This window comes from Taurulus bubalis, assembly GCF_910589615.1.
Source record: "Taurulus bubalis genome assembly, chromosome: 19".
Taxonomy (NCBI): Eukaryota; Metazoa; Chordata; class Actinopteri; order Perciformes; family Cottidae; genus Taurulus; species Taurulus bubalis.
Window position 1 is genome coordinate 15,631,945 of NC_136607.1, and position 71,742 is coordinate 15,703,686.

Sequence of the window (71,742 nt, forward strand, 5' to 3'; positions counted from 1 at the left end):
AAAGTAAAGCTGTGTGGCTCTTGGACTCATTGCTCAACTATGCAGTAGAGAGGAGGATTAGCTCAAGCTGAGCTCCAGTGCAAGTACTGGGCATTTGGCCGTTTATCCATCACCTGGCGGACTGAGAGAGACACTACCGTACTCTTTGTCTCTTTCCCCCTAAATCTCCTCTTATCATTCTCCCTCTCCTTCTACCTTCCTTCCCTTCTCTCAGCCATGACCCTTTTGTCAGCGGACCAGTCCGTGAGGCTCCCGGAGCCTGGCAAACACATCAGCCCTTCTTTGTACCCAACAGACTACACTGGCTCCAAAGAGAACTACATGGACAGCGAGGATAGCGCTGTGTTCGGAGCCGTGGAGGCCCCCAGGCGCTCGCGGGGCCGCCTCATCCTCCATGGCATGGTCATGTTTGGAAGGGAATTCTGCTACGCTGTGGAGGCAGCGTTCGTCACGCCTGTACTGCTGAGCGTGGGCCTGCCCCGCAGCCTGTACAGTTTGGTGTGGCTGATCAGCCCCATCCTGGGCTTTCTGCTCCAGCCCATCATCGGCTCGGCCAGCGACTACTGCCGTTCGTCATGGGGCCGGCGGAGGCCTTACATCCTGGCCCTGGGCATCCTCATGCTGCTGGGGCTCACCCTGTTCCTGAACGGAGATGCTGTCATCTCAGGTGAGGGGACGGGCCGGGGGATCCGAGAACGAGATGTATTTTTAGTCTTGTCGTATCAGAAGCCGACTATGCCTTTTTGATTCAGAGGAAATAAAAGAGAATTAATTGCCAGTTCTGTCAATCAAAGAAACATAAATATTGTAGAGCACACTGTTGAAATCTGACATCGCCTTGATCACCTTCCATTATGCTTCTGCTTTGAAAAATAATTGTGACTTATCTTGTAAAACTCAATGAACGCAAGGCAAACGGATGAGGTTTTATGATCTAATTAGATTATTCTCACACCGACACCATGATAACTTCAGTTTTTTGCCGTCAAAGCCTTTTCTTATCACTTTGGCAGTATGTTCTCGTTAAAGGGTGACACATCCATTAAGAAAGAAAAAAAGATCGAACTTGTTAAATATGTGGGCATAATGTCCTGAGGGGCGGGATTAGAAGCATGAGATATTGGGCCAATGAAGTTGTGAAAGCGAGAAACCTTTGCAATGATCCAGGAATATTACGAGTGCCACATATTGCTGTGAATGGATTAGAATTTAGAATTGATGACCATGTTGCAGGCACCCGGCAGGGTTTAAAATATTTTTGTGCAGCAGTCGAGTCGCAGGACCCGAACACATACATATGGGTCAATCTCCAGCTAAACTACCATTGGTTTAGTGGATTCTATACAGAATATTTCACTGTAGCAAACCGTGCCTTGCACAACTTGAGGATGAGCAAATCGAGAATATGATTCCACTTTTAATCCGGCAGCTCAGCACCTAAAGGTTCACCTCCCTTAACTTTATGGGTTTGAGAAGGCCTGAATTGACCGCTCACACGTTTAACTTGTGACTGAAGTCAAATATGTGACTTGTGGTCCTGAGCCGCTGGCACAGACACATGATGAAGGAAAATCTCACTGTACATTTGATAACAACTGATAACATTTAAACAACCCGACCTTGTTTCCTGAGAATCCGACAGGCAGCATCACGAGAAGCTCTACTCCCAAAAGAATCTGTGACCTTTGCAGCCATAAAGAGAGCTCCAGTGTATTGTTCCCCACTGAAAGGGATCACAGTGGGGTTGCGTGCCTATTCACTAAAAATGATATTCACGATTGGCCCTGAAAATTATTTAATGATGGAGCTTGAAATAAATCATCCTCAATACCTTTAATCATTCCTTTTGTTTGGATGATGATGATGAGAGTATTCACCGGACAGGGCATTGAACAGGAGGCTACAAAACCTTTTCGGAAATAACCAAGAACACTCTGCAAACAGTGAACATGTAGAATTCGAGGGAATGTTTGGAACACCAGTTTGAGAGATCTCTGTTGTGAGGAAACAGCAGGATTTGTATTTCAAATCTGGGGCGTAGGTCAAAAAGAAAATCCCAATCAGCTTGTTTGAAATAATTGTTTTCTTTGTTGAATGCTCTGATTGTTGATTGATTTTCGATTAGAAACGCTCTGGGTTTTGCAATAATCATCGAACGGGCTGTAAAGTATTTATTTCATCCAATGTACTCCAGATAAGCTGATTATCTATCAAAGTTTCTCAGAGTTGTAGTAAATGCCACGGGAATCGCGACATATTTGCATTGTTGTTACTGTAATGTTCGGCTGATGTTTGAAATTTCTGTCTACATCTATTCACAAACTTTTACATTGTTCTTTCCTTTCTAAACACACTGATCTCCATTGAATCCACTCCATTATGTTGCACGTATACATTTTTTTTTTTTCTGTCAACTCTAAGTGCTTTTCACTCTGCTCTTTGCTGGATTATTTTTCCCTGTAATTAAGTGTGGCTTCAGCTTTGCTTTGCTGCAGCAAAGCGCACTTCATGTTCTCCTGCGGGCTTAATAATAATAATAATAATAATAACTAGAAAATTTCACAAGAAATTTCGAAAGTGTGGCTACTACTGCCGTAAGACGTCTCAATATATATACATTACCGGTAGTGAGATGTGTTATTGAGGTACATTTTATATATATATATGCCAACATTAGCTATGAGGGCTTGATGGTGTAAATATGAATAGGACAGCACTTTGCTGCAACATATCACGTGATTACATATGAATACCAGCCCCTATTGTCCTTGATCTCAGAATCAATAACTCCTTGACTTAAAAAAAAAATATATATTATTATTTTTTTGCATAAATATGATCAAGAGCCTGAGTGCACGCGACCGTATTACCACGTGTACGCGCGCGCCCATTCGCGCGTGCACGTATGTGTGGATTGGATATATTTATATATATGCCAACATTAGCTGTGAGGGCTTGATGGTGTAAATATGAATGGGCCAGCACTTTGCTGCAACATATCACGTGATTACATAACAACATAATGTGTACAATTGTCTATTTATTTTCTATTTAATACAATAATGCTCATTTTAGCTTTATGTTAAGATACACTTAAATCATGGGGATTTTATGTTGAAAGGGAAGACAGAGAGACAGACAGGTAGACATAAAAGCCCCGTGTCCTGTGTAGGGATGGGTATCGTTTGGATTTTTTACGATACCGGTGCTAAACCGATACTTTTAAAACGATACCAGTGCCTAAACGGTGCCTGAACCGATGCTTTTTTATTGCCAAGGCAATTTTTTTTCTTCAAATTGAACAATATTATTAACTGTTTAAAGTATACTATAGATATAAATAAATAAGTACATACAAAACACACTTCAAACTACAGCTTCAAACCTTTTAACTTCAAACTATAAAATATATATATTTAAAAAAAGAACAGACACAAGCATCATGGCCTGATGGGACCGTGTGCAACAGAACTCAGACACTGTTGGATCCTAAAACTGCTGCTTTACTGGACTACACGTCATCATTAATATCAATTGGAGAGATTTGTTCCATCAAGCCAAGGACGGACGTTCAAAAGCTCGTGCTCGTGTCTGCAGCGATCTCTGTGTGCGCGCACTGTGTGTGTGAGCGCTGGAAGCCCCGCCCCCTCGAGCCCCGCTCTGCATGCAGGTGGACAGAGAGCAGAGCAGCGAGTGTGCTCTGATCCGCGCTATTTTAATAATCGTTTTTAGTGTGCGGGCACTGCGCTACCTTTTTAGTATCTATATACCGTGCAACTTTACAGAGTAGTGTAAAAAAAAAGTATTTAAATCGGCTCAGGCACCGGAAGGAAGCATCGAAATCTGCGTTGCTTTTCGGTCCAGTAGGTACCGGACGTGTTGGAACCGGTGCCAGTATGGTACCCAACCCTAGTCCTGTGTCACCTGTTGCCATGGTGGCAGCTTGATTGATTGGCTAATTGGTAGCAGCTGTGACACTGTCACAGAGCAGGAGACTGGACTGTGGATTTAATGAGAAAACAACCTTTCAAACTATTGTGTTTAACAGACAACCATGGATCCCATCGCAAAAATAACGCAATCATGAGAAGCACAAGACTTCTGAGAACGTTTCCGTGTACTTAAATATTTGTAAGGATTTATAAATGAGAGCGTAAATTCAGTTTGTAAAGTGCTCATGTTTCCGTCATGAGAGAAAATACAAATACAAAAAGGTTGTTTAGGACACAGCTCCTCGTGCTCTAGCGATGACATCACAGCTCTAACCTGCCTCATACACACCCATTGTAAACTCTGAAATGGTTCCCACATTTTCCTAAACTTGAACAATAATTCCATGAAAACTGTGCTAGCTATCAAAAAATGCCCAATTGGGCAAATAAACTCCAGACTTTTGTATATATATATATATATATATATATATATATATATATATATATATATATATATATATATGTATGTATGTATGTATATAATGTACCTCAATAACACTACCAGTAATGTATGTATATTGCGACGTCTTACGGCATTAGTAGCCACACTTTCAAAATTTCTTGTGAAATTTTCTAGTTTACTCTCTACTTTCCAGATTGGAAAACTCTATAATTGCCTGCAGTGCTCGATGAGTGATTAGCCGCCTTTGTTCTGTTTTGCAGCACATGTCAGCGACCGGTCGTTGAGGAGCACGTGGGCCATCGTGGTGGTGATGATCGGAGTCGTGCTGTTTGACTTCGCTGCAGACTTCATCGACGGGCCCATCAAGGCCTACCTGTTTGATGTGTGTTCACATCAAGACAAGGAAAGAGGGCTGCACTACCACGCCCTGCTCACAGGTGAGTAACACGGACAAGCACTTAAAACACACACACACTGTTGTTGCACTTGCTTCAATATGCATTTTACATTTGTATGCTTATTTCTGTTTTCAATCTTTTCTCTTTCAACTTGCATCTTGATGGACTTGCTTTGAATGAATAGGCATGCATGTGAGTTAATCGTGATGGGCAGGCGGCACCTTGCATGGTAGCAACGAGTGTGTGAATAGGTGAAGGGAAAGTAGGGTAAAAGTGCTTTGAGTGGTTGGAAGAAAAGCGCGATACAAATACCATTTGTTTTTTGTTTGTGGTGTACGACATTGATGCTCTGAGATAAACTGGATCTTCTTATGGTGTGACACTGGTGGGTGGAGCAGCACGATACTGAAGGAGGTGTGAACACTTCAATAAACTATGCCGCTGTCTGACAGTGATCTGCATGTTCAGGAAGACTTTAGATGTCTGTCTTTTGATAAGTGTAATAAGACCTTCTCGCCCAGAGTTAGATGACAGGGTTGACACCACACTCGTTAGCTTTGCATAAAGATGAAAACAAGGGGAAACCGCGAGCCTGACTCTGTCCAAAGGTATATACTGTAAATCCTGTATTGTATCTTGTTTGTTTAATCCTTAAAATGGCAAGTTGTTGTTTTATGTGGGGGTTATGAGCTGTGTTTCCTGGCTGACCACCTGTGGACACATTCAGAAGCGAATCAATAGCTATCTCTTTATTTTGAGTGAATACAATGCGGATTTTAGTGTCTCACAGCTGAAGATTGTGTAATAAACATGCGAGATACGCCCTATTTAGGTATGATTTTTTTTTTCTTCTTTCAAACTCCATCTGTAAACCACCATGAGCTTAGAAAATATGTTCCAAACGAGTCTAAAAGATATACAGGATAAAGCAAATATTATTCATACCCTGCAAGGCAAGAGGATGTCAGTGTGGGCGTCAGTGGTGTGTTCAGCTGTCAGCAGGCACCGGGTGGTGTGAGCATGCTAGTCAGGCAGTAATCCAGCCCTGAGCTAGTCATGTGCTGCAGTCATGGGTCTGGGCTGAGAGAGACAGAAGGAGGCACATGACTCTCCAGACGCCCCTGCCACCTCTGGTATGTGAGGTTTGAGGAGGAGGGAGAGAGTGGTTGTGTGTTTCACTGCACTTCAGGTACCTTTTTGTGAGAGCTCTTCACAATCACACACTTGTGAACACATGTGGAATGCTTTGATCAATACTCTCTCTCACCGGACCACTTGAGTCATTACGGATGAATGATTACTTTACTCACTTATTACTTATTTACTTCCCTAATTACTAAAGCAACAGCTACCTGGATACATGAACACATCATTTATGTTTAGCCATATATGTGTGGGTCCATGAAGGACAATGTTTGTCTGTTGGTTGGCCGATCGATCGGTCCTTCACTTCAGACTAAAATCAATGAACTATCGAATGGATCGCCTTGACATTTGGTGTGGACATTTTTTGTGCTCAGAGGATGAAACCCAGTTAGTATGGTGATCCCCTAACTTTCTAATCCAGCGAGTAAGATTAGTACAAGTAGTAAGTTGCACATTTGCAAACAAAGTCTGGACAAGCAACCGACAATTAACATTTGTTTTTATATGTGTCAGTTGAAATTGTGGTCTCTAATCCCATGCAAAAAAATTTGCTTGCATGTAATGTGAACCCATGTTTAATGTATACCCCCATAGCCTAAAGACATCCAATTGTGCCTCGCTCATATTAAATATCGTCCTCTCTCGTCTTCACTCATATTTTTTAAAACCGTCCAGTTGAGCCACGGCCATTTCTTTGTTTTACTCTGCTGCACTAAACTGCAATAAGAGTCATTGAATGGGCAGAGAGACACACACTTGAGGTGATGTTGATGACAGAGAAAGAAAGTACTCTTCGATCACTCTTCTGCCATTTTGAGCGACAGAAGAGTGATCGATGCAGCACACAAACAACAGTGTTCCAGCCTGGTAGACATAAGTGAAGCTCGACAGCTGAAGTGGTTATTCCTTTGCCTGCCAGTTGCTATAATGCAGAGAAACAGCCTCCATCTCAGGAGGCCTACATTTAATTATTTCAGTAAATCATGTTCAATCAATGTTCACTCATATAGGGGTTTCTGTCCATTCTGGCGCTAATCTTTCTTGAAGCTCACATCATATACTTGTCCTTTGTGTTGTTCATGAAAGCCAGTGAGAGCAGAGAGAGATATGACATTAAACGCCACATGCCGTCTGCAGTTGGTGAGCCTTCATCTTAGTGGCAAACATGCTAAATTCATAATCCCTCGATCCACTGCCTGGATTTTGAGTTTGAATCACATTGTCTAAAGTTTGTAGCCTCGGGTTTCTGCAGAAATATTGTATGAGAATATTCTCCTTCGTACAAATATGATGTTCATTATTCAATGTGGATATGTGCTCCTGACAGCTGGGATAATTTCCTCAATGTGCAGCAATTACATGATTCACTGCAGCAGAGTGACAATACACAATGCAATTTGTACCTTTTGAAAGGACCTTTCTCAATGCATGGTGCTATTTTAGCAACAGCTGCAACAAAAGAAAAAGCTGAAAGTCAGAGAGAACACGTAGCTGATGACAATATGAGCTGATGTTTAAATATGTATTCGTTTATGCATGCACAACCTAAGCTACTGTACCACCAAACCTAAAAGGACGAGAGGCACTGAAATAATTCAAGCAGGTTAAGTACACATGCCATTTTAAAGAGGCACTCTACACTAATGTGTTTGCTGTACACATAATCTCATAGATTCCTGTCAGCATACTGTGCTAAAACAGGTGGCCTTTTTAATAATTCACATTTCTACAGTATTTCACTCAGCAGGCTGCTGTTTTTAACCAAAAAGCTCTAAAAACTAACTCTCTGAAAGGTACTTAATTATGCTGGAAAGGAAGGGTTCTCAGGCTGCACGGTGGTGTAGTGGTTAGCACTGTCACCTCACAGCAAGAGGGGCCAGGGTTTGATTCCCCGATCCCGGGTGGTCATTCTGTGTGGAGTATGCATGTTTTCCCTGTGGCAGCGTGGGTTCCCACCTGGGTTCTCCGGCTTCCTCCCACAGTCTAAAGACATGCAGTTCAGGTTAAGTGGAGACTCTGAATCGCCCGTAGGTGTGAATGTGAGCGTGAATGTTTGTCTGTCTCTATATGTGTGTCCTGTGTTAAACTGGCAATCTTTTCCCTATGTCAGTTGTGATCGGCTCTAGTGGCCCCGCGACCCTGGGTAAGAGGTTTGGGGAATGGAATGGAATGGAAGGGGTCTAGCAGAATCTAATGGTGTGCCGTATTTATTCCTGAAAGCAACTCTGCCTACGGTATCTTAACCTTTGCCGCTGTGTGTTCCAGGCCTGGGCGGTGCGTTCGGCTACCTGGTTGGAGCTATGGACTGGGGTCACTCGATATTGGGTCAGCTGCTGGGCTCCGAGTACCAAGTCATCTACTTCTTCTCGGCATTTACATGGGGCATCTTCCTCACTGTGCACCTCTTCAGTATTCCAGAGCAACCTCTGGGCAAGGACCCGTTTGCCACTGACCCCTCACCTTCCAGTGCCCTCCGCAGACTGGGCTCCCACAGTAATGGTTACGGGGGGCTGGCTAAAGAGCCCGTCTCACCTGCAGGCCCTGCATCCGTCCCTGATCTCAGGCCTAGGTCGTTCTCTGCTCTGGGAGAGGCCAACTCAGTGACCTCCAGTGCTAAGCAGCCAAACAAAGAGGTATGTGACGCAGATGTAGATATATATGTGGACAGATGATTTGGAATACGAATTTAATAGATCCATACTCATGGTCAAAGGGAGACTTTAATAGAGCAGCTAAGAGAAAAATGACTTTGAATGCAGTCTTAATGCAACTTAAGTACCCTATACATCCTATATTGTTCATATTTATATGTTAGGACAATTAGAATGATGCCTAGTTTTTTTATTGTATAACATAGAAGTGATTTTCTTAAAAAAAAAGCTTTTGGTTTGTAGCTTCCTGTTTGAAAGAGAGTGCTTTTTGAAAAGTCTGTCCGCATGTAAGTACGGTCCATTCTCATGAATGCTATATCTCAAGGCTATTTCTTAAGATTTAGCACAAATATCCAGCTGAAATCAAGAATGAAGTGGTTCAATTTTGGTGGTCAAGGTATAATATCATAACTCAAAATATGATATGCTAATCATGATGATTTCACACAGGCAAAACATTTACAGGATGACATTTTGGACAGACATGTTTGGATAAAGGTATAATTATATACATTTTATTCCACAACAGAGAATAACTTCAGTTATGTGTTTCATTAAAACTAGCCTGACCTGCTTGTACAGTATGTGTAGTGTAAACTTTAAATAAAACATACTCAGGCCTTGTGTGTTCTCGCACCACCACTCAGACATATATTGATAATTCAGTACTGTTGATGGGGTTCATGTTCAAAGCTCTGCAGGGCAAATATTCAAACAAACCCATGGCGATGACATGCAGGTTTTTGAATGTGTCCCGTTGTGCGACATTGAATTTCCGTGTGAAACGATGCATTAAGTATTGATGAATTCTTTTTTTCTAGATCTTTTGAAACTTTTTTGAACTTCCATCAATTCGTCAAACCCTACCAGCCTTAATGCAAAGAAGAAGCATCTATCAGAATAATTTGTAGCATCTTCTTTTTAAACCCCACTTCTCTCATCTCTTAAAACGTTTGATTAATATTCTCTAACATGTCATGCTCGAGCCCTTATCTCAGCTCTAGTTGCATTTGTCTTCCCTTTGTTTGGTAAAGCACATTAGTGAGTTTATATAGGGATTAGTGTTCGAAGGTGAATGTTTTTAAACCTTAAAAGCGAAAGATTGCGATGTCATATCAGCGCATACTCAATGTAATGCCTTTGAAGTGCTCTTCATACTCTTTAATATTGGCTTCGTCGTCTGCCCTTTTGTCTTTCATCATCTCTGGCCTCCATCCCTTGAGCACAGCCCTTAATGCCGCTGTGTGATCTTTATGTTCAGTCCCTTCATTCATTCTAATGAGGGTCTTCATCTTCATGGACCAGGCTTCGGTTTTCATTGTTGAAGCGTTTGAACTGACGCCTCTAAGCACCCCTAATGAGAGGGATATCTGTTGGAGCTGATGCCTGTCCCGTGTGTGTGTGTGTGTGTGTGTGTGTGTGTGTGTGTGTGTGTGTGTGTGTGTGTGTGTGTGTGTGTTTGTGTTTGTGTGTGTGTGCAGGCCCAGAAGAGAATGACATTCAGGTTGATGATGAAGACTGTCATCAACATGCCGAACCACTACCGCTACCTGTGTGTCAGTCACCTGCTGGGATGGACGGCTTTCCTCTGCAACATGCTGTTCTTCACAGACTTCATGGGACAGGTAGTGATTTTGAATGACACACACATGATAACCAATCAGGTGTGGCTTATTCTCGATTAATTGTTTGTCATCTTTCAGACAGAAATGCTAAATATTTGCGTGTTCCAGCTTCTCAAATGTGAGGATTTTCTGCTTTTCTTTATTTGATATCTTTGTCAAGCGAATATTGTTGGGTTTTGGACAGCTGGTGACTCCAAATAAGACAAATCAAAACAGTGATTAGTGTAACATAAAGTTGCATGTTACTATCTTTAGTACTGAAACCATCAGTTTATTAATTTACATTTTTACAACTATACATATATTTTTACAACTATACAAGGCAGAAATGTCAATTATTCCAGCTTCTCCAAGCTTCCATTTTTTTAATCTGTTTTTTTTGTCTCTGTATACTGAACATGTTTGATGTTTTCTAACTGTAAAGATCTTCAATTTGAAGACGTCGCCTTCATTTTCTGACAAATTCCTGACATTTTACAGACTAAACAGTTCATCAAAGAAATAATCCATCAATTAGTCAGCGTCAAACAACATTAGAGGTGAAGAAGAACAAACTGCAATACGTTTTAAATTGAAGCCATTATTCCCTGCTTGTGCGGAGGAAGACGGCGGGTGAAGGGGAGGCAGTAGCCTCTTGTTTGTGTAATCTCCTGTTGACGTGTAATAAAGATGAATTCTTGATAGTTTCACCGTATACAGGCACTACAGGATGTTCCTCACACCAGGACACTGTCCTCACCGCCTTATTAACACCCGATACACCAGCATGTAATCTGAAACTGCAGGCTTCATTATCCGCGATGAAAAAATATGTTGTCAGTGACTTCAAAGATAAAAGCCAGAATCAACAAGGGTGGCCAACATTTTGTTATCTATATCTGTGAAGCAGTGTGCTTTGACTGCATTTTAACACTTTTCTTGGCAATGTATTTCTCTACTTTTTTTGCAGATTGTGTACAATGGAAATCCATATGCAGACCATAACTCCACGGCCTACGCCACATATGAGAGGGGTGTAGAAGTGGGCTGCTGGGGGCTGTGTATCAATGCTGTGTCCTCTGCTCTCTACTCCTGTAAGTCCTGGAAAGCGTGTGTGTGTGTGTGTGTGTGTGTGTGTGTGTGTGTGTGTGTGTGTGTGTGTGTGTGTGTGTGTGTTTATTTCCCAGCATCACTCAACAAGGTTGTGCAGGGAAGCAGGTAGCAGTGAGCAATTGTTGCCTCATATTCTGTTCGTGGTTACAGTGTGCTGCACAAATGCAACACACATGCTTTCCCAGCTGATGTTTCATTCAAATCCACAAAGTGTGTGTGCTATAGCAGTAGCCAGCTACATTTACAATAAAGTGCTAAAGGGAGAATAATGTGCTTCGTGAAAAGCAAAGTTCAGCCAAATAACAAAGCACTGGCATCACTGTGCACCTCTAAGTGTAACATTGGTTCTATTTAGTCAGGATGTTGAGAAAATTGATTTGTTTTACCCTTTACATTGCTGCTCTGAAACAAGAGGTAGCCCATCCAATGAAATTTCAACTTTAGCAAATATAATGCACACTGGAGGGTTTCATAAAGTCTTTAATAATTGCATAAAAGACAAAGCTGTCGTCACCTAATCCAAAGTTCATGTTGGTGTTCTGTGGTTCTCAAGTAAATTGGTTTTCCTCTTTCATGACATTTGTGTGTTTGCAGACGTGCAGCGTGTCCTCCTACCGTACATCGGCCTGAAGGGATTATACTTTGTGGGCTACTTCGTATTCGGCATGGGCACCAGCCTGATTGGCCTCTTCCCCAACATCATCGCCACGCTTATCCTCTGCACCGTATTCGGCGTCATGTCCAGCACGCTCTACACCATCCCATTCAACCTGATTGCGGAGTATCAGCGGGAAGAAGAGGTACTAAGCTGGCAGAATAAATGTTTTTCAGGGTTGAGATGCATTTGAGTAGAGGAAAAAAACAAACTGCGGTGTCGAGAGTGGGTGGATGACGTGGTGGTGCCTGTCCACGCAGCCTGGGGTCGCCCAATTAGGAAGCTCAGGATCTAATCACAGAGGGCGGTGTTGCACAAAAACTCTGGAGAAAGAGGAAAGTTAGTAATGTACATTATGGGGCATGAATTGATACAGAAAGAAATAGAGAAGTGTGGGCGTCAGCAGGTCCGAGGCAGGAGGCAGGAGGTTGGACCGTGTTCAGATATAACCACGATCCATGACCTGTGAGGAGAAAAAGCAGAAGGACTATGGAGAAAGAGCAAAGTTAGTAATGTGCATTATGGGGCATAATTCATTCAGAAGGAAATAGAGAAGTGTGGGCGTTAGCAAGAGGCAGGAGGCAGGAGGCAGGAGGCAGGAGGCAGGAGGCAGGAGGCAGGAAGCAGGAAGCAGGAGTCCAGATGAAACCACGATCCATGTAAACCTGTTAGGAGAGAAAGCAGGAGGCCTTGTAGGTGAGGAGAAGGATTGTGAATCCTTCAGGCCCCAGGTTTACCTGTAATAACAAGATTTGGGGGGAAACCAGATTTTCTTTTATTTCAGTTTATGGACTCATATAAATTGAGCACATTTTAAATTAAATAATTCCCATTGAGAACGTCATATTTGACAAATAACATAACAAGTGTACTCATGAATAAATCAAACCGTAGAACACTTTTCCCTGTGGCTTACAAATCAATTGTTAGAAGAAAGAAATATTTTTGTATGTGCACTGGCATGCTCAGTCAATACCTCAATAAGTTGAATCAGGGGAGCTGGTGATTAAATGTATTACTTACTTACTTACTTAAAGGAGTTGAATCTTTTTACCTAACTATTGATTGCTTTCTGCCCCGGGCATTTTTGGTATTACAAAAGTTCATGACATCTAATCTCTTTTTTTCTCCTCCTCCTCCTCCTCCTCTTCCTCCTCTTCCTCCTCCTCCTCCTCCAGGAACAACTGAAGCTGCGAGGAAGCATTGAAAGGCAGCGAGGCAGCGGGGTGGACTGCGCTGCCCTCACCTGCATGGTCCAGCTGGCTCAGATCCTTGTGGGTGTGGGTCTCGGCGCTCTGGTCAACATGGCAGGAAGTGTCATCGTGGTGGTCATCTCGGCCTCGACCGTGTCCCTGTTCGGCTGCGTCTTCATCGCCCTCTTTATCAGAAATGTGGACTAATCCTGCTTATATAAACATATTTAATGGTATTGTTTTAATAAATACATATTCTTTATTATATTGTCAACATGTCTTTGATTCTTAATTTGACTAATGTGACAGTTTTCAACCTGAGGTGGCAAAGAAAGAAATGTCTTCAGTTTTTCCAGTATGGTGTGGCCAGACAGTTAATAATAAACTACACACGCCTATTTGCTGAGAGTTAGATGAGAAGATTGATGCCTTCCGTGACTTTTTTTTTTCTACCCCTGACCCACCGGAAATCCCTCTTTAGAAACTCACTTTCACGCACAATTTGACTCTCACAAATACTAAATTAAATCTTTATTCCTCTGTCAATTATATCACTAGTACGGGTGATGTAATGTAAAAACTATTCCCCGAACGTATACATTTTATAGTTTAACGTATACATGTAATTTTTTTCTTCTAACTGTTTTTTTGCACCAGGCTGTGAAAAGTTAGGCATTGTATCATAGAGGTCTATGGGTTGTCACTCACTTTTGGAGTCAGTCTTTTGGATTATTATTGTGGGTATTGTATATTATAATATAATGCATATTACTTTTTTAGAAAGAAAGAAAGAGAATATTATTTTTTTGTAAATATTTCTAACAAGGTAGTCAAACTTCTTTGGGAGGGAAAAACATATCAGAAAAACATTATTGTTCAAAGCAGAGTATTGTTATGTCTAAAAACATGTCTGGCCAGTTAAGTTATTGACAGGATGTGATTTGCATAAGCTATTTAAGATGTTTCACTCGGTCATAGTGAAAAGGAAAATGTATCCCTTTGTTCTCCTCATTACCTTCCTCGTTCTACCTCCAGGCTTTGTAAAGAGGCTCAGTTGTCATATTTTTTCACACTTCTTGTCTTGTTATCCACTCGTAATAATACATCAACAGTCGGGTACTGCATCTGAAGCCATTATTGTGACCTACCTTTCACGTTTTTGTGTGTGTATCAGGCACTTTCAAGTCTATTTTCACATGGTAAATGGACTGCATTTATAAATTACGTTTCTACTGGAAAAAGCTCTTTACAATAGTCCTCTCATTCATACACCAATACTGGCAGAGCGACCATGCAAGGCGCTTGCCTGCTCATCGGGAGCAACTTGGGGTTCATGTCTTGCTCAAGGACATCCACACGTGGACAGGAGGAGATCGAACCGACGACCTTCTATCTCCTGAGCATTTTCAACAAGGTAATCAAAGTAAATTGGTTGAAAACATAAATAAATAGTGGTGCACTACAAAAAGCACTTTCCTCATCTTTGAAAATCTGTTTGCTGAACATCCAAAACCCATCAAAGGCTCTTTGGGAGATCAATGGAGACATTAACGCTTCTCTATCATTGTCAATCATGAGATTGATTTACGTCATTTTTCTTCCCCTCAAAGGGGATTTTAGAAATGGTTGAAATGCTTATTGTGTGAGAGTAAACGGATTTGTGTGTGTGTGTGTGTGTGTGTGTGTGTGTGTGTGTGTGTGTGTGTGTGTGTGTGTGTGTGTGTGTGTGTGTGTGTGTGATCATGATATGATCATTTGGATGTACTAATTCAACTTGACATTTATTTATCATTACATTAGATTTGCACTGAATCGAAACCTTATATAAATGCTACCCATTATAATAAAGTGATTTAAAATGTCTTATCAATAATTTGATGCTTAAATTGTTCCGGTTTATTTATAAATGATCTTAAATAAATGAAACACAAGAAAGAGGAATTAGCCACGATTTAACCGCTCTGACCTTCTGCTCGTATACATTTACTAAGATTATGCTGCAAATGTGCCAATTACTCCTCTAAATCAGGATGAATAAAGGGTAAAGGAATTACTGATGGTTTATTCATGCAGACAGTGCACTAGTAATGAAGGGAAGTTGCACTCAAGTTGACATTTAAAGCATTGATTGAATACTGTGCATTTGCACCTTTTTGTGCTTTAATGGCAAAGGTCATGAAACATTTTAATGGAAATGTATTTGGCATTTTCCATTAAGGTTATTAGAAAGAAAGCAAATCAAACTTGGCCAATAACTCTTATTTGATTTTAAGGGGGTTTCTGCATTGATTACAAATGTATTAGTGTAAATTACAAATTATTTAAAGGTATAAAATGCACACAAAAATCTTAAAATACAATGTATGGGCTCAAAAGTAACCTCTCAATCATTCCTTATGTATGTGATCCAGACTCATTTGGAGTCCACAGGGAGGTGTTACCCTCAGGGTGTACAGCACACTCTCATCCATCAATCTCTGCTCCTCCTCATGCGTAACTCTTTACATCTGATACAAAGTGGGTTGTTAAATTGCTGTGTGAGTTTTTGCTGTGTACTTCTATATGTGTGTGTGTGTGCGTGTGTGTGTGTGTGTGTGTGTTTTCCCTTTCGCCTTTGCTGTGTGGTGCCAAGCGGAGACACAGAAAGGCACAGAGACAAGGGAAGCGGGCCTTGGGCTACTTTTATTCCAAATCCTGGTTTGAGAGGAGGCGTGATGTGTTTATTTGTGCTTTAGAATGTAAAGCCACCGGGAATCAATCAGACAATGACGTTTTATTTGTCTGATTCACAGCTTTGTCCTCATATGCCAGTGCCACTCTTCATAGCTCACTCAACCACCACTGCTCTCTCTTTCTCTCTCTCTCTCTCTCTCTCTCTCTCTCTCAACTCTCTCTCTCTCTCTCTCTCTTTCTCTCTCTCATCTCTCTCTCTCTCTCTCTCTCTCTGAGTGCGGAAAACAATACATATACAAACAGCAATGTGACAACATAAGGATGCAGAGATGCATGTTCACATGAGTCGACAAATGCCATTTTGATATGCATCAATAGTAAATCTTACAAAGTCGATGCATGTGTGCAGAAAAGAGATGCACTTCACTTGCACATTATTAACATTTATTTAATTTTTAATTTTATTTTTTTGGACAGACTTGGCACATTCAAAATACAGTTTGTCTTCTTAGCACAAGAGAAAAGTCTATCGTATTGTGAAGAACAACAAAAAAATGATGTCAGTGGACAACTGAGATGTGGTCAAACATATTTGCAGATCTTTCCTCGTTTTTTTTTTTTTAATGCAGATCCAACTTGGACTTGTGGAGGAATACACATATAAATAACAATCAAAGAGAATAATAAATAAAATAAAAGCACTTTATAGAGGCCTACGTGTTGTTTAGCGGCAGATCTCTCCGATCATTGTACATAACAGCCCCCGGAGGATAGAACACCACCGCCGGTTCCTCGGGCGCGCTGACGGGGACCAGGACCCGCCCTTGCTCGTCCATCGCCGGCTTCGTGGTGGCTGTGATCGGCCTTATAGTCGGCGATGTTATCTGCCAGAAGAGTTTTTTCAGCGCTTTCCTGAACTCCCGCCTCATCAGGCAGTACAGGATCGGGTTCAGGCAGCTGTTGGAGTGCGCCAGGCACACGGACACGGGGAAGACGTACACCTGCGTGGTGTAGTACTCATAACTGAAGTGAACCACGTTGAGTTTAATGAGGATGCCCCAGGCTGTCAGAGCCTGGTTGGGCAGCCAGCAGAGGAAAAAGGACAAGACCACTATGGTCACAGACTTGGTGACCTTCGCGCGTCGTTTGGTGCTCGAGGTGTTGATGTTTTTGGAGGTGATGGAGCGCAAAAGGAGCAGGTAGCAGGCGCAGATGATGCCCAGCGGCAACACAAACCCCAGCAGCACCTTCTGAGAATGATACAGCCCCAGCCAAAACTGCGCGCTTCCGTTGCTCTCCGGGAACTTGACGAGGCACAAGTCCTCACTGGACACGCTCACGGTCGTGGAGAAAACCGCGTGCGGCAGCGCGGCGGAGACAGCGGCGATCCAGATGAAGACGCTGATGCAGCGCGCGGGGCAGCAGTGCGGCCGCCGCCTCCTGCCCTTGAGCGCAGAGGCGAGAGACCAGTACCTCGTCACGCTCATGGCAGTGAGGAAGAACACGCTGGCGTACATGTTCATAGCCGTCACATAGGAGACGATCTTGCACATCGCTTTGCCGAACGGCCACGTGAAATCCAGCACGTTCTCCACTGCCCAGAACGGCAGAGTCAGCACGAACTGGAAGTCCGTCAGCGCCAAACAAGTTACGAAGAGGTTGATGGAGGATTTTTTCCACACGTGTTTGGACTTCATCAGGTAGAGAACCAGCAGATTTCCAACCAAACCCAGCGCGCACACCAGCGAGTAAATGACGGAGATTGTTATCCTCACAATAGCTGCGCCATCTCCAATGAAATCGGTTTTGTTGAAGTCTGACAGGTGGGAGAAGTCCCCGTCGCAGCTGTTGGTGGTGTTGAAAATACAGCTGAGGTTGATGTTTGCAGCATGGACTGTGCCTGCTGAGCCTTCGTAGGTCGTGTCTCCTGACATTTTAAACCTTAATCCCCGAGGATATTTCCTAAAGTCATGCCGAGTTCCGAATCCTCGTGGATTTCAAGTTATTCATACAAATAAGTTGGTGGGGAAAAGATGCAGGTTTTCTGTGAATTGAAATTAAAAAAAAGAACTGCTGACTGGTGACAATGCTTTTCATCAGTGCTGCTCACATATTCTTCTCTGCGCGCATCAGCTCTCCACCGTCGAGAAAACGAGTGTGGACCAGGACTGTGCAGTGCGCACGCACATTGTCTCTGCGAGCGCTTTTCACATCACTCCGCACTGAATAACTCCGCAAGACTGTAACCTGCAAAGGAGAAATCCCTGTTTTTATCATTTGACATTCAAAGTTAGAGGAGGACGATGCAGATCCAGCAGTTTTTCTGCACCGCAACATCCACTGTGCAGTAAATGCTTGAAATATGAACATGACATGTCTGTTGTCTTGAAATGTGTCAATTATCAGATCCAGGAGTTTACAGAATCGCCAGTTGAGGGCCTTTTTTAAAAAGAAATTGAGTCAACAAATGGGGGTGTACTTTATTGTACACTGAGGTGTGCTGCTCAGCAGGGGTAATGTGTGATGAAGTTCATGGAAGATATGTTTCTGAACTTGATGATCCAACATGAGTTATGGACCTTGCATTAGACCTAACACAGCTGAACATCCTTAACCTGAAGCTCCAGGGCCATGCTGAACTATTCACAGCAGCTTATGAAACTGTGAAAGCCTTCTCCAAGAAACTGGAATTCTGGAACACTTAGCCACTCAAGCTGTTAGTTTGTAAGGAAAAGAAAAACTCACAGAAAGCACTTGCATGTGGACGTGTCCTTGAGTGAGAAGAAAATGTGTTTTCATGCTATATGGCAAATACAATCTGTGCCGCAGAGATATTTACTGCCACCCGGTTCATTGTAAAACGACTTGTTCCTTGAGAGGTGATGGTGAGTCATTGTAGCGCCAGCCTGCCCTCAGTCCAGAGAAGTAAGAAGTAGCATAAGAAAGTAAAATAGACTGCATTATAGCTCCCCCCAAATATAAGGGAAATTTGAATATTGTAATGTAATCTGAGCTAACGTTCCCCGATCATTCTCTAAAAAATTTGATTCAGTTTGAATGAAAAACATATTAACGATTACCATGATATATTTGCACCTCATATTGTGTTACAGACACATTACATCATTTGACATGTTGCCTATTTCACCGGTTGCCAATCAAACAGAGAGGATCAAACTGATGCGTTAGATAAGACACATCTTCATCATGCTTTATAGTTTCATCATATATTAGTGTGTTTGCCCCCTGATCTATTTTTATTAAGCGTATAGGCCGCAAGTTCCCCAGAAACCAACATGTCAGATCCTCTCTGAAGCTCTGCAGCCCAAAAGGATAAACAATTATGTCTGTGACGGGAAAAGATAGATCTCCGCTGTAGCTCTTATCTCCAATCACAACTACGCACCGTCACGTTAATGGTTTCCGGATCATCCTTCTTGTAAAGGACATCTCGACAGTTAATGTCATGAAGTGGATACATTTACAGAGGGAGGATTATACTGTGTTTACCCACAGCCTCCTAAAATCTCTAAATTGTCCCTTTGCTAAAAAAAAACATTTGGTTCACTTGAATCTGATTATGATTCTGGCACTAATAAGGATCAATTGATTAAAGTCAGATCTTAGTACTGGCCATGCAATTAGCTTTTATAAAAAGTGGGTCAGAATAATGTTAACCCAGAAGTATCCAGATCTTGTACGCACACAAAAACTCAGTGAAATATACTCTTCAAAATTTTGCCTCAATAAAAGTTGTACCATTTACTTAGAGTATTAAAAGTAAAAGTACTTATTATGCAAGTAGCTACATTGGAATTACCTCAACATAGAAGATGTTTTAGTGTCATATCTGGTTGAGGGAGAGCTAATTAAGTTTAATTAATTAACTCAAATCTACTGTGTCATAAATCATATCCTCATATCCTTAATTAATCAGAAAAGTATTTAGAAACTACAACCGTTAGAGTAAAAAGTCAAAGTATTAATACTTGTACATATTTCTACATTAGAAATAACTCAAGTAAAGTACCTTCAACTTGTTTCATGTTACTTTCTGTTTAGAAGTTGTGATAGGTGTTCTGCTGACCTCCAGTGTCACTCATGTAAACTACAAAAACTGCCCACATGTTCACATATTGATTTGATACAGCACACATACTTTTTTTATATGTCTCAGCTCCAAATCAAACATCTACTCCAGTCCGGCTGGTATCTGTTCTTCTTATCAGCCTGCAGACACACCCCTCATATAGAAACTCCGGCATTCCTCAGCTGTCACTCTTTTGAAGTCAGCCGGCAGACTGGCCACCTGAAATAAGGTCAAAGATCCTGACACCTTTATAGTAAACAGAGCAGAGAATAGATGTCCTTCAGTAAATATGCTGTTGGCCGGCGTTACCCTGTTGTGAGAAAAGGGAGGAGGAGATTTCAGCATATTCGGTACATTTTAATCCCCTCTCCTCATATTTTGTGCCTTTGTTGCCTGGAAAAATATTTGGTAATGAGTTGACTCTTTCAGACATTTTGAGGCAAAGCAAGTACCATTAGCAGAAGCCAAGCACACATCAGTCAGGTTTTAGTCTCTGTAAAATTAATTAGGGTTGGCGCACTAAACACATGCAGGCAAGTGCTTTTTTTCATATGGATTCAATTCTAGCAGTGACCAAAGCAATATATAATGAGGTTTTTAAAAGGGGCTCAGAAAATAAATAAAAAACTAAAGCAACAGCCAGCAGGTCCATAAACAGGAAGAACAACATGAAGTTTGACCTTTTTGGAAATAAATGAATGACCTTTCTTGCTGAAGGTAAGGGGGAAAGATTAATTCAACTGGGCTGTCTGTATGGTAAACATAAAGATATAGCCAGCACATCAACATGAGTGGAATTGGGCCTCTCACCTGACATTCAGCAAGAAAGAGAATACAAAACTATTCATTTAAATGACTCTGCTTTTCCACTTCACCTCCCATTGTGACGCTTTCAATCTCCTGCATTCAAATCTTCACGTCTTGGAAAAAGCATTTGAAACAGAGTTTGAGTGTTAGAACCAGATGGAAGATAATTCTCTCGTGCCAACAGGGAAGCAGTCCAATATGCCACAGGTTGATACTGCACCGTGTTCACACCCTCACCCTGGAATTTGTTGGCTCCTGCGACACTAGCTGGCATTACAGCACCATAGCAACACAACAACTGTAACCAAAGTATGATCACGTGAAAGGGAGCATAATCGTTACTTAATATCAGCACGTCTTGCTTATTTGCTCCCTTGCTCAAGTAATTGAAACTTGAAAACGGGGGTGGCAGCAGGTCATGGAGCCGTTTATGTGTGATGGAGTACGAGTCAGGAGCCATCGGTCTGTGACGAGATGAAAACAGTCTGCAGACTGACTAACGTTTCTTAGAAAACACCATGTGGCAGCACATATACAGTAGACATTTATTGATAGGTGGCATATAAACAGCGGGAGCAGACTTCACGGCCCTCCTCCTTCTACATTTAGATACAGATACACGTTTAAAACTACCCTGTGAAAGGCTGACAGTTTGGAAAGTGTCTCATACAGTGGAGCACTTTCACCTCAGCCGAGCCTCCACACACAGGCTCGGCTGTTCTGCCTCGGTAGCTCGGAGGCTGCTGGGCTCCAAATATACAGTTCAAAAAAGCCTCCGGCACAAGTTCTCCTTGTCCTCGGCCAAGCCGGGAGTCCAGAACTGCAACCGTGTAGTACATAGAAGGCTCCGCTTGCATTGCTAATGTTGATGAGTAACAATATTCTGTGTGGGTTCACATGGAGGCATTGTGGATAGAGGAATAAATAATGATGTTTGTGATGTAGATCAATAGCTTCCCAGTTTACTAGTGATACACTAAGTAGAAACAACATGACACATAGATGCAGCATGCTGAAACAGTATGTGGGACATGCAATATTGCACATTTCTATACATTAAATGATCTATTTACGCGCCAGTGGAGTGGAGTGTGCTTGCACAGTCCCGTTCCTCTCATTTTTCAGTCCATGTGTCTCCCACGCTAACTAATAACCAGAACAACTGTTGTTACCGGCTGCCAGCTGGTGTCACAGTTTTTTCCGACATAGCAACAACTGATTGAGCGCGAGACGCAGTCGAGCAGCTACGAGCACCTGTTGCTGCACAGCATCGGAAAAAGACTCGTCCCCAGCTTGTGTTTATCGTCTTCTTTGTTCTGAAGCTTCATCAAATATTCAGACAAGGCTGCCCTTTATGAGGAGGGTGCAGACTTGATCTAACACAGCCTTCAGGCCTCAGACCTGTCCTGTGCTGAGGGTGGCACACTGCCGTGACTGTGAGACAAAAGGCAGCAGCTGTCACGTGGAGGACAAAATCCTTCATGTCCAAACAAATTCCCAGACTTGCAGTCGCGCACACTTCTCATACGGCGTTGGTGTGTGTTGGCTCTGCGGAGCCGGCCGTTAAGGTCGTGTGTGGCGTGCCGGTGTCCATCATGGGGAGCTTCTCCGTCCCGTTCCTTGGTTCTTCCCTCCGTCTTCCCCTCCGCCAACACAATCTGCACCTGCGACTGAAAGATACCTCATTTATAGGCAGTGACGGAGAAACCAGTCATTCAATAATGAAGTTTCTGTTTTAAATGAACAGGTCAACGACACTGGAAAATATGCTCATTCACTGTCTTGCCGAGAGTTAGATGAGAAGATTGATACCACTCTTTGTGCACTAAATATAAACAGCAGCTGGCTAGCTTAGCTTAGCATAAAGACTGAAAACAGGGGGAACAGCTTGCTCTGTTTAAAGATACGAAAATCCACCTGCCGGCACCTCTAATGCTCACTAATTAGAACATTATATCTAGTTTGTTTGATGGATAAAAACATAGAAAACCGCCCCAACATGTTGAAGCCTGAAATCTTGAGGGAAAGGTTAATTACAGATGCCAATGTGCATCTTGGCACGAGCCTAAAATTCTGTGAGATGTGCCACTAACAACGTGTGAAAGCCAACAATGATGTTCAGAAAACCAATTTTACAATCAGTTTATACCAAATCACTTTTGAATTCTGGGTACATTTTTGACTGTGGCACCTAGTCTGTTCACAAATTCAACAACAAAGCATTTTTAAGTTGATACCGAGCCTCTGACTGGCCTCTTCTACGTGGCGACGCTGGCCGAGGCTCAAGGTTATTGTAGTATTTACACCCATTTGTCCAAAAAACTGTTTGCTCAGAAACAAACGAAACAACAACTAAAGCAAGTCTTGTATTGTTATGTTTTTAGGAGGTACTGGTAGATTTTTATTAACTTTGGACATAGCCAGGCGAACTGTTTATCTCCAGTCTTTATGCTAAGCTAAGCTAACTGGCTACATCTTTGACAGGAACAAGTGCGGTATCAATATTTCTCATCTAACTCTCGTCAAGACAGCGAATAAGCACATTTCCCAAAAATATCAAACTATTACTTGCATTCCATTGTATACAAGTAAATCACTTTGTTGTTCTGTCACAAAAGCTTACTGTGAACAAAAGCAGATGAATACAATGACGAGGATGAGCAACACGAGCCCTGCGATGATGCAGACAATTATGATGTGTCGTTTCTCTCCTATCCGCCAGTCGAAGTCCAGATATTCACATCTTGAGCCCATGTAACCCTGCTGACACCTGACACAAATGAAGGGAGGAATACATACTTTAATGTGTTTGATGTGACAGACAATGAAACAATGCTACTGCCTCTTTCTTCTGTTCTGTTCCTCCACTTTTCTCAATTAGCATTACCTCGTAAGAATCTCTCACCTGCACGACGGGGCCTCCTGCTCTTTAATGTAACGACATTCCCCGTGGATGCAGTAGTTCATTAGTTTCTCTGGACATTTTGAGAAGTGGCCGGTCCACTGCCCTGTATCTGCTGTATCTGCTGGAGAAACTAAATTACGACATTTAAAATTAGTTTCAGAATGATTGTGTTCAGGCAATTCAGTATCACACCATTCCACCATCGGTATATAAACTAACTAAAAGTAAAGGTAGGAAAGCTTAAATGTCAAACTATTTCTGAAGGTGTGTCACGTTCTGTCAGCTTGCTTCTTTGACTTCTGGCATGGCTTGATGTTATAAATAGACTGTTTGCAATACGAGCCCTGAGAGAAGTCCTGATAAATCATTGCCAGGAAAGCCTATAGTGTCATCAAACTATCATTAAGCGTGCGTCTCAATTATTACAATTCCTCACTAAGTGAAACACATGCTGAGGTGGGATAAAGTTACAAAACAATTCACTTTATCTGTCTCTTCTCTCCAACTTGCTCCACAAAACACACCCAACATGGCTACTTGTGGGCCATAATGCTGAACTTCTGACCCCAACATTACACATAATGCTTCTTGTGCCACGGGCTGCCGCTATCTTTACAACCCCATTATCTTTGAAAATGAGCTTGTAAAAGAATACATGCTGTTCAGGCTCTCTCATCAATGAGAGCGCTCCAGTTGTGAGTGGAAACATGAGATGCGGCTTGCTGCCATGGCGTCATTGTTGAAAGGAAAATATCTAGTTGCAAAGTTCAAAGGAATAGTTTGGTAACGCTTTTGTTTGCGTTCTTGATGAGACGTTGACAGCACGACAATGTCTGTTCGCTAAATATGAAGCTGAAGCCAGCGGAACTTAGTTTAGCTTATGTTAGCGGGGAAACAGCTAGCCTAGAAAAGAATAAAAACGTCCACCGGCACCTAAAATAACTACCTGACATGTTATATCTCATCTGTACAAATACCATAAAACTCCAAAAAGGACAAGATGTGGTTTTAGAAGAGGGTTGAGTGATGCGTTACCCTCTTATTGTGAAGTTAACCTGCTATTGCTTCCTATTTAGCATTCAGACATGACAGTGATCTCAAAAAAGAAAGCAAAGAAGCACATGTCTCAACAAATTTGAACTATTCTTTATTGTATTATTATTATTTATGATAAAGCAGCTCTTAAATCACTTGTAACAAACCTTTTTTAGTTTTTTCCCCAACAAAAACAAAGACAAGAAATATTTAAAAGAATTTAATTACAAGAATAATTTGTTGAAATGAGAGTAAGTACTCAGAGTTAGTGTCTCTTGCTAGCAGACATTTTAATTATTCCTCTCTCGTGAGTCTTTGCATGTTTACATTCACTGTGCTTTGCCCATCTTGCAACAAAACCGCCTCCATAAAACCTCAGAGCAACCATTTATGACACCGCCCTGCTCCACTCGCCACCTGTCCACATCTACCTGTGCAGTTGTCTCCGTTGCCATGGTGAGGACAGAGGGACTCAGTTCGATTGGCAGACTTGCCGGTGGCATTCCATTCTGCCAGGGAGTATTTGCATAGGGCCAGAGCTGCAGCCAGAAACACAAACAAAAAGCCAATCACACACACACACACACACACACACACGTAGGCTACACACAATCACAACAAACAAATACATGCACGTGCACAATTGTGCAAATGTTTTTACCAATTTGTGACCACCTTGCACATAAAGAATAGGATATACAGAAAAAAAAACACAAGCAGAGGTAATAGCTACTGAGTCACGGTGACAGCCTTTTAGGGTTGGAGATTTCTCTCGTTCACGCCCACTTTTGCCTCTCACACACACACACACACGCACATTTTTACTGCTCTAAACAAAAACGTATTCACTGCCCCTCTCACATAAAGTTGACCACAGACTCTGTAAATCTATACATGAGGATATTGTAATGTCATATTTAATTCCACGTTGGAGAAGACAATGCTTCCTAATCACAGGGGATATATTCCTGGTGTATTCATTCAATCATTAACCAACACTGAAGTCTATTGTACAAATATAGCTCATGGGAAGAGCACTGCACTTAAAGCTGCATTACTTTGAAGACACATGGATGATGAAAAGGTGCGGCAACAATCAAAAGCAGATATGACACACTCATACAAAGCCATTTTAACACTGTGTCCCCATAAGAGCGGCATTATCACAAGGAGCACACATTCAAAATAACAATTATACGTAGATGGCAGTCTGCTAGTCCTGTATTTACAACCAACAAGTAGAGGAAGTGAACAGGATGAAACAACAGCAGCTCTTACCTGTTACTATCCCAACATAGAGTCTGTACACCTGGGCCATCTTCTCACTTGATAGAAGCGCTCGTCCGGAACATGAAAGTTCAGTGTCATTGACAAATAGAGATGAAACTGGATCAAGCCTTCTTTAGAGGTCAACGACCTTTGAAAAAGGTGTGTACGAGCTGTGGAAGTTCCCCAGTGGCTTTTCGTATTGTGGTCCTTCATTGGCAGTTAGGTTCATAGTCAACCAGGAGAGCTTGAGGCTATAACCAGAGCACACACACAAGCCCAAAGTGTCTGTCTGGGCTGAGAGTGGACTGCACTACAGCGTGTGTGCGTGTGTGTGCATGTGTGTGTGTGTGTGTGTGTGTGTGTGCGTGGGTGTGTGTGTGTGTGAATAGATTTTAAAAAGGGGTGGCACTGAAACTCAAATCTGCTCTCTCCCCGCCCACAGCCTTAAAGGAGAATGGGACTCCATTCAAGCTCTGCAGGTTTAATTCCTCCTTAAAGGACGACGCCACCTTCATACCTGCTTTCCTTTTCTTAAGAATGAAGCGGCAGGCAGAAGAAAGAAAGCTCATTGACAGCCAGTTTACCAGCAGAGCAGTTCAGGGTCCATTTGTATTTTTCCATTGCATTGTCTATTGGGGAAACGTGCACATGCCCTGTTTTAGACGTTTGCGGGTCCAAAATCTGGACTTCTTGTTGGTCTTGTAGAAAGAGATAGAAAAGTTTAATGTGAAAGTTCAAAATGGCTATAACTAATACTTGAACTTTACTTGAGTATTTCCATTTCATTCTGCTTTGTACTTCACTGCATTGCAGAAGGAAATATTGTGTTTTTACTGTTTTACCTCTTATTATATCTGATCAGGATAAATATATTATAATATAATATGTAATAGTGTGACACTCACATGGACATTTTTCTAAATTGATTACTTTAACTTTTACATTTAGCTGATGACATTTAGCTGATGATGCTTTACTCTTACCTAAGTAGCATTTTCAATGCAGGAAATTAACTTGTAATTGAGTTTTCTACATTGGTATATTCCCTCTTTTACTGAAGTATAATATCTGAATACTTCTTCCGACTGGGCTGTTTTGCCAGAAATGAAGCGGAACATTTTTTGTTCTCGAGACATGACCAGCAGATGGCATTAGTTGACACTGTCCTTTAATAATGAAATAACTAGTTTCAACATGACACCTTCAATTGTGCTCATGGTTATAGTTTATACGTTTAGAAGTAAAACAGTCTCTCTCATGGCAATCCGATGATTTTAATCTGGATATGAGATAAAGGCCATTCATTTCAGGGAAAGAAAACATGAGAAACTTCAGGATAGGCAAAGAAAAACAAGTTTTCCATCACCTGAAGGAATCAATTGATATGTGAAAATAGAGTTTTGCAATATTTAAAAGCTCCAGAGCAGAAGCCAAAGTTAAGGAAAAATGTTGTCTTTCAAACTTCATGCATTTTGCATGTTATTTAGGGAGAACAATTTACAAAATGTATGTTCTCAAGTGAAGCTCAAGATTGCTCTCTGATTTCTGAGATAATGTACATTTTTCTGCATCCAGTTCTGTCTCTGCTCATTCTCATGCAAGAACCTTTAAAAAAGGAGGAACATCTGATGCACTGAGTGTGGTAGAGGCCAATAAGGTTGTTAGGAAAGGAGGCATTGAAAAAGGAAAACTATTGAGAGTCGTCCGACAACAGTGTAGCGAGAGGAAAAGGAAATGACAACGCAGAGATCCGTCTCATGACTGGCTAGACCTCTGTCAGGCCCAACTTTTTTCTGGGGCAATTGCCTCCATCTACAAATATAGGTTGGATTTTATACAGAATAAAATAAACAGACAACAACTATAAATAAAACATGATTCATAATATCCAATTCCCACACACTTGTGATTCATGTTTTATTCATAATCATGGCCTTGAGCTTGTAAGTAAGGTACACACTCTTTAAAAGCTCAAAGACTGAGTGAAGTGTGACTCTCTGCTGAGTGTCTTTGCAGTTTTGAACAGGAAGACGCCGTTTCCTCTCTCTGGCGGTGCTCCTAACTTAGACCGAACATCAGGAAGCTACGAGGCCGAGAGATTCCAAGGCGTGATTTAAAACCTGGCTATAAACATCCGCTTTGTAAAATCCAGAGATAATGACTTTTAGACTCTGCCGCTGTATCACTGTATGAAAGGGGGAACACACTTGTACAGCATTAGCTCCCCAAAGTGATCTAAATCAAGACTAAGACGCAATAGGTTTCTGTAATGCCCTTTAATGTGTGTGGGTTTTTTTAAAGAAGAAAATACAAATAAAAAAAATGCTAAAAGCTTACATTCTTATGTGCTTTTCTTAAAAAGAAACACACATACATAAAAATGGTTACAAACAAAATGGAATGTCTTCTTCTGTGAGTGAGACGCCACAGTTGTGTCCACTTCCTCTTCCTCTGCAAAAAAAAAAAAAGTGCAAATCTTTTCTTATTCCTCCTTTAAAATTCTGGCGTACACAAATAAAGGTGTTACTTTACAAACCGGGGCTGTCCACTGACCGTCACACTACGGCACAGGAGCGCGGCTCCCTGAAGGGGTTGCTGCCTGTGGGGACTCCCACCAGCAGGGCGTCTTTGCCTGCGTTCTGCAGACAGTACTGCTGGAGCTCTGCAGCCGCCTGGGACACCTGGTGAAACCATCACGAACAAATGTATTTATGTTGTATTGTATATGGTACCACTTTCTGATATATTCCTATATGAAGGATTTATAGTTGTTCATTCACGGCTTTATTAATGGATACTAACTAACGAATGCTTTATATATCAGTTAAGCCAATAATAAGAACAGAGTTGCCTATGTTTTGATGTTGCTGCAGCATATAACTTGCTTTGTATTTCTAACTAGATGTTTAGTTATTTTGCTGGAGGCTTATTAGAAAGCACCCTAAAGATGGTACATTAATACGGTCTCCCTCAAGAACTAACAGCCAAAAAGACAAAGCTCGATTAATGCTCGAGGAGCATTAGAAAATGATTCATTAACCATTAATACATTCCTTGAATAATGCTTTTAAATTCCTTACAAAAGCTTTTAAACTGTTGACCATTTGGCCGGTTGTTAGATTAATATTTAAAACAACAATGAAGCTAAAAGGCAGCTGAACAGAAGAGAGAAGCTAGAAGGAGAAAAGCAAGCGACTGTAGGACGTGTGAACAATTAATAAAACAAAGAAATGATTCAGTGCATCATAAAAGCACGTTACAATGCAGTCGACATAAGTAAAACCATCAGGATTATTTACTATTACCTTCCACAAAACACACATTTTGACATCATCACATCATACAAATATTTAGACTGTGACATGTTATTTTATTGTATTCAACAAATAGCAAAATATGACATATGTCACAATTCTAATGTATCAAAGTGTATGGAAAGAGCAGACTGCCACATTTCTGTGTTTTGGGTTAATGCATTTTGAAATGTTGAATTGATGTGTGGAATGAATAAGAGTTAAAAAAAAAAAAAAAAGACAGTGTTAAACAAGGCAAGTTGGTGGCTGATAAATGAATACATTTCATAAAATAAACATAACAAAGTCAAACAAATCAAGAAAAGCTCCTCAGGAAACCACAAACCCTCACATTCTTTACATTTATAATCTTTTTTCTGTCTTTACCTTGATTCTCTCCACACTGGCCTCGAGCTTCAGTTGTTCTACCAGCCGTCGCATGTTGGATAAATTGGAATTAGAGGTCATGTTGGAGGAAATTGTTTTGAGGGAGAGAAGAATTTCCTGGTAAGAAAAAGTCCCCTTCAGTCTTTCAACGCAGGAGCCGACTGCACTAATGGGCAGCGAAGTGCGGGAGGAGGAAGGCTGGCTGGGTCTCTTTCCAAATGACCTCAGTTCACTTCAGCAAGGAGAGGTGGAAGTAAACACCAGCCTCCAAATGTACTTATTCACTTATACACTGATACACTTATTCAAGTATTTAGACATCTTGTATTGTAGTCATTGTATTAGTATACTTGCACTACATTGCTGTTTTATTGCTTTTATTCTTATTTTTATGATGACGTTTCTTTTAATAATGACCAGATATGCAGTTTAATTGTAGTTTACTCAAACTTTAAACTGCACCACAGATACACAGAAAGAGTTTGGGAGAGGGGGAATACATTGAAAAGTAAGGAGAACCGGACAAGGAGGACATGAGGGAGAGGAAGTTAAGATAAAGGAGCGACAAAGGAAGTGGAAAAAGGGGGAAATGAGAGAGGGAAGACTGGGTGAAGATGAAGGAACATAGGAGGAAGCATCGAGGACAATAGCGTGCAAAGGAGGAGGAAAAAGGGGGAGAGAAAGGATGAAGAGGACACCTTTGATCTCCTCCTCCAGCTTGTTTCTTATCTTCCCTCTCTTGTTTTATTCCCACAAATGGGAGGATGTGGGGAAGGGAGAGATGGAGAGAAAGTTAAGAGAGCAAAGAAGGAAGATGTGGAGTAGGACGCTTGGAACAAAAAGAAGACAGAGAAGTAGGTCTTGATTAAGAATGATAATTAATTTAAGAGTTTAATTAAACAAAAATCACAAGGTGGACTACAGGGGTTTTATGGTCATTCAGTGTGAAGCTTCAGTCTGATCAACAATATGTTCACTGTAGGTTGTAGATTTCAAGTCATTCGGCTTCAACCTATGTTTACAAATAGTCTTAAGTTACACATTATGATTTAGTCAGTTATAACATTACACATTTTCCAATATTGAATAGTGTACCGACTAAAATCAATCATCAATGTACACTAGTAATGAGGTACAGGTACATCATACAAACGTCCTGTGTTAGTTGCACAAAATCAAAGCTCAGATATGTGGTTGAAATACATTTTAAGAAGTTTGCTTTTATTGTTTCAAATAAAATAAAAACATCAACAGCATTCTCAGTATCTCTAGTTAATGTATTTAAACACAGCGTGTACTTCTAATACAGCCATTAAACGTTTTTTTAAAGCCAAAATATGTAATAGATGTGACGCGAAATCTTGCTTGTCCGTCCTGCAGTAGGTAAATTCGTTGGCTCTGCGCATGCGCTCGCCTAAGGCTGCCTGAAAGTGCTGTGAGACGTCGTGCTGCAGCTGAACTGTAAATTACTAGCATACAAGCAGCGTTTGAATGCAGCTCCACTGAAACCCACATGGCTAATGAACTACAGCACGTTCTGCGTGTGTCCTCATTGGTCCGCGGGTGATTGACCGACGGGATTGGCTGTAAGTAGCTTTTGGCTGAAGGTAAACATGACAGGAAAGTAGGAGAAGCTCCTTCACTTCTTCCAACCGGCGTCGAGGTGTTGAAACGAGGAACAAATAATGAGCTAAAGCGACACTGAGAGGACTCTTTGGTTTACAGCGTGTCTGGAAGGCTTCAGCAGACATGGTGGAGGTATTCACCGGGCGGCCCCTCGTGAATAAAGACGGGGACTTCGTCGACCCCGAAGAGGCGTTGAGGAACAAAGTGGTGGGCATCTACTTCTCTGCGGGATGGTGTCCGCCGTGTCGAGACTTCACTCCCATCCTGTGCGATTTCTACACGGAGCTGGTGGAGGAGAGCGACCCTCCGGCTCAGTTAGAGATTGTTTTCGTCTCCTCCGACAAGTCGACCGACGACATGGTGGAATATTATCACGACATGCACGGAGACTGGCTGGCTCTGCCCTGGACGGACGAGTACAAGCAGTGAGTTTATCACGATATCATGGGAAGTTTATGCAAGTTTGCTTATTTATTTAATTGAGGAAGTCCCCCCCCCCGAATCCTTCACTAAACTATGGTGTACGTCACAAACACACTTTACTACACTTGGTTGTGCTTTACGTGTCTTTACATGTTATGAGGAGTTCACACTGTTGCCTAAACGGCTCATTAGTCTGCGCTGCAGCTTATGTAAAATGCTGATCAGGATCACCCTCTTTTAGGGATTAGGGTCAACAGACACTGTCTCCCAAAGGTGAGGTAAATGCAGCAATACCGCCATGCAAGTCCTGCATTCAAAGTGTTACTTAATATGTATTACCAGCTAAAAGTAGCAAGTACTCATTATGAAGTCAGCACTGATATGTTATTGTGTAGTATTTACACATGGATTGTAATTAGGTCAAATTTAAGTTAACTTAAAATTTTTATATTGTTTCTTACTTTATGTATTTTATTTGGATCCACATTAGCCATTAGCAAGGTATAGCAACTCTTCTTGGGGTCAAGGCAAGTACACATACATCACGTTGAAAAACATGTATTTCATAAAATATCCAAGGCAAAAGGAAACTAATATAATAATAATAATAATAAATAAATACTGTATAAAGCTGTACTGTTAAATCAACAACAACAATCCATATTTTTAAACTTATCGCATGAATCTGAATCTGTAAGGCATCTTTCTATCAGCTGTAGCTGTCAACATAGAGGTAGAAGTGCAACAAGTGCAAAGTACTAGATCTGCAACAATGACATGATACACAAATGACTGTATCGAACTGTTTGGATGTTCATTTCATATTTCTGTTTTTTATGAAGGAAAAAAACAAGTAAATATTTTCTGGATCCAACTTGTGAAACGTGAGAATGTGCTGCTTGTCTTTTGACATATATAATAGTAAACATAATACCTATGTGCTCTCGACTGATGGTCGGATCAAACAAGGAATTTGAAAACATCACTACTATGGACTTTATAATATGGCAATTATAACATTTTACACTACATGCTGAACTTTTATGAAGAAAAATATTATTGGAGAGGAGATATCGGCAGATTCATTGCTAATGCAAACTAATTCAGATGCAGTGCGAACCAGTATAGATCTCTCTAAATAATTTATGTTTTTTGTGTGTAAAACATGAATATTTAAAGAATCTCATGACTATATGTGTCAAATACAAAACATACAGTATTTATCTCTGAGGAGTGCATATTCCAAAACGGCATATAATGGAAATATTAAGGTAAAGTAGAAGTACAGATAAATAGTTACTTTATTAATCCTGCAAGGGGATTGTTTTCGCTACAGCAACATTTAAACAAAATATTTAAAATACACAATAAAATAAAAGCATCTCCGGTTTGTACCTGAGATGCTTTAATGCGTTCCCTCACCATCAATGCGTGTAATGTTTTACCTCCACAAAGCAGCCGTTGTTACATCTGTTTCTTTGTCTCTCTCGTCTCAGCGAGCTGAAGCAGCGCTACAAGATCACAGCGGTGCCCAAACTGGTGATCGTGAAGGAGAACGGCGACGTGATCACTGACAAGGGCAGGAAGCAGATCCGAGACCGCGGCCTGGCGAGCTTCAGGTCCTGGCTGGACGCCGCAGAAATCTTCCAGAACTTTAAGGGTTAGCGGACAAAGACGAGGAGCGCGTCGACGAGGGCTACTGGAGCCACGAGAGCGGGACAAAACCAAAATATAATATCCCCACGTTGGTTCCCAACATGGGGAGGAAGGGTCAGAAGATGATTGAAGGGATCTGAAAGAGAAAATTACATTTCTGTGACACAAAATTAGTTTATTTATTCAGATTTAACACAATTGTTTTGCTTTTCTCTTCTTTTTTTTTCCCCGTAAAAGATTGAATATAATTTTTAAATCCTTTGAAGGAAACAATGTGAGAATGAGACATGTAACTTTGGTTGAATTGCTCACCAGTCATGCGTTTATGAGGGCATATGGAGGGGTTCACAAGCCAAAAAGGTTGCAAAACACTTCTTTAAACATCCTATGCATTAAAGACAAAGCTCAGGCATATCCACTATGGTTCATATGTGAAAAATTATTTGCTTTCAGGAAATTGTGCATTTAGTTTGTATAACACAAGCCAGCTACTGTAGTTTCTTTAGAAATACATGAATGCGTTCTTTATAAGCTTGTGCACTAACTAAACATTAGAGTTACACCTTGCTTTATTAAGTCGATATCTTCATATGCTTTTGTATATTTAAGGTTTGACTTGTAGTTCTACTTTGAGCTGCCTGTATATTTTTGTAATTTAATTTTATATGAGTTGTTTAGATGGTTATTATTAAAAAATATATATATTCTGAGATTGTATTGTCATTTGTTTTGTCTCACATTTCTCTTTTAATGTCAAGGCGCCTGTCTGTTGGTCTTGTGCTTTATGAACAAACCAAATGATTCCCCGTTGCCTCGTTAGGAAGCAGAAAGCCCGCGGGACATTGTTTCCAGCGTGCTGGCACGTTCTCATCCTTAGTCCTAATTGCCTTCTTTCCTCTTGTGCACGCTGACAAGGCTGTTATCGCTTTGTATGTAAAACATCCAACGGGCATGATGGCGTCATGACGAGCGTGCAAAGGCCAGTACCTGTCTGCAGTGCTTTGTAATATCAAATGCAGCGAGTCTTCAAAGAGCACCAGGCAACGCCTCTAGGCTTCATTCAGACATGGATTCATCTGGAGATGCTGCGTCTCCTCAGGGTGGTTCAGGTGTATTTATGCCTCAGAGTCTATCACTGAATGAAATGATGCAACTCTTCAAAGTAAAGGAGAGAGCTGGAAAGTGAAGCCTCAAATGTGACAAAGACAACCTGCATCCGACTTAACTCTATTGATCTACTTAGCATCATTATTTCTCTGGTGCACTTTTGTGCAAGCTGCAGTTTCACAGTTCTACCACTTGGGGTCACTGTTGTGTCACAAATGGCAATACATCGAATTTGCACAATTTAACCTGTGTTGAGGACAGTTTGCCCTTTTTAGCCTCAAGTTATTATTCAAAACAATGTTTTATATATTTATTAAACTATATTTGGAGAGGATAATTATTTACAGGCCTTGTGGTCATAATCTGGTCACACAGAACTGGGTGCTGCGCCGCTTTTCCGCGTGCATTCTTTTCATTGTATCACATGGCGGTCTGTCTATCTTCTTATAGATCCCAATAGAAGTTACATTATCCTGTTTGTGTATGTATTTGCGTTATCATATTGGCTTCACGAATATGTGGTGATGGTCATGATGTGAGGTCAAAGGTCAAAATCACACTTTTTTTTTTTCTGGCTCTATAGAACAAAAACATGCATGTGGCCCATCAATTTCAAGTTTGATGAATGGTGGAATTTATGTTGATCAACTAATCGATTAATTGACTAATAGTTGCAGCTCTTGACAGATTGTGTGACTTTTATACTGTAAAAACTGATGTCATGTGAAGGGGTTTTATAATCACGAAGGTTATGAGATGAAAGGACACGGCATTTCATCCCAATCCTTCATTCTGGAAGTCTTAATAGAAAGTGGCACCACATTACTGCACATATAATATTAATATACAAGAGCACATAGAGGCTAATTGTACGTCCTGTATTGGCAGTGTTGTACATTACAGTACAGTATATTTATTCAAGTACATGTGCTTAAGTGCATTTTTTAGGTATACTTGTACTTAAGTATTTCCATTTAATGCTTCTGCAGATTAAATTGCTGATACAAAAAGTAATCAAGAGATAAATTATAATGTATTATTATAAGACGTTATTGCTCCCTTGGGGGGAATTAACAATCTAAAATGTTAACCTATACCTTCACCATCATTAAAGCTATGAACACATTCATGTTTCAATTATAATCCAGTAATAGGAGGCCTAGTAATTATTCTGAAATAGGCCCTTTGGTACTTTTAGTGTATTTTACTCTGTGGTAAGCCATTGCAACTTTTACCTCCCCTACCATATAATAACGTCATTGAATAATGACTCACCACACAAGTATAACTGAAATATATATGAGACAGTGAGGAAGAAAATACAAATACATGTAAACATGTTTTCTTTATGCTTCCTGGGTTTTGCTTGATTGAGATGCAGTCGACAGAGAACCTCTCAGTTTAGATCAGGATGGATCTTTTTGTCGACTTCACATTAATTGGAGTCAGTCGGACTTCTTGTTGTCTTTAGAACTGAAAGGCAGTAGTGTTTATCTTGAATCAACTAACAAGGCTGTCTTTATGTGAGAGCAGGGCGGGAGGGAGGCGGAGAGCTGGGTGGACCTGCGGGCCCTTCGCCGAGAGAGCGCCACCGTCAAGCTCACCGCGTTAACATGCACAACTTCCGCTCTAAACCTTCAAAATAAGACACCTATTTGTTGATAAATCGATGACTGGTTGTACCTGAACTTTCCAAGTTTATTACAAGACGAAGACTTATAAGAAGGTCAGATCACAGTTCAAATAACAAACTTAAAATTGCTTTTTGTTAAAGCTTCATGCCTTTTCTTATTGTATAATTGTTTTTATTAAATTTGGTTCTGAACATCATTTTGATCTGCTTTCAAGTGTCAAGTTCACTAAATGCCACCTATTATTTCTATTGAAAATAAGCATACAATGTCTGTTTTGTTCATATGATTTCCGTGATTGGTGTTGACAGCTGGGTACTTTTATGCAGCACTATCTCTCCCAAATCCCAAATGTCTAACATCATAAGAGGTCCAACGGGGAGATTTATTCCTCTGGTCTAATTGAGCTCAAACTAATAACCAATATCTCTATGATAACACAGCATTGTACATTTCTATGTCTGTGAATTACATATTGCCAACAAACAGGTTACACATGTGTTCACATCACATATACATTAACTATTTCCTTACTCTGTGTAATAAAACGTTATAATTTTCACACTTTGTCACCTTCATCAAATGTTCCATCTTGTGGCAAAGGGAATGATTACCATGGGTTACTTTTGTAGCCATATAATGGATTTGAATATGGTGAAAGGAAAATAAAATATGGCACACATACATCAAGGGAGTCTATGAGACCAGACAATGAAGAAGTATCACTAATGTCAGCAATGTCAATGTGAGCAATGGCTGTTTGTTATACCACTCCTTATTGTCTTAAAGTAACAAAAAGGTTGCAAGTTCACAACGAAATGGCACGATGCCGACACTACGTGATCAATTAAGAGGAAATAATGTGTCACATGCAGAATACTCAGTGGAGTGCATTTCTCTGCCAGATGTGTCTAGTCTAAACGATGTGGAGTTTGATTGAATGAATACAAAACACAATTTTGGCACGCAAATCTGGACAGGAACAATTCCTAATTCTTAGCCAAAATAAGATCAAAATTGAAGCAGTTGTTGATCCCTTTCAGCCCCGGTTAAAAGTATTACATAGTTAGTTTATAAAACAGTTTTTTTTCAAAAACTGTGATTCACACAACCACGAGAGGTCCTTGAGCACACGTGCATCAGGTTGATCAGCCCAATGGAAATTAGCTGTGGACAGAGCGATGAGATGATGCACACACATAATTGAACCCATGGGACCCTACAGGTTTACGCCTGGTAAATATGATAATAATAAACTGTGGCCATGAAGCCAACAGGAGGCCGGGTTCACCATTCTCCATAATAATGAGGTGAGCACACATCTAGAGACCCAAACAGTCAAAACAAATGACAAATGCAAGTAATAGCTTTCATTCATTTCCATCACTAAATGCAATACAATTATTGGATATTTTCCAAAATGTAAAATATTTTAGTGCTGATTAGTAATTTACATAAATTACAGCAGCTAAAGATGATATTTTCTACAAGTGTTGTTGGCTGTGAGGCTACTGTGGGTTGTAGATGTATAAGTAAATAGCACCGATGGAATAGTTCAACATGATGTGAAATACTTTCATTAGCTTTCTTTCACACAAATTAGACTAAACAAAAACCCCAGCATCATGAACAGGCTGTCAAATACATATCTATTCAAGAATGAACTTAACTTAATAACTGTGTGACTTGATCAGGATACAAATAGTTTATACACATTTTTTTTTTTTGAGAGTTTCAGAATTGTATCCAGTAGATAATCTTTTATTGTGAAGGCAGCACTCCTCAAGTTCCGGTGATCGCGCGCTGCTCTCCTGCAGGCTTCACGCCACTCGGCGGTAGAAGCGCTCACACCCGCTCCTGCCCTCCATGTGCCGGCTGTGGAGCAGTGGAGGACCGCGGCACCGGGACCGCAGCACCGGGACGGAGACGAACCTCCACGCGGGATGGAGTGACGGCTGCGGGAACCAGAGGTGAGAGTGCACGTTAACACTAAATAATAATGTGGCAAAGCCGTGAGCCATGCTGTAAAAAATATTAATAATAATAATGAACACAACATCGTAATAGTTCGCGTGTGATTAGTTTCATAGTCATGCTCAATGTTAACTTTATGTGTGTTGTGTTTATGGGACATATCCTGATACTTTTTGTGACCAATCATGAAAAAGCAGCTATCAATCATAACCAAAGTGATTTGTTTTTCTTAATGGACGTAATGCTTTGACTATGAAAGCAAACACATTGTCTGAATATGAGCAGGCCTATATGATTTTCTTGTTGTGTGTGTTTTAGTTGCATGCTTGTTTTATTCATCCATAGATCCGTGGATATAGCATTATACACATATACACATTGTTCTGACATATTTAATGTAAATTGAACCGTCCTTATCAGTAAATATGATTAAAGACCAGCCAGGTTGTTAATCTGTGAGTCATGTTTTAGGTCACTTATAAGCAAAATCGCAGAGAGGAATAATAAAAAAAAAACAAAAAAAAAACGCCCACAATAATTTCGGGTAAGTAGACCCAGATAATAAAATTAGATGCACTCAGTGAAAGTGCAGGCTTCTTCACACACACACACACACACACACACACACACACACACACACACACACACACACACACACACACACACACACACACACGCACACACACTCGCTGTAGGTTTTATCAGGAAAATGGTTCTAATCCTGCTTAGTGCATTCACTAACAGGCACCTAGCACCCTGAAATATTTGGTTGCAAGCTGGCAGAGTTGTTTTTCTCATATTGGAAGAATGAAACCGGAGATTATGTGGGATTTGAGGTTTGTTAGCCAGCGGAGAAGAGAAAGACTGAGTGCACACATGCTGTTATATGCTTGGGTTAATCACTGCATGTGCCTCTATACCCGGCATTAGTGATTAACTGGGAACTTGATGTGATACTCAATGACATGTATGTGCGTCCATGTGCCCGCAAGATAAAGTTGCCCCCTTTTATTAGCCGCTCGATAAGTGTGTGTCAGTGTGTGTCCTACATGTGTGTTTGCTGCATGTCTCGTGTGGCCGTGCGCACTTCATGCACTCTCATGTTTCGCAGATCAGATAACAGGGTTCTTGCAGGACATTTTAAATGGTGCTGATGTAACATCCCTTCAGCGTATTGAGCAAATTACCTTTTGGTGATATTACAGTTGCCTCTTGCTCAGTTGGAGAATGCTGCTTGATGAAAATCGATTCATTTGAATGGAGCGCTTATGAATGCCACTGAAGGGTTTATTGCCTCTAGGGCTGCCTGTCAGTTTCCCTCACGTGAACCAGTGCACATTATCATCAGCAGGAGCTGTGCTGCCATAATAAAGTCTTTTAACTGCTCACAACCAGAAGCTAAAGGCGACACCTTCATATGCAAAGACGCCACAGGTGAGAAATGCCACAGCTCAGTCTGGTAACAATGTCTGTGAGGCCGTTAAGCGTCCTGGGAGAAGAGGGAAGTGATGAGCTCTGGCCCTCGCTGAACTTGGCCCGCACTTGTTTAACGTCTTTCACCACTCATTTGCCAAACATTTCCGCCGGCTGGCGTTGCACCAGGGACAAGGATATTGCAATTGCGATGGTGTGCTGCAGGTGAATGGCTGAGGAGAACGGAAGCGATTTGTGGACAAACTGGATTCATTTATGTTGCGTGAATCTCAATGTGTTGGCTGCTTTGCCCCCTCTATTATCAGCTCTATGTGCATTGCCACTTGTAAAGTCAGTGTCAGCGACTGTGAAGCATGTGGCGCAGGGAGGGTCTTACTATAGAAACCAAGATTCATTATATTGCGCCATAATTACCGAGGAGATGAGCTGTGCCCTATCAGAATTGTGTCGTGGTCTTTGGTTGTTTTTACTGAGCGAGGGAGTGCCCACCACTCTCCACCCTCGGCACAGACATATATAGCACATTGTATGATTGGGTTGGGGCTGTTATTGTGTTATGGGTTTATGGAGGACATCAATCTGTTCTTTTGACTCCTGCAGGCGCTAAAATGAGTGTTTGTGTTCCCTGCTGTTCATTGTGGATACACTTCAGAGCGACTGTTTATGATGACTGACACTTGTCTTTAAATGCTCACAAAGCATATTTTCATATTCGTGATAAGAGACAGACAGATACTTTACTCAGAAAGTGGTAGTGTCTATCTATCTATCGGTCTGTCTGTCTGTCTGTCTGATCTATGGCTATCTATCTACTTTCGTTGGTGTTGCAATGACCCATTTCCCCCATGGGATCCATTAAAGTTTCATCTGATACCATCTAACCTAACTGTGAAGAAATAGGAGCACTTTGAGGACCAACGCAGAGAAAGGGAGAAGGGAGGAGGAGGAGGAGGAGGAGGAGGAGGAGGAGGAGGGCGGTGGCTGTTAACACAGGTCTCTTGTAGTGAAGTAGAGCAGTGTAATGTGTTTTTTTAAGGGCTCTCCAGATGGCACGTCGACAGGAAGGTTCCGGAGAAACCGGCCCCTAATGAATGAGAGGGAGAATCACCTGAGGGGACAAGAGACATCAAAGAAACCTTTCTCCGCTCCTCTCTCCTTCGTTCTCCTCCCACAAGCGCACTTCATACTGACTTCCTCATTCTCTCCTCTCACACCACGTATCTGATCTACCCACTTAATAATTACGCCTAGTAGTCTGTGGGCAGAGCTCTCACCAGCCTCCTTTTTTTTCTCCCCCACTCATTTTTTTTTAAATTTATCTTAATTAATCTCTCTTCTCCTCTCCTTTCCTATAGTTTTCTTCCTTAGAGGACATTCCTCATTTTTACAGTGGGATAGCTGCAGGGCAGGTTCAGACAGAGATGTCTGAGACGGAGCCCCGACATTCACCGAGGCCAACGTACACATGAGCGCTTTAACATCCTCGACCTGTAACCAATACACAGCCAGCAGGGGCTGAAAGGAGACAGGGGAGTTTAAACACGCACGCTTCTGTGGTTTATCAGCTGATTTGTGATGATCACTTCGAGAGAGTTGATGTGTATGAGAGGGCGCTGTTTAAAAAGATGAATGCATCAATGCACTCTTATATAAACAAGTGTGCATGTTCGAGTGTTGGATGAGGCGCTGAGTTTAAAGAAAAGGCAGATTTAGCGTTTTTAAAATACCATAACAGTGGTTCTGCATGTTTTAGTCCTTTACATAACAGCTTATCATTTTCACAAGTCACTGTGATTAAGAAAACTGAATGTATTAATTTCATAATTCATTGTTTCCCCTTCATTAATGTGCAATATGAACATCTCTAAGCAGTTTCTTTAAATACGCTTTAGTTGTGTCATTTTTAGCATTCATTTTTGTCACATTTTTGTCAACTCTTAAAGGGGAACTCCTTTTTATTCCACACACCAAGATCAGTTTCCTCATCTTTGTTGAGTATTCCTTAACTGTGGAAACAGACGTATCATGTCTCTGGTGTCTCTGAGGATTAAAGGCCCTCAGCTCAGTGGTATAATTTATGATTTTGGACTATACAAAATAAACTGAATTGAATTGGTCGCATGTTGTGAAATGTAAGATTGAGTGTTTTTGGGACTGGACTAATAGTCAAATCTTAATTTATGCAATATCTGATGGAAGGGGTTAACGAGAGTCCCGCCATGTATTGATTTATAGCATCATATCTCTCATAGCATCCCTGCGACTAGACAGATTTACAGTGCCTAATTATGATGTATTGCGCTTTAATTGTTTCTCCAGTACCCATCGTGGTGTGATGTCCACCTCAGTTCATCACTGCGTATGAGACTTTTGCTCGCGGTCCGCGCATGCATCTTGCCCGTTAGCTGTGCAAAGATCGAGGAGAGCGGGATGTTTGCAGTGGAAATGGCTTTGCTCAAACTATTTACAGCTATAAATCCTCCATTCCTCTTTTAATTTCTCTCTCTCAACTGCGACACTAAATCAATGGTGTGCCCCTTTCAAACTGATTAACCTCGCAGAGATGATTTAACTTTGGCGAACATTGATGCAGAGTGGATGTTCGCTGTGATGGATTACTCAACTCAAGAAAGTTTCATGAGTCTGCGAACAGATTTTCATACCATTGCGGAAATTAATGGAAAAGAAAATGGCTCCCAGGAGCAGAAGGAAAAAGATACTTTAAAACAATGTCTTGAGGGTGAATATGAACATGGTCAGCACATTTGCAGTCAAAGAGCTGAAACATGGAAACATACTGATGAGATCCTCTAAAACACCCTATGTGTGTGGTCTTGTGGTCTGTTTTCTCTTTTTCCTGCAATTTCTCTCCCACACTTGTAGACAAACACACACTTACACACAGTCATCCTCTCAATTAATGCATCTGCAAAGTGTGTCTCCCTCTGAAGAGGATACTGTATGGTGGCCTCGGTGCATGCATTATTCTCTATATCTTGAATATATTAAATACCAGCAGAGCACAATGAGAATGGGCCCGTTAAATCCAACGGCAGCCCTGAGATGCTACATTTGTCACGACGAGAGAGTCACAAGGTTGCTTCTCAAATGCCTCAGACGTTTAAAGGTCGACCCCCAGACTGCCGTACAGCGAGGAGCACAAACACACACTGATAATCTGTCACCTGAGTGGGGTTTCTGCTGTGCCAGTGTGACTGACAACTGATATTTTTCTTCTGCAGTTCCTCTCTCACACCCTTTTTCTTTATTTTCACAAAGATAAGCCGCACATTTAACAGTTGTTGAGAGGGCAACGTTAATATATCCTTCTGCAAATGTAACAGGACACAGACATAGAGACCCACTAATTGATGCACACACACACACACAAACACACACACACACACACACACACACACACACACACAAATGCCCCGTGGGCTGGAAGTTGCAGCAGGAGGAAGTAATTTCGGAGGCTGAAACAGATGCTGTAGACTGGAGCGCTGCTTTGGAAACATCTCTGGCCACCAAACACTAAATCATTTTCTTTTGCCGCTCTCTCTCTTTCTTTATGACAGCCTGAACATTTATTTCATCTCTCTGCCTCTGACCCTCTCCCACTCTCGTCCCTGCATCTCTGTTTCCATTTTTAGCTGAGAGAATGAAATATGTGATATACAGCGGGAGATGTCATCTCAGGGAGTGGAGGAAATGTATCCTCTGCCTTGTTTGTCTGTTGGTAAACAAGCTGGCAGCATTTATGCTGCATGTAGATTTATTAGTTATGCAAAGAGGATTTGGGTAAATACAGTTCTTATCTTTGATAGATGATGTACCATAAACAGTTAGGTTGAAACAAACACCAGTGGAAAGTCACAGCTTCAAAATGCAGGAACTGTGAGATTTTATCTCAAGTTTGCTCCAAGTTTTGTTTCTGTTGATACGTATGTGCTGCTACTGAGAATATGAAGTCAAATTGTATTAAAATAATGTTGGGTGGAGTCAGGCAGGATGTTGTCATAAGGTGCCAAATGCAAAGTTACACATTTGATTTATGTAATTTCCTCTCAGTTTGGGTTTACTGGAAATCTTGACTCGGGTTAGGCTTAAGTATTTCTCCTCAACAATGTGTTCTGTGTAATATTCAGATAGCACAGAAATAAACTGTAAGTGGAAAACTGTCCCTGGGAAACTGCTTCACAGTGGTAAGCAGACTAACAGTCTACAGCCAAGGAGTCACTGTTTGTGAGGCTATAGCTAGATGCTAACATTAGCATGCTGGCATGCTCACAAAGATAATGTCGTCATGCGGATGTTGAGCAGGTATAATGTTCACCATCTTTGTTTAGCGTGCCAACACTTGCTTCTTAGTACTAAACAAAGTACAGTTGAAGATGATGGGAATACCAATAGTTTTGCAAGTATGTGGTCATAAAGTGTGAGGTAATAACGTGTTGACAGTGCCAGAGGGTGACAAAAAATGTCATGTCAATTTACTCAAAATTACAAATGTGAATCTCATGGTGGTGCTAGAAAAAAGGTGGGGGATTGCCAAATTCATAAAGATACATCTTCTGTGAAACTATAATTATTCTCTGTTCAAAATGTGCTAATTCGGCAATTAGATGTTGAGATATTTAGCTGTGTAGGTGAAAACGTCTGCCTGCTGGTGGCACTACAGGAAAAGTCAGGCATCACCAAAGTAATTGAGGTTCATCCCCTGGGAACCATGCATATGTGCACAAAATGTCATGACAATCCATCCAATAGCTATCGAGATATTGCAATCCACAATATTGAACCGATTGACCATCATAGAGCAACGCTAGCATGCTGAGGAAACAGTTTAGTTTAATGGAAATGCATGGTATCTTTTTTTGTGGATTCCTGAATCATTTGTGATAAAATAGTTTGACACAATGTGTAAATGAAATATCACACGTCAAACACGTGTTCTTTCAGTAAATACCGAAAGACAAACACGAGCACTAGTACGGTAAGACAAAGCAGGAAATGACTGTTTCCACATCGCACCACCAATCAAATCAAACATGATTTTTCAGCTGCCGGTGTTCCTGCTGCAATGCCGATCCCCACGGGGAGTCAAATAACCAGCGCTGAATCAACCCATTCATTCCCGGTGAGACTCAGTGGTTTGACTGGGACTCTCTGCTCATAAATCTCAGTCACCCCGGCCGCTTTTCAGGGATGAATCTTTCTCTTGTTGTACGCATTAAACAACTTTCATATAACGTGTTAATTTAGGTGATGGTTGGTGGATTTATTTTTGCTTTAGCTAGAGCCAGGCTGGCTGCTTCCCCTCGTTTTCCAGTCTTTATGCTAAGCTAAGCTAATAACCTATTGGATATCGCTTTGATTCAGTTATCAAGAAAAAAGCTCATCTGTTTTAATTTCTTAAATATGAGGATTTTTTAAATTTTGTAGTTGTATATAATTGTAAATCCTAGAATATCCTTGGGTGAATCTTTGCAGTTTTTCATTATTTTCGGGCACTTTACAGACAAAATAGTTAATTGGAAAAATAACCAACAAATTAATTGATAGTATGAATAGCTTATTGTAAAATTATTGATAATTTAGGTCGTGAGAAACGTCTTGGCAACAAAATGTGTTACATTACTTTCATCAGTAGTTGTTTTAGAATGAATAGCTATAAGTGATACATGTCTTATGATTGTGTTAAAAAGGCAACATGACCGTCCCAATGTCAGAACTGAATGCATGCTTAAACTTGTTTGAATGGCTTGCGCTTCATGGCATCAGTGGCAGAGTGAAGCTTGTTACAGTAAGTCATAAAACCAGGAAAGTCAAAGTCATCTGGGAGAAGTGATGTAATTATTCTAACGTTCCCAGCTTGGATACAAAACTAACGAGCTGCTTGTGAACCAACCAAAGAAAGTGATTAAACTGCCACCACCTCATTAACATGATGCCACACTTAAGTACTCGTATAATGACATCATGAAGAGTTTCCTGTGAATTGAAAGGATGAGCCTCCATCGCAGTAACCATATTCTGCTCTCCAACTTTCACTCGTCCACTTTTCCACGAGCACCCTCTCCTCAATCATTTCCAAAGTCGGCAGCGGAGGTCCTGCTGGAGAGACGCCCTTGCCTCCCCGATTCAGCCGTCTGTTGGAGCACAGTCCAGTATTCACTCGTGCCACATACTAATCCTTTCATTAGGCTCGGCTTCAGGCCGCCCTGTCAAAGGGCTGACTGTGTGGGGAGTCAAGAGAGACCGAGGCTGATGCAGATACATTTACAGATATGTACTGCAACTCAAACACGGAAAAACCTTCCAACAAAAACATATACATATATATATATATATATATATATATATATATATATATATATATATATATATATATATATATATATATATACACTTAGTGTCATTCACCTTTTCTGTTCTGGTCTAGGATGCAAGACAGCGTCTACCTTCTTATATTTGTGGTCCGTTAATGATGAGATCATTTTTACATGTTTGGCTTGGGACCCCTTAAAAACTCTTTTTCCATCTCGGATTAAGGATTTTTAGAGGCCTGAAATATTACGCAAGAACCAAAGAAAAAATAAAGAAAAACCTAATACTGTGAATCAGAAATATGATTTATATATATAAATAATCATAAATAAAATAGATATATATTTTGCATTATTATTATATTCCCTTGAAGGGATAATCTGGTTTCTGACCAAGAGGTAGATGAAGAGATTGACTCCACTCTCACGTCTCTACACTAAATGGAGCCAGGAAAGGGCCATGATAAAGTCAGATGGATGGATGGATGGATGGATGGATGGATAGATGGATGTGTCCCCGTTTTTTCCCCTCTGTATCCACTGATCACATTCACAATAACGTCATCTGTTCACTTCTAAGCACACACCTATGCACTCTGCCTCATATTATCAAAAATCGGTGGCAACATTGTTTTCCGGGAGCTGCAGTCCTGAAGTAATGCTTAGTTTGGCGAAGGCAGTTAAACCCTTTTTGCCATCCGGAAGTAACATGTCAGCGTGGCCTGGCGTGTTTCTGACTTTTTGATGCGATGGAGTTTGCTGGAGATCAATATGCTAAGAATGACAAACCTATCTTTTTCTTCTTTTCTCCGACAGGGAAACGACATGAGGAAACCACGGCTCACCACAGAGGATTTGCTTTCTCTAGAAACGTAGCACTTCTGCTCCATCCGTTGCGCTGCTTCACCCGGGCCGCCGTGAAGAGGACGCTATGGTCTGACCGAGAGAGTCGGAGAACAGATGAGTCACATATGAGTCACATATGAGTGATAGATGATGTAACAATGTGAGTCTTCTCGCGGACCATGGAGCTAATTGGACCGACGGAAAGGGGGAGAGAGTGATTTTTCTCATACGTTGACTTTGTCATAACAAGTTACAATCTCAGGCAGTGGCGAGGCAATGACCTAATTCAGATGAAATGACCTCACACTGATAAGTAGCCGGCCTCGTCACTGGGTGATGGAACAGAATCGCAAATGGACTCTTATCTTCGTGGCTGGTTTCATGATACTTCTCAGTGTGTGTGTGTGTTTAACTCAGAGGAGTGAGTTTTGATGCTTCATGCAGCGATGTTGCGGCGTGGCCTGCTAGCCTGGGTTTCCCGTGTCGGAGGCGTGCTGGTTCTCCTCTGCTGCTCCCTGTCGCTCCTCTACGTGATGACCTGCAGTCCACCGCACTCTGACGACCCTCCGCTGAGCCACGCTCTCCCCCGTGCTGGACCCAACCACCCTAGCCTCGGGGGCACGGGGCCGGGGATTGGCGCGGGAGCCGTTGGGACAGGAGGAGCCCGAGCCGGGGCTCCTCAAAGCGGCGGCCCCCCTGGTGGTCAATCGTATCAGGCGCTCCTCCAAGAGCGGGAGGAGCAGCACCGCCTCCACATCTCCTCCTTGAAGAAGCAGATCGCTCAGCTGAAGGAGGCCTTGCAGGAGCGTAGCCAGCAGCTGAAAGGAGTGCAGGAGAGCCTGAAGAGAGCCACCGGGGGCCCAGCAGGAGGACAGGAAGCTGGGGCAGGGTCCCAGGGAGGCGGTCTCGGGGAGGTCCAGGGAGCCAGGAGCCAGCAGGCGGACCTCCAGGAGTTCCTGCGGAGCCAGCTGTCGAAGGCCGAAGTCACCGCTGGGACGCGGTTGCCCAGCGAGTACGCAGTGGTGGCCTTTGAGAGCTTCACCCTGCAGAGGGTGTACCAGCTGGAGATGGGGCTGACCCGTCACCCCGAGGAGAAGCCCGTGAGGAAGGATAAGAGAGAGGCGCTGGGGGAGGTGCTGGAGACGGCTCTGCACAGCCTCAACATGCCGGCAGCCCAGCAAGACAGCAAGAGTGCAGCAGAAAACACTCAAACAAGCAAAGTGTACACACCATCTGACTTCGTAGAAGGTGAGAACACATCAAATGTGCATCTATGTTGCAACAGTAAATGTTTTTTGAAGGAAATGTTGTATCCAATCTTGCAACACAATATTAACTTACTACAGTATTATCACACTTTTTTTATGGTTATGTTTCGGCAATGGTCTCACTTGGTTGAGGTTGGGGAAAGATAGTGGTCTGGTTTAAAACCCTTTTAGCACGAGACAAGTGTTTATTTACATTTAACGGAAACCACAAATGTTATTTCCTGAATACATTTGTTCTACATCCAAACACTTTATTCTTCAACCTTAGGTTGCCCTGATCTTTTTTCTTTTTTTTTTCCGCACATGAATCCCTGGAAGGTCAGAAATATGTGTGTGTTTGTGTACAAGTACGGCCGGGATATCCTCCTTGTTTGTTCTGCTCAGCTGTGATCACAACTTCAGGAAATTAACTCAGATGCTCCTCATTCACAAGTGTGTGTGTGTGTGGGTGTGTGTGAGTGTCTGCTCTTTTGAAGGACACCACCTTCAGTGTGTGAGTGAGAGGAGGTTTTAAATCGAGCAATAGGAGCACCTGGCTTGTAGGAAACGAGCCATTAGTCACTGTATGGAGCTGGTGTGTGGTCCTGGTTATTGTACGTGTGTTTATGTGACATGTCGACATTTGTGTGTAAACAGCCTCCACAATTCCTCCACAAAACAGCAAGAGAGTACAGCTAGCTTTAAATGAAATAGCTTGCTCCTGCTCATAAGTTTTGCTCTTAATGCTCATTAAATAGACTCGGACATTGATTTGATGCAGATCTTGAACAAGCAGCGATTTGTCCAAACCCGAGGCAGTCGAGCTGGCCACACTGACAAAAGCATCTTCAGGGAGCCTTCGGGGCTGCATTGGCAGGCTGGTGAGCTGAAACTGTACACAAATAGAGGAGGTATGCAAAATGGACTTGCCAGCCACTGAGTTCTGTCCTTAGAAAGGGACTGAGCAACAGAAGGACAGAGGCAGGAAGGAATCCAGTCCAAATTGCTCAGCCTATTTACCAAATGACTGCTTATCGTTTCCCATCACAGGAAGTCAGCTAATTTAACAGGAAGGCCGTAATCCAAGTTGCTGTTGTTGCCCACAGACATCTTTCTGTTCTCTTTTTCTTCTTTTTCTGACTTGCTTTTCACTGTTTTATTTCTGCTCTTTTCCTGTCATCCCAGCTCTCTTTGACGTTTCTTTCCTGTAATGTGTTTTCTTCCTCTTTCTCCCTGTCTGTTTATTTTCTCTCGGGTCTCACTTCTCACTCTCTGTGCTACATTTCCCTTTTCTTTCCCCCCACATACCTCAATATATCTTGTTGCAAGTAATAATGCTTTTAATAGCAGAGTAATTGAAAAACAACTTCTGTCTGGAGGAACACGCTGACGTAAGGCCTGCAACAAGAACATCGGTCTGGATGACCAAAATAGCCTATCTCCCACTGTGTGTGTATATGTGTGTGCGTATGTGTGTGTGTGTGTGTGTGTGTGTGTGTGTGTGTGTGTGTTTGTGTGTGTGATGTATGTGTGAATGTGTATGTCCCTTTGCCAAACTGCAGCAGAGTGCATGGACAGTGGCTCATGTGGCGGTCTGCTGATGCTAAAAATTATGTTCCCTTAAAAAAAAAGCTTCTTTTTCAGATATCTTTTAAGATTAGATGTAAAAAAAAAATTAAAAAAACAAGCGACAACGTGATCCTTGGCATGAATACAGCAACTCTCAAGGGATTTAAATGAAAGCCGCATCCTGTCGAAAACAAGAAAAACAAAATCACTGCGACAAAAAAAAACTCTGCAACAAAAAGTCACGCTGTTATTCTTCTGGGTTACATTTACATTGTTGGTACATATGTTATGTTAATAATACACATGGTATTTTTTTCTTCTCAACGTTCCTAGAAGGTCAAGTTATAGTTGTTTGTTTACAGCTGCAACATTCTGTCTGTATATATAATACTGCTATTGCAGATTATTTACTGTTTATTTATATTACTTGTTTTCATTTTATTTTACTATGTGTCTCTTGCTGCTGTAATGACTGTGTGACTAATACAGGATTATCTTATTTTATCTCTTATCAAGCGTTAAAGGAATAGTTTAGAATTTTTAAGAACTACAATTTCTTGCCGGGAATTAGATGAGAAGCTTGATTCCACGCTAAATATATTTAGATTATTCTTTTCAAACATGCTAAATACACTGAAAACGTCACTGGCACTGATATTGATGTTATTTTAAGGTTTTAAGGTTCATGAGTTTGTGTCTCTGTCCGTCGCCCTTCAGGTATCACCCGCACAGAGAAGGACAAAGGGACCCTGTACGAGCTGACCTTCAGAGGGGAGTCGAGTACTGAATTCAGACGCCTGGTCCTCTTCCGTCCCTTCGGACCGCTGATGAAGGTGAAAAACGAGAGGGTGAACACCGCCAACATCCCGATCAACATCATCGTGCCGCTGTCCAGGCGCACGGACAAGTTCAAACATTTCATGCACAACTTCAGGTGAGACTCGATGATTCAACCTCCTCTCTGGGTTTAGATTTTTTAAGTTCTGTTTCCAGCTGTAAATTGTAAAGTCACACAAACAATAAGGCATAAACAGAAGCACCACAATGAATTATTCAAGACGGCTTGTTGTGCAACACGAAACTCAGGGAAATGTGATACTGTGCTAATCAAACCCAGCTTCTATTCCAGTTTTACATTTTAATTGGGGAAAAGAGGGCGATATTAGAGGACAGAAAATTAACATCAGAGAGGCTTTTTTTTTCTCTTGCACACGCAGTTATCAGTTAATTTATTTTTCCGCTGGTAGGTATAATTAGAATGTAAACAAACCACATTGACTTAAGTGATTCAGACAAGAGTATGAATAAAGATGCCCTCACAGATCCCAGCACAGTTTTCATCAGTTAGCACATGACCACAGGACGTGTAATTTCACACACATCGCATTTGAATGCATAGAGCAATCATGCATCTCAAATAGCCCACATTTGATCACAAATAGACCAAGGCAAGTATGTATGTGATTAAACCATGAAGGAAAAACCTTTTCAATATATAAATATGAATAAATAACTGCTGTCATTGAAAAAAAAGAGGAAGAAAATCGCATCATCAAGCAGTCGGAGCATCATCAGCTCACAGCTAATCCTGCTTGTCTCCGTCACTATCAGTTGGAAACATCTTTCTTAATGTCTGTGATTTATTGGACAGCTGCTGCTGCTTATCACAGCTCTTTTTACATGGTCAATCCTGCTTAGTAGCGCTGTTGCAGACCATTAAAATGCCCCCCTGGGCAAACCAGCAGCGGTTGATATACGGCCTGGCAAGAAGTGTACTTACTTGAAAGACTCGACGAGTCGCTGAGCAAACACTTTACCCTCATCCATATTAAAGGTGCACTGGGAGAAAGTGTGTGTGCGTGTGTTTGTGTTTAGGAAGGTGATAACGGTGACCAAGTATATATCAAATATTCTTTTTTCCCACTGGGCCTGGGAAATATCAGCATTTATGATGCACTGGGATGTATTTCCCAAGTGCAGAATATAGAGATAAAATGTGAATTCATACAAACACAAACAAACTGCTCACATTTGCAGACTCTGGAGTTTAGAGGGCAATATTGCTCCTGATTAATTATGAAATAACTATTTACTTTGTGGTGAAGAATGCCTCATCACAAAATCAATTAAACTCAGAGGAAGGATTTAACACAACAGCATCTATAGTGTCAATAGAAACTGTATTATTCATGACTGCTCAATATCCTTTGCACATATTTAGTCATTTTTTAAGTATCTAGTTGTGTTTTATGAGACATTTTTCCCCATGTGCTTCTGGGCAAAAATCTGTCAAATGTGTGTGTGCTGTTGGAGAGGAGGTGAACTATCTTCAGCATGTACGTGATATATTTGACATTTCTCCATCAAAGTAACCGCAGGCATCTCCCACCTGGTCTCTCTTTTGCTCTCGCACAATCTCTCCCCTGTGCTTCAACACGCTGTGAGAACGAGTAGAGATGGGATTATGGCTGAGAATGAAGATTATTGCCATTAGCAATTACAATGCTTGTTATTTTATCATTCATTCATTAAGAACAAGAACAATACAATCAAAAGGCGGTGTCTTTTCAATGCATGTGTTGTCCAACTAGCTCAGAGAGATCCAATTTACACAGATATGAAACAGAGAAAAGTAGTAAATTATCATATTTTAGAGGCAGCAAACTTTTTTTAAAATCAATTATCTCAGTTGTTGTTGGACTAATAATTTCAGCACTTGAAAGAATAAAACCTCTAAACCAAGGCCTTCTTTTTTACAAACCCTCATATATTCACAGTGCTCTTGCTTCCTGCTGAGTTTGAGAAGGCTTTCATCTATAATGTCCCTTCCTGTGTGTGTGTGTGTGTGTGTGTGTGTGTGTGTGTGTGTGTGTGTGTGTGTGTGTGTGTGTGTGTGTGTGTGTGTGTGCGTGTGCGTGTGTGTGTGCATACCTACAGGGAAGTCTGTGTGCGTCAGGACGGCCGGGTCCATCTGACGGTGGTGTATTTTGGGAACGAGCAGATGAGCGAAGTCCGCAGCACTCTGGAGAACACATCCAGGTGGGTCGGAAGCACAGCCAAGATCAGAGCGTTGTGCGACCGGGCCAAACGCACAATATGGAAGGCAATTTGTGTAATGAAATAAACACTGCCGCAGTCACGCACCCGCGGTCAGGAAGCAGACGCTGGGAAAAATATTTCCACACCAGAAACCTCTTTTTTCTTTATACATTTTCTAATCTGTCCCTCTCTCTTTCATGACACACACACACACACTCTCTCTCTCTCTCTCTCTCTCTCTCTCTCTCTCTCTCTCTCTCTCTCTCTCTCTCTCTCTCTCACACACACACACACACACACACACACAACTCCTGGCTCGGCGTACTGCCACGGCCAGTCATCTGTCTGATGAATAATGGAGCAGAGCGCCTCCCACGCTGCCGAGCTGAGATCCACCAGCCAACACAGATAAATTACAACATGCCTGTGATCATCCCTGACTCATGCTAAACCTCACATGGACCTCTCGACGCTCACACCTCTGGAGACGATCGCCGCTGGCTGATCGGCAGTCAGATCCACTGTGGTGGCCTTAGTTTCCCCCGAGGGGGTTACTATGGTGATGCTTGTCGATTTCCCAGCCTCGAAGGTTTTTGTGCGGCCTTGATACAGTCGGACTGTCTGGGATCACACAGCGCCTCTTTATCCCTCTGTGTCTCTGCCTGCTGCTGTCACTGAGTGTGTGTGTGTGTGTGTGTGCTTCATTATACTTGAAGTGAAGCACATGGCCAATTCCAAAAAGACGGACACAGAAACATGAAATATTACGGATTTTAGTGTGGAATTAAGTGGAGGTCCAGTCAGTGTCCCATAAAATACATGGCCGTGGTTCCGCCTTGAACTCTGTGAGGCTTTTTGTGTTCCTCTCACAGCCGAACAATGCATTCATCAGAAACGCAGCAGCTTATCTGGGTGTGAATCAGGACATGTAATCAACTCTGTACGCCTACTTTTAGTTTATCTGGCTTCCAGTCTGTGGCCTAAATGAAAGGGAATCATCACGAGGAGAAATGACTGTGGTTCCATTATCTTGGACCCAGAAACACACACACACACACACATCTATATGCAGTACACACACAGATTTAAATACAAACTGCATATAGGCACACGGAGGAAGATGCAATAATGTGTGCAAATGTGCAACTGAGTATTATTTTCCTAACTGAGTTATCTAACTTTCTTTTTTATGAAAGACTTGATTATTTAATCTATAAAGTGTCAGAGAACACAATGCACAACCTAGTTATGTGTTAAACTTATCAGTGCTTTGAGGTAATGCTAACCACAGCATGCTATCCGGCTGATGTTTAACAGGTATAAGGTTTTAGTTTAGTACTAAACACACAAAGCTGATGGGAATCTGGTTAGTTGAATGTTTTCAGAAATCAAAAACTAAAGGTGTAGGGCATATTGAAATTTTGGAAAAGTCAGAGATCACTAAAGTTACGACAATTCATCCTCTGGGGAATAGGAATGTCATCCATTTGTTGTCAAGACATTCCATAACCTCATGGTGGCGCTAGAGGGAAAGTCATTAGGAGTCAACACCAAGCACAAACCAATCTTTGCTTTTGTGAAGTTGTATTGAACCCAGTTTGGGTCATTTCACTTGATAAATGAATCAATTATCACAGTTTTCTTTTATCGACCAACTATTCAGTCACACTAATTGACAGATCGTCTCAGTGACAGCGTGCATATGCATGCACATAATATCCAATGTGTATTTCATTCAGCTCAACCCAAAGAAAAGAATAAAACAAGAGCTGAGGATCAGACAAAACTTCCTCGAAGTGCAAGAACACACACAACAAAGCACACAACCACACACACACACACACCCACACACACACACACACACTTCACTCACAAACAAGTCAATATCTTGATGGCATCATTAGTGGCTGACCTGATTCTGCGCTGCCCTTCCAACGAATTTAATTCACCTCTGGAAATTGGTTTGATTAGCGTCTCCTCCAAAACAACCTCTAACTATTTAATTATTTATGTTTTAAACTGCATGCATTTACACTTTCTGCTTTTTTTAGCAGCTTCACCGCTGAAATCTTTTGAAAAGTGCATTTATACGACTATCACCAGCCAATGTTAACTACTTGATGTAAAAATCTAACAAGATCTAAATTGTCCCGGATCTTTCTAGCCCATACCAACACCTCCTCAGGGAATAAATGACAATACAAAATGTGCGGGTTTTTATCGTATAGGCGCTAAGTGTTTATTAAGTCTGAAGCCAAACCAGTTCTACTGTAACAAAAGCCAAAACAGCCGCAGCAGAATATAGGAGATAGAAAAGCACCAGAAAATCTGAACATCAGTCTTCAAGCAGACACCCTGGATATCGTTCAAAATAGATATGGATCAGAACTTTCCAGTATATCGCTTACACATCCAAACTTCAAAGCCTGAACTCTGGGGAAGTGTACGTCCCTGAACCTTACATGCTCAAGAATAATGATCGAGAGCAAAGTTAGATAAAAAAGCAAGAGCAGATGGAAAAAGAGGGAGGGAGGCTGGGTGTAACAGAGGGAGAAGAACAAGTGATCTGTTTTAAAGAGATACCAGTCGATACGTATGAATAAGTACTGTGTGTGGGGGGGTGTGTGTCTGTGTGTGTCGGCCCCAGACGAGAGACGGAACGGTGAGAAAGGAAGTCAGAGGAGAAGTGTACGAGATAGGATGGGAGAGCAAGTTGGACCAAAAGTCAGATTTTCCAACATCGACAAGGATATCAAAGTAGTACGTGGAGATGAAAGAGAGGGATCCGACATTTCCACAGACAAAGAAGCGGAGAATGAGATCATTCTGTCACTCATTCGGCTGCAACCTTTACCTCAACTTGTGCCAAGCCTTTTATGTTATCGTGGCATTTCTTGCGGTTCACAAACTGTCTGACAGCTCGATGGAAGCGAGAGGAAAATGTCCAGCAGAAGGTGATAAACAGATCATATAGGAAGTTTGAAGGCTGTCCAATATTCATTTTCAAGAGGAGTCTTTACAAATTGCCCGTCTCCATTCTGAAAACGTCTCACTGTTAATAACCGGAATAGCTGTCTTGCCTGAGGGCTGAACCTGAGTCTACATTTTTTATAGCTCGCGCTTACTTCTTCATTCCACACAGACTGCTGATTCCCAAGCTCACTGTAAAGAAAAAGCTTCTTCTTCCACAGCCCTACTTCATGGTGGGGCTATAAAGAGAAAAGTCAGAGAATCACCAAAGTCATTAGGGTCTATCCTTTGGGGGAAAAGAACGTGTTTAAAAACTTTAGAGCGATCTGTCCCGCATGTTGAGATATTTCACTGGATAAATGAAAGCGGTGACCTGCTGGTGACGCCAAAGGAAAAGTCAGGGGATTACCAAAGTCATTAGGAGCTATCCTCTTGAGAACTAAAACGTTTGACTAACATTTGTGCCGATGCATCAAATAGTTGTTGGACTATAGGGTCCATAGAACAAAGCCAATAGGACAGCTAAAAAGCGAGAAGCCTGGACATGGCCACGGATATAGAGGCTTTCAGCCAAGACCTTTCTCGTTCAGTAAGCGCCGTGTCGACGGTCCGTCCTCCAGCTATAACCACACACAAGCAAACACATGCAAATGGAAACACAGAGGCACAGATTCACAGAGAAAGAAAATCTGGTCTCCCCTTCCTGTCCTTAGCAGAACTAACAGGATAAGGACTGCTGCTGAGACGCAACATGACAGCTCTTAACAGGCTTCTCACTCTGACACAGTTTCAGCAGTTTAGCTCCTTCTAGGTACCCGCCGTCACACCCACAGTAAACAAATTGGACTATTTCAGGCTATAATAAGGGTGCTGTTGCCTGTGAGGGAAGAGGGAAGACAAAGTGCAGAATATAAAAAGTAATTTAGAAAACAAGGATGTTCCAGGATTAAAGCGGACTTTGTTCGCTTACTACAGAATAGTAGTGCCTATGGTTATATTCCTGTTTTTACATTTTAGAGACACAGGGAGAGGAAAAGATAGGATTACATTTTCATCTAAAAAATATCAGTATTCTAGAGCATATCATTTAATTAATTGTTTATAACTACATGTTCCTTGAAATGTAAATCTGCATAGCTACGTTTGTAAATCATTGCATGAAACAGTCTGAGTCAGTCCAAAAAGGAACAAAGTATCTTGTTTGTTAAATTCATGAAAATAAAAAGAGATATAAATACAACTTTAGCTGGCGGGCACATTTACACCTTTTAACAGAGCCAAGCTACATGTTTCCTTGCGCTTCCTGTCTTTAAGAGACACCACATCTCGCAGCAGTATTGGCTCTCTCATCAATTCAGTTTCCCTAAACTGAAATCAATTAAAGGCTTCAGTGACAGTGACAAGCATGAAATGACTTTCAATCAACTCACTCATACATATGTTTTAATTAAAGGAATAGATTGACATTTTGAGAATTACACTTACTGTCTTTGTTGCTAGATCAATGCCATCACTCTCACGTCTGGAAATATGATGCTACAGCTAGCAGCTGGTTGGCTGAGACTGAAATCAGCAAAGTTTACACAATCTGCATACCAGCACCTCGAAAGCTCACTTATTACTCATGCATCAGGAGACAACCCCCAGTTAAAACTTAAATAGTAATTTATGAAGAGAAAAAAAGAAGATGTAATGTGTTCGTATTTAGCGTACAGAGTGGTATCAATCTTCTCGTCTAACTCTCGTTAAGAAAGCTAATAAAAGGACAAATAAAATAGTATTCCCTAATATGTCAAACTATTGATTTAAATCAAGGAAGGACATAACAAAACAAATCAAAATGTACTCACTTGTGTTGTGTGTTAATTTGCAAAGGAAAAAGCAATATATTCATGCCACTGAGACACGCCTCTTTTCTTCCCGCCCTGTTAAAGTTGAGACTAAATCAACATGTGAATGTAGTTATTGCATCAACATTGTCTCAGACAAACACAGCTATTGTACTGCGTCTCTGCCATCTGTGCACAGTTTAATGCCAGCGGGCCGGTCAGCCTCTCCTGGCACTCAGACTGTGAAACAGATCAACTCTGTTTGGATCCAGAAACTGCACATAAACACATATTGACAGGTATATACTGTGGATCTTGTTATTGTTTGAGATATTCTACTTAAAGTTGTTCAAACAGATAAATAAGGTGCTCGCAAGTGGCGTTATATTTATGTTTCTCTGCTCTGATTAAAAGGTTTTATTATATTAAAAGGCAGAAGCTGAAAGAATAGCAGTGAGACAAAGGCGTTTACAAAGTAAGGCTCATGAATAAATATGCTGATACAAACTATTCCCACAGACAACCGCACTCACACACATCGCAGTCAAATGGAAATGTGGGAGCCATGATTCCAGCTGCCTCTGGCAAAAACAAACAGAGCATGTTTCCTCTGGTCATCCTGGTTTCCTGTAACAAAGCTGTGTATGTTTACCTGCTCTCGCTCATGGCTTATGTCACCCAACATCACAGGAATGCAGGAGGACGTTAAATCCTGTTTGTTCTGCATTGAGCACGAGACGTTTGAACCAGTTTTTCCCCCCAGAATCTTCTATCTGAAAGTGGGTCTGTGCATGTTGGGCATGCATGAGTAACGGATTAGTCACTAGCAGTGTGAATTGTTATGGTTTAGGGGGAAAAAAGACGACCGCAGCTGTGTACATCTGGATCCAGCTGTTTCTATTTACTCCCACCATATCCGTAGAGAACTTCAGGCCAGTGATGGAGGAAGCTTTGTTGTCTCGAGTAATTTATTTTCGGTTTGAGTTTACGTTTTGTTTTGTTTTTTCACGATCCGAATCCTGAAGAAAAGAGAAGTTCGGAACGAGGAACATATTTGGGAAGTGAAATGAAGTCCACAAAAAGTTGATGTGAACTTCATGGGGTCACTGTGTTTTAATATTTGGATGAAAAAGACGGAAGGCATAGAAGCCAGAAAACCAAGACTACCAGCGCTAAATTAACCCATCACGGAATCAGGGGCATAAATGCACCGTGGACCCTTATTGACCCCTCAGGCTCCTCCCACTTTGTGTCCTCAGTAGGCCCAGTATATATGGCACCTTCACTATCTTGGCCCTCCTATTCTAAATAACTATCCGGCCTAATGCTTGCCGTGCTAGTTTGTGGTAATTTGAGTCAACACATATTTATTTAGGAATATACACATCAACTGAAATAATAAAGATATTTAGACCGGATTTTGGCACAAGACTGAGACTGAGGAGCCAGCTTAGAGTTCACATAATTTCATTTATTGTAATTAACTGACAAATCTGTCTCTCTCTCTCTCTCTCTCTCTCTCTCTCTCTCTCTCTCTCTCTCTCTCTCTCTCTCTCTCTCTCTCTCTCTCTCTCTCTCTCTCTCTCTGTCTCTCTCTCTCGGCAGGGAAGTTAATTTTAAGAACTTCACTCTGCTGCAGCTGGACGAGGAGTTTTCTCGGGGTCGGGGTCTAGACGTCGGGGCCCGAGCCTGGAAAGGAGGCAACGTGCTGCTTTTCTTCTGCGACGTGGACATCTACTTCACCGCCGACTTCCTCAACACCTGTCGACTCAACACGCAGCCCGGTAAGACATCCTTTTACCCTTTTAGCATATCCAAGATTGAAAGGATTAACATCAAAGACATCCGCTGTATTCATTCATGAGATGTGCAGATATTTTGAATTATGATTCTGACTAGTTTATATGTATTTGTAGATTTGTAAAATGTTATTAGGGATCATCAAATAAAGGATATCCATAAGTCAAAATCTAGATCTAAAAGGGGAATTGAACTAAAGTTGAAATATTTCCATTGTAATTTTTACTGGGTGTAATTCCAGTTTCAGGTATCCAAAAAGATAATGATAAAGATATCTTTAAATGTGCTTAATTATAGATGTCTTTCATTTGAATTATGTCTATTCAAAACTACATTCAGTATATCTTAAGTCTGACTTTCAACTAGTCAGAATTTAAATGTAGATATATGTTGAAATCACAATTTATTTTCATGAAAAGTTGAATTGTAGTTATCTCTATTACATCATCTGTACAACTCCGTGATTCATTCTTGCCAGATGTAATTAGAAATATCTCTTAATTATTAAAGTTACAAGTCGTCATAATGCATTGCAGATATCTATTAAGGGAATCCTCTTCGTCTAATGAATAAAACAGCATGATGATTTATGTGACGTTCTTATTGATATCTTGAAAGGATTTCTCATAGTCAACCTGTTGTTACGACTAGTCAAAATGCATTCGTAGATGTCTCGGAGAAAGTGTGAATGACATGTAGTATAAAGCACTTCAAGTGGTCGAAACACTAGAAAGGCACTCTACAAGCACAAGGCCATTTACCATTCATCAAATGTTAAAAGGGCTCCATTCACATGAAATCACTGCCTCCTCGTCTGACGCCGCTGTCTCGCTCCGTTCCAGGTAAAAAGGTGTTCTACCCGGTGCTGTTCAGCCAGTACAACCCCACTCTGATCTACGGAAGTCAAGAGCACGTCCCACCCGTGGAGCAACAGCTGGTAACACACCAATCAAATCCGTAGTCTACCTTTTCTTTTTCGAACACTCTGCAAGCCACTTGTGGAAAATACCATATTCAGTGCTACGCTACATGGCTGGGAGGTTTAGAAATGTTTCCCCTCTCCAGCTGCTACAAATCCACAGAGGCATGCTCCTGTGTGTGTGTGTGTGTGTGTGTGTGTGTGTGTGTGTGTGTGTGTGTGTGTGTGTGTGTGTGTGTGTGTGTGTGTGTGTGTGTGTGTGTGTGTGTGTGTGTGTGGAGATATTTCTGTTCAGAAGCCCTCTCAAACTTGCAGTTTTTTTTCTCTGCAGGTGATTAAGAAAGACACAGGGTTCTGGAGGGATTTTGGTTTCGGCATGACCTGCCAATACAGGTCAGACTTCATCAACATAGGTAAATATTTTCACCGCAGTCATGCCAATCACAACCTCTTATGCAATAATTCATAAACAGGGCTGAGTTTCTGTGCAGAGGGGTTACATAACGCAGGATAGGAAATTGGCTTCTTAGATGGCTAGATGCTCTGTTATTGGTGCCATAGCGTAATGGATATGAAAAACTTAATAACACAAGTGGTTCAATATTATATTACTTTTCTTAAACTGGGAGGAGATTTTATTATATTACTCTGCATGAAACAGCTCTGAGCAGCATATATTAGCACATCTCCCAGCCCTGTGAGCTCTCCATCGCTATATTAGTTCAGGAATATTGGCTCTCAAGACAGATTTGCATCCATTTAGTTTCCCTCCAAAGTGACATCAATTATAGGCTGCAGTGAAATTCTAAGTGGTTTATTGTTTCGGGCCCAAACACCCACACGAGCATGCAAATGCTCTCACTTTACTATGCCGAACTGTTAAATAAGCTCTAAGCCGGAAAAAAATATGATTGAAAGGAATAGTTCGACATTTTGAGGAAATAAGCGTATTCTCTTTCTAGTACATGTACATGTAAATATGTATATGCATCTGTATGTCATATTACTTTCACTTCCAATAACCTAATTACATGAACAGTAAATGTGTGGGGTTGGTTTGGCTCACTATTTATTTGGTTTGCACATTGTTTTTTGGACAGATTAAACAAACAAGATAGAATGTGCTAATTAGTGAGTTTTAATGAGTTTTTATTTTTAACCTTTATACAGAGCCAGGCGAGCTGTTTCCCTCTTTATCCAGTCTGTATGCTAAGCTAAGCTAACCAGCTTCTGGTTGCAACTTCATAATTACCAAATGAAAAGGAATACATGTGTTTCTCTAAAATGTTGGACTACGCCTTTAAAGGCACAATTGAGTAGTACAGTTTAATGTTTTTCAGAAATGATGATGCAATGTGTTATTTAGGCCATGAGTGTGTGCACATTAACAAATGAACATTTTATCTTTGAGGTAAATTTCTTATCTCTATTTAGCCCTGGAGCACACGTTTAAAAAGGGAGACAGACACAGACAGAATAATCAAAATGAATCTACAGAGAGACACAAACTGTGAGTGAAGCAGACAAGAGCACTTCACACGTCTAAAAGGTGCAGGTTTAAACACGTACCTTGTCTTGCATTATCAGTCCAGAATGTCTTCATCGCTGCCGTCATGGAACAACAAACCAGGCAGAGTGGAGAGAAAACTTATTATGTAAACTAATCATAATCAGCATTCATCAGGGAGTGAACACAGCACTAAAGACATAAACTACTTAATTTGTTGCATATCAAAAGGTTTATGATCATTTAACATAGCACCACATACTACACTCACCTAAAGGATTATTAGGAACACCTGTTCAATTTCTCATTAATGCAATTATCTAATCAACCAATCACATGGCAGTTGCTTCAATGCATTTAGGGGTGTGGTCCTGGTCAAGACAATCTCCTGAACTCCAAACTGAATGTCAGAATGGGAAAGAAAGGTGATTTAAGCAATTTTGAGCGTGGCATGGTTGTTGGTGCCAGACGGGCCGGTCTGAGTATTTCACAATCTGCTCAGTTACTGGGATTTTCACGCACAACCATTTCTAGGGTTTACAAAGAATGGTGTGAAAAGGGAAAAACATCCAGTATGCGGCAGTCCTGTGAGCGAAAATGCCTTGTTGATGCTAGAGGTCAGAGGAGAATGGGCCGACTGATTCAAGCTGATAGAAGAGCAACTTTGACTGAAATAACCACTCGTTACAACCAAGGTATGCAGCAAAGCATTTGTGAAGCCACAACACGCACAACCTTGAGGCGGATGGGCTACAACAGCAGAAGACCCCACCGGGTACCACTCATCTCCACTACAAATCGGAACAAGAGGCTACAATTTGCAAGAGCTCACCAAAATTGGACAGTTGAAGACTGGAAAAATGTTGCCTGGTCTGATGAGTCTCGATTTCTGTTGAGACATTCAGATGGTAGAGTCAGAATTTGGCGTAAACAGAATGAGAACATGGCTCCATCATGCCTTGTTACCACTGTGCAGGCTGGTGGTGTAATGGTGTGGGGGATGTTTTCTTGGCACACTTTAGGCCCCTTAGTGCTAATTGGGCATCGTTTAAATGCCACGGCCTACCTGAGCATTGTTTCTGACCATGTCCATCCCTTATGGCCACCATGTACCCATCCTCTGATGGCTACTTCCAGCAGGATAATGCACCATGTCACAAAGCTCCAATCATTTCTAATTGGTTTCTTGAACATGACAATGAGTTCACTGTACTAAAATGGCCCCCACAGTCGCCAGATCATTCTAAAGAATGCTTTCAGCACCTTGTTGAATCAATGCCACATAGCATTAAGGCAGTTCTGAAGGCGAAAGGGGGTCAAACACAGTATTAGTATGGTGCTCCTAATAATCCTTTAGGTGAGTGTATAATAGTATAATAAAGTTGGAATTTCCCGCTGCGTTCCCCTTCTGCTATCGTGTCTCCAGGAGGTTTTGACATCGACATCAAAGGCTGGGGCGGCGAAGATGTTCACCTGTACAGGAAGTACCTCCACAGCAACCTCCTCGTGGTCCGAGCGCCGTCCCGAGGCTTGTTCCACTTGTGGCACGAGAAGCAGTGTGCGGATGAGCTCCCTCCGGACCAGTACCGCATGTGCATGCAGTCGAAGGCCATGAACGAGGCCTCGCACGGCCAGCTGGGGATGCTCTTCTTCAGGCACGAGATCGAAGCTCACCTCCGCAAACAGAAACAACAGCAGAACCCAAACCCCAAGAAGTCATGAAGACTTCAAGATGGTTGAATTGTAATCCGCGCAATGACTGCAATCAGTGGAAGTGACTCGGATGAATCCAACTGATCTGAGCTACATCCGATTTTGAAGGAATTTATCAACATTTTAGAAAAAAAGCTTTTTGCTTGCTTTTTTAGATAAGATTGATAACACTCTTCTGTCTCAATGTGGAGCAAGAACCAGCAGGGGGATTATCTTAGGTTAGCATAAAGAAGGGGAAACAAAGCAGCCTATGTTATATCTCTATTCCGTACAAAAAGTGAAATGTAAAAATGACAAATTGTAGTTGTACGTGTGGATGCATGCTGGACAACTTCTTGGCGGAAATAGTCAAGAAAAATATGTTGTTTTCTTTGGAGAGAGCCAGGCAATTGTTGTCCCCCTCTGTTTCCTGTCTTTATGCTAAGCTAAGCTAACTGTCTCCATAGAATATAAATATAAGAGTGGTATCAGTCTTCTCATCTAACTCTCAGCAAGGAAGCAAAGAGGCCCAAAATGTCAAACTATTCCTTTCATGAAAAATGTGAAGACTTCGTTTTACTTTTCAAGGACTTAAGGGCACTTAGTTGCTCTGGAAAGGACAACATAAAAAATAAGATGTATTCAAACTAACTTGAGGAATTCAACTGGAGTTGGACATTAATCATCAGATCTGTCTGAAACGTCAGTATGACATTTAATGTCCATTTGTATATTCCTCTTCAACTGCAGATAGGCTTTTTCAGAAAGAAAAGACAGCGTCTCTGAACCGCGTGCCTTCTGTGAATTAAACCTGAACACTATCTGTTCAGGCTGGCCAGTGAAAATGAAACACACGTTTTTATGTGTAGAGAAACAGAGCCACCTAGTGGACTGAAAGTGAAACATGTCAGTGCATAAACAATGAAGGACTCTTTTTAAAGCCTGGAATGGCCAAAACATATTATTTTTTATAAATTATTCATTCCTTTATTTATGTTTGTTATTTCATAGTTTATTATTTTTTGATGCAATTGCTGCATGGACAGTATTATGTGTGACCATTCACCTCTATAGTGAGTGGTGCCGAGTCAAAGATGGATATTCATCAGTAAAACCTTTATTTTATCAACAAGTGTTCTCAATATGAGATGTAAATAACTATGCCCAAAATGTAAGTAAAGATAATTACATTTTTAAAATGTATAATATAAAGAATAAGAAGACTAATTTGTGTTTTTTGTCACATATAACTCATTTGTGGAGACATAATTAGGATTAGTATTACTGACTGGCAGTAATACTGCTCACTTTCCTGACATTGACGATGACTTAATAAATCAGAATGAGACTTATTGATCTTAATATTTTTGTTTTTGTCACTCAAATTACATTACATGTATTACTGAGCAGTCACAGAAACTGGAGATGTTGTATTTAGAGATATATCTGCCTCGACGGTTGCTTTATGTTTGATTTACTAGTCTCCCATAAATCTGGCTCCAGCACTTTCAATCAAAATGAGCTGTACATTTGGTGGATGACCAAAGATGTGAAAGGAGGCACTTAATATATATTGTTTTTATTGTTTGCCATTGGAACATTCCTTATTAAAAAAATACATGGAATGCCTTTGAAATGTAAGTTTCAAGTTTATTTGTTCATTTCCCGTTAAAGAGTTGAATAAAACATATGTGCATTGAGTATGCTTTATTTATTGTGATGTGTTTGCTGATGCCAGCTGCTGTTATCAAGTCCTATCCAGCTTTAAGGAGGAATATAACATACACATTTTAGAGAAAGTTTAAATGTGTACTTTTACTTCTTGGCAAGCCCATATACATTTCATAATATTTTAATATCATTAACTTAATCTTTCAGGGACAAGTTTCAGGATAAAAGTATGGAGACCCAACGTGTCCAGTATTGAACAAATATAATACATTATAATAATATTTTACATAAAATAAATAATCAGAAAAATAAATAGACAAAATGTGTAATATGTGACATAATAAGTTCAGCTCGCTATTATGTTAAATGCCATATTATTCTGCTTATTCGCACAATACCAGAGTTTTATGAGAAGCTCAATTAATTTCAGCAGATTTTCTAAAATCTGTTATCACATTTTTCCCATAGTGGCTGTTTTATTTCATAATGACACTTTTAATCACAAAGTCTTCACCTGTCAATCAAGACAAGCGGGGTAAAGACAGTTAAGAGGGAACAAAAGAAAGATCAAATCAAGACTCTTAACGGGAACAATAGTCCATTCACACAGGTGCTGTCAATCACGTTGCCTAATTAAACCTCCCCAGCTTCTCTTGATTGCTCACTCTCCTGTCTGGCTGCACTTGATAAAGGACACGTTTGTCTTAAAACCAAAAGCTGACCAAATGACAATTTAAGCAGGGTTTTCTTACTATCGAGAGATTTTTTCTACTGAACCTCCAATGTAAATGTTGGGAGACAAAATCCACAGTCCTCCTTCTGTGCAAATATATTTAAAAGTGTGTGAGAATGAGGCTTCAACAGCCTGAGTCTGAGCAGTGCAGTTCAACAGCACCACAAACTGCAGCCTCCTCAATGCAAGTGTCCAGTCAAATCAAAACCTTGTTAAAACCTCCAAGAGGGGGATATGACTGTTGCATTAAAGTGCAATAGATGGATGGATATATACTTTATTCAGCCACAAGGGGAAATGTGTTGTTGAAGTAGCAGCTTACAGACACAACAATAACAATAACAGGGATGAAAGATATATACAAAAATAAAAATTACAGGGATGAAAGATATGTACAAGCGCAGATAGTATAATTTATGAAATTATATTTAAACTATAGATAAAATGCAAAAATGCAAAGTATGTGTAATGTTGTGTATATGAAGTGTATATAAACATAAACATGTACAGTGAGTAACAAACAACAAAAGCAGTGAAAGGGCTATTGATGTTGATTAATCTACAGAGGATCTGGCCAGAGGTGACTTGTTGTAAAATCTTATTGCAGTGGGCAGGAATGTTCTCCTGTAACGGTCCTTGTGACAGCGGAGTGTGATGAGTCTTTTGGAGAAAGTGCTCCGCTGTCCCTGCAGTAGGTGGTGGAGAGGGTGGTCCGGGTTGACCAATATGGACAATAATTTCTTCAGTGTCCTCCTCTCCACCACTTGTTCCGGATACTCCTGCTTGCAGCTGATGATGGAGCCGGCCTTCTTCACCAGTTTGTTAAGTCTGTTGGTGTCACCGGCTCCAATGCTGCTGCCCTAGCAGACAATGGTGAAGTACAGAGCGCTGGTCACAACCGACTGGTAGAACATCTCCAACATCTTGCTGCACACATTGAAGGATCTAAGCTTCCTCAAGAAAAAGAGTCAACTCATCCCTTTCTTGTACACAGCGTTGATGTTGGCTTAGGTTTGTTTTTTTGTGTACCCAATTAACTGGAAACTGAGTGTATGTAATATAGATTAATAATTGTAATAATTGCTGAGGATTTGTCGCTATTATTTATTGTTATTCATCACCATTTACAAAAATATTGCACGTATTTTATTAGTGTAACTTCACCTCCAACGCACTAGATGGGGTCAATGAGTTGATAATGTCAGTTGTGATGATGCACAACCTTCCTTTTCGTTCCTATATTTAGCCTGGATGTTTATAGTAAAATGAAAATGACAAGTAATTAAATGCAGGCTTAAACATACACATTGATATTAGTATATATTTACTGAGGCAATTAATTACGGAAAATTAAGGGAAATGTTAAATTATCTAACTAAAGGGGTGAATTTAGAGTTGGTTGTTCCCTCAGTATATTTAAAGTTAGCCCAATTTCTCATTGGATAAATTGTCTCTCTCTTTTTGTAATTCCCTGGGTGATAATTCTGCGGTAGAGTTAATCAAATCAAACTCTACAATAATTGTATTTTAGGGATGAAGTTAGGAGTCACCGTGGCCATTTGAAAATATAGCTCTGGAATAAAATCTCGGAAATCCTTTGAAAACTAAATAAAGAATGCATTAGACGAGTTTTTTTGGGAAGCTGTTGATTTACGTTACTCCAATAACGTGCTGTAAGTTTGGAAGAAATGCGCTAACTGTGGGAAGTTTGCAACAATTAGAAATTCCGATTTTTCCATTAAGGGTTGAAGGCAGCACGCAGGCTCGGCTCCCCCAGAGCTTCCGGCTCGACTGGCTGGACAGGTGCAAGTGACCCGGTCCTCCGTGGGAGGCAGTGTTTGTTTTATTCACCGACTTTCGAACCACCATGACAGACTGGTGAAGTTCACCGCCCCCTAACAACAACAAATACATATCCTCTTGATATGCGTCTGTTTTAATGTGTTCAAACGCCATGTACTAGCATTTTCTACCCCACCCTTCTTTTCTCGACCGGAGAGAAACGCAGCAGCAGCAGCGACGTCTCGAGGAGGGGCATCCCGCTGCTGGTGTTTATTACACGAGAGGACGCACCACTAATCAGGGAGTCGAGTCCGAGACAGACAAGAGCAAACATGTTCGAGGCGAGAGGAATCCCCTTTGTCCTGCTGGACCTAACCTGTCTGATCATAGGTACGTATTTCAATGCTTTCCCCTGACTGTTCGCTACAGCTATAATAAGCCGCTTTATGCTCTGATATAATCCGACTGTTGCGGATATTTAACGACTTGGCATCACGCGAAGGGAGCAGTGGATGTTCAGCAGCACGCGAGTGTCAATTACCGATTTATTCTAACCTCCAAGTTCACTGCGCCAAAGCAAATTTAGAGACATGTGTAATATCGTTACAGGTTGGCTATAAAGTTGATTTCATATGCATTCAAGAATGACATGTTCTGTGTTTCCATTGTAGGCCAATTAGTGCCACTTCTGACGTCTTATAGTTGTTTCAGATGCTCACAGGCATCTCATACTTATTGCTGTTTTCTTGAGCGCAACGATATGTAATAATAATCCACATGCCTGACTATAATAAACAAGCATGTGGATTTATTCTTCTTTATTCAAGGTGTTGCTGAGAAACAATGGAATGGAATGAATACCTCCCAGGCTTATGTTTTAAACCTGCTCACCTCATATGACAACGCCTCTCATTTCATAGGAGAGCACCTCTACTCATACCAGACCTCAAACTCTATTTTGTTCTTTGAAGTGTCATCACACTGCTAAATATATATATATGAATCATTGTGTCAGGGCTCACAGGGCTTTGGGGTTTCAGTCTTGCAGTGTAGGTTCAGACATGTGTCTCTGGGGCTGAACTCCTTTTTAAAATCTGATAGTGAATGACAGCCCACAGGATATTGTTAACATTACACATGTGCTAAAGATCCCTTCAGACATGTTTTTTATTATGCAAATACTGTTGAATTATTCCCCAAAACAAATCCAGAATCCATGGATATGCACATATGTGTTTGTTTATGAAGGAAGAGGACCTTTACAAATATTGCTTAGCTGTAAAAGCTATTTTAGTCCCTTTTTAGCAGTGAGAAACTGTACGACTGCACCAACTCAGTTTGCTGTGTTTATGATGGATGCAGAAACAAACTGGATTACCCTGCTAATGCCAGTCTATTAGATTATAACCAAGCATCTGCAGTGGTCTGTTTCCAGACTGAGGCGGCTGCATGTGACTAAAAGATGCACAGACATGGAGTCGCCTTGATAAATGTGAGAAAAGAGATTGTTTTGAATTTCTGAAGTGCGTAAAGTGCTTTGAGAGGGTTTGGTCCTGGTTTGCTGACACAGTTTTTAACAGAATTACTGAGATGCTTATCAATGTCTATGTGTTTATGTTATAATATACACTTTGTTCCCACTTCTGTCCGTGTGTTTGTCTTGGGAAGTTAGTTGCACACTTATGAGAAATGCAAAGTGTAACACGGCGTCCTGCTGCAGTTATAAAGGGGCTATAAAGTGTGTGTTTCTGGCACATTCAGCTGTTGTAGCCGATCACTTTGCTGTGGCCCAGCTGACGGTGTCAGCAGCCGCACTGATGGCAGACAGAATTATAAAGTAGTTTGTAGGGAGTTTGTGTGTCTTCATGTGTTTGTGTGTACTCGGTGGATGTGGTTTGTTAATGTGCATTACAGCTCATGTTCTGCTTGAATAGACCACCAACCAACTGTGTATTTCCCCCACAATGCACTGTGCCAAACGGGCCAAACCACCAGAGAAACGACAGCGGTCGTACAATCAGACTTTGAACTGTTAGGACCTAGTCACATAATCTAATAACTTTATGGTGTTTTATTTATAGGGAGTGTTTAGCTTATGTCCACAGTTTCCATCACACCAATGAGTCATTGTGCCAACCCAACAAACAAGATATATACAAATATACAATATGTGGAGAGTCTGGCTGAGAGCAGTAATGCATATTATCTGTGGCTCAGGGTCAAATGATATGACTTGCAATATCTTCTTATTGTGAACTCCCAAAAAGACAAAAACTAACAATGAATTGATCCTGAGTGTGTCCTGTCTAAGCATAGCTTATTTTTTCAATTCCAGTCAATTCCACATCCACGTCAAGCTCAATCTACCGTCCACCTTCACTGAAAGCAGTGCCAAATAAATGCTCTTATTTCCTCCAGTGTGAATAACGTTTGATTAAAAACTTCAGTGCTCTGCATTTTAAGGAAATCGTGTAAATTGAAGAATACATTTGTGATCCGTTTATCCGTCTTCACTGGGAACAAATGGGCTTATGGCTAAGGAGTGTTGCAACGTATTAAGAGACCCAATTACTCATAGACCGAATAATATCGCCTTATCCTTCAACTGGCCTGCTCAAAAAGGTTGAAGTCTCTCATTTCTGTCTCTCCAGATTTAAACAATTCGTTGTGACGCTAAAAGAGAACCATCGTCCTCTATGGTCAGAAATTCACTTCTATCAGAAAGCCGACAGATTTCAAAGACCTCGACCATTTGCTTCGGCACCTTTTTCTTTCTCTTCCATGTTTTTTGTTTTTTTTCTTTCTCTCCAGTGGTAACTTCTCCTGATCTCTTCGTCCACAGGGGGTCTGCCTCTGGCAGCCTTTAACCTGGGTAAGATCCGCCCCTACCAGAGGGGCTTTTTCTGTAACGACGAAAGCATCAAGTACCCGTTCCACCCCAGCACGATAAGCTCCACAGTGCTCTACACTGTGGGGTTCGCCCTGCCCATTAGCTGCGTAAGTAGGCGTCAATCAGTGACCGGTCTCACGGCTTGACATGCTGACTTGTCCATCGCAGGTGCAACTGATACCTTTTTGAGGCGTACCGGGCCCTTTTGTTATGGTGTGATCGGGATGCACGCTGGGCTACTGGCACACCTACATGGAAGGCAGCCAATATAATTATAAATTACCTGTATTTGTGCTTTTCCTGTGATGGCAAGTCAAAATGATCGACACAGTTTCAGAGCCTAATTTAGGATTATTCCCAGTGGTTGTCTTCCCTTCATTTCATGAAGCGGATGAGTATTCAGTAGCAGTTAATTTAGGATTGCCTCTGTTTCGTGAGGCTTGTAGAGTTATTCACCAACATCAGCTCTTACAGCTGTTTATCAAGAGCGAAAGAGAACGGATGATGTCCACTTAAAAAACAACTCATAAAATCGGTAAATGTCAAATCACGTTGCGTCCACACACACTCCAACTGTCCAGTTTATTTCTTTTCCATCTCAGCTACTCTGTTCATGGTTTTCTTCCTTCCATTGGTCAATTATTATTTTCAATGAACACAAACTCAAAACGTATAATGAAACATGGACACATTATGGTTTGGCTTAAATTTGAATCATTTCGTTTTTAATGATGATATATTGGGTAAACGTTCCATTTCTGTTGATAATTAGTGCAACAGCTGCGCAGCAGGCGTTCCTGTTGCTTTAAATAGCGGGAAGGTTTCACTGTTTGTGGAGAAAGACGGAAACTGTTGCTGCATTCTGTTATTGCGTTGTTGTATCAGCGATTAATCTCTTCCATCTCTTGTCTGTATTATTTATGTATCACGAGTAACCCCACTCAAAACCCCACTCTGGAACACTTATTTTTAAAAGTCTCATTGCGATCTAATTTTAAACGACTCACTGCGTTGTTCCCTGTCTGCCAGTTGAAGGTGCTGGAGGAAATGTGTGAATTTAAATAAGGGAGAACGGAGACAAAGAAGGAACATCCAGCATCACTGAGGGAGAGGAAGTAAATGAGAACGTGCGTCACACACGATTGTACGAGCGTCTGTGAGACCGATGTTTCCTCTCACTCGCTGCGGGACTCAAAAACCTCAGAAATGTCACTTTTGTGCCCATCTCTCTTTTCAACATCATTCCATATCTTCTTGCCATGTGAATACTTTACCACTAACAGTTGCACACTGGTGTTCCTTCAGAGGAACGCGACGTTTCGGGGCGACCCTCTCACATGGCTGCTGTCTTGCCCTTTGCACAGGCACAGGGTGTTGCATCATGGGTATGGGGGTCTGAGGCCCAGTGACATGACCTTGTAACCTGTATTTTGTTCCTTTTTGTTTTCTCTCTC

The 71,742-nt window shown here is 41.3% G+C and overlaps 7 protein-coding genes across 8 annotated transcripts in view; 4 read left to right on the forward strand and 3 right to left on the reverse strand.

Moving 5' to 3' along the window:
- Nucleotides 1–216: 216 nt before the first annotated feature.
- On the forward strand, nt 217–13,362 carry slc45a2 (solute carrier family 45 member 2; the record flags this gene model as incomplete). Its single annotated transcript, XM_079235193.1, has 7 exons — nt 217–667; nt 4,656–4,832; nt 8,205–8,572; nt 10,072–10,215; nt 11,165–11,288; nt 11,902–12,107; nt 13,141–13,362. The coding sequence occupies 7 exons, from the start codon at nt 217–219 to the stop codon at nt 13,360–13,362; spliced, it is 1,692 nt and encodes a 563-aa protein (XP_079091319.1).
- A 3,179-nt stretch (nt 13,363–16,541) lies between these two features.
- On the reverse strand, nt 16,542–17,762 carry rxfp3 (relaxin family peptide receptor 3; the record flags this gene model as incomplete). The annotated part of the gene is made up of 1 exon (XM_079235568.1): nt 16,542–17,762. One exon carries the CDS (start codon nt 17,760–17,762, stop codon nt 16,542–16,544), a length of 1,221 nt encoding a protein of 406 aa, XP_079091694.1.
- A 3,524-nt stretch (nt 17,763–21,286) lies between these two features.
- btc (betacellulin, epidermal growth factor family member) lies at nt 21,287–26,033 on the reverse strand. The gene is made up of 5 exons (XM_079235504.1): nt 25,944–26,033; nt 25,097–25,204; nt 23,631–23,760; nt 23,349–23,495; nt 21,287–22,395 (listed from the first exon to the last, which is right to left on the reverse strand). The coding sequence occupies exons 1-5, from the start codon at nt 25,981–25,983 to the stop codon at nt 22,248–22,250; spliced, it is 573 nt and encodes a 190-aa protein (XP_079091630.1). The 5' UTR covers nt 25,984–26,033; the 3' UTR covers nt 21,287–22,247.
- Nucleotides 26,034–28,203: 2,170 nt separating this feature from the next.
- gng10 (guanine nucleotide binding protein (G protein), gamma 10) lies at nt 28,204–29,742 on the reverse strand. Its single transcript, XM_079235200.1, has 3 exons — nt 29,615–29,742; nt 28,488–28,615; nt 28,204–28,385 (listed from the first exon to the last, which is right to left on the reverse strand). Exons 1-2 carry the CDS (start codon nt 29,693–29,695, stop codon nt 28,490–28,492), a joined length of 207 nt encoding a protein of 68 aa, XP_079091326.1. The 5' UTR covers nt 29,696–29,742; the 3' UTR covers nt 28,204–28,385; nt 28,488–28,489.
- Nucleotides 29,743–31,352: 1,610 nt separating this feature from the next.
- nxnl2 (nucleoredoxin like 2) lies at nt 31,353–33,953 on the forward strand. The gene is made up of 2 exons (XM_079235198.1): nt 31,353–31,665; nt 33,160–33,953. The coding sequence occupies exons 1-2, from the start codon at nt 31,364–31,366 to the stop codon at nt 33,326–33,328; spliced, it is 471 nt and encodes a 156-aa protein (XP_079091324.1). The 5' UTR covers nt 31,353–31,363; the 3' UTR covers nt 33,329–33,953.
- A 13,118-nt stretch (nt 33,954–47,071) lies between these two features.
- csgalnact1a (chondroitin sulfate N-acetylgalactosaminyltransferase 1a) lies at nt 47,072–64,912 on the forward strand (the record flags this gene model as incomplete). The annotated part of the gene is made up of 7 exons (XM_079234747.1): nt 47,072–47,888; nt 50,174–50,390; nt 52,394–52,495; nt 58,900–59,078; nt 59,937–60,031; nt 60,345–60,426; nt 62,947–64,912. 7 exons carry the CDS (start codon nt 47,072–47,074, stop codon nt 63,240–63,242), a joined length of 1,788 nt encoding a protein of 595 aa, XP_079090873.1. The 3' UTR covers nt 63,243–64,912.
- Nucleotides 64,913–67,595: 2,683 nt separating this feature from the next.
- plpp1a (phospholipid phosphatase 1a) overlaps nt 67,596–71,742 on the forward strand; it is a gene marked incomplete at its 5' end in the record, with an annotated part of 12,255 nt that continues 8,108 nt past the window's right edge. The window contains 2 exons of one of the 2 annotated variants that reach the window (XM_079234816.1): nt 67,731–67,788; nt 70,241–70,395. In XM_079234816.1, the coding sequence (XP_079090942.1) occupies nt 67,731–67,788; nt 70,241–70,395 (213 nt within the window). Of the gene's footprint in view, nt 67,789–70,240; nt 70,396–71,742 lie in introns of both variants that reach the window. The other variant, XM_079234815.1, reaches the window with a different exon arrangement.

Bases quoted from the DNA above. Each gene is read 5' to 3' on its own strand.
- gng10 (XM_079235200.1), bottom strand. From the start codon at position 29,695: ATGACCTCTAATTCCAATTTATCCAACATGCGACGGCTGGTAGAACAA. The intron at 28,616-29,614 runs GTAAAGACAGAA...TGGTTTCACCAG, and splicing joins CCAGTGTGGAGAGAATCAAG to GTGTCCCAGGCGGCTGCAGA.
- nxnl2 (XM_079235198.1), top strand. From the start codon at position 31,364: ATGGTGGAGGTATTCACCGGGCGGCCCCTCGTGAATAAAGACGGGGAC. The intron at 31,666-33,159 runs GTGAGTTTATCA...CTCTCGTCTCAG, and splicing joins TGGACGGACGAGTACAAGCA to CGAGCTGAAGCAGCGCTACA.
- btc (XM_079235504.1), bottom strand. From the start codon at position 25,983: ATGGCCCAGGTGTACAGACTCTATGTTGGGATAGTAACAG. The intron at 23,496-23,630 runs GTGAGAGATTCT...CATTTGTGTCAG, and splicing joins CAGGAGGCCCCGTCGTGCAG to GTGTCAGCAGGGTTACATGG. The intron at 22,396-23,348 runs GTAAGCTTTTGT...GGTATCTTTCAG, and splicing joins TTCATCTGCTTTTGTTCACA to TCGCAGGTGCAGATTGTGTT.